Below are 72,089 nucleotides of genomic sequence, written 5' to 3'. Positions count from 1 at the left end.
TCTTCAAAAACAGAGCTGACACCATCCGCTCCCTCCTCTCTAGCCCCTCTGCACCTCCAGTTCCAACTGCCGACCCACAGCCTGGGACAACCCAGCCTCTCCGCTGTTTCACGGACATCTCTCAGCGAGAGGTTGAGGGCATCGTTAGGAGGATGAAGCCTTTCACCTGTGTCCTGGACCCCCTTCCGTCAGCTCTGGTGAAATCCTACATCTGTACCATGAGCCCCATCACTAAGATCGTAAACCTCTCTCTCCAGGCTGGCCATGTCCCCTCTGCCCTAAAAACCGCTGTCATCAAACCTCGTCTCAAAAAACCCTCCCTTGACCCAGGAGTCCTGGCCAACTACAGACCCATTTCCAACCTTCCATTTCGATCAAAGGTGCTGGAAAAACTAGTTGCTGCTCAGCTCCAGGACCACCTAAACTCCAACAACCTATTTGAGAAGTTCCCGTCTGGTTTCCGCTCAGGCCACAGCACAGAAACTGCCCTGGTCAGGGTCACCAACGACCTGCTGATGACGGCTGATGCTGGCTCTCCCTCTCTCCTCATCCTCCTCGATCTCGCTGCAGCTTTCGACACCGTCGATCACGGCATCCTCCTCCATCACATTACCCTCTCCTCAATAGTCACCAACCTGGGTGTGAAAATGGACACCCATCTGACCTTTGAGGCTCACATTAAACAGCTGTGCAATAACTCCTTTTGTCACCTTAGGAATATCGCCAAACTCCGCCCCACACTCATTCTGTCTGATGCCGAAAAGCTAGTCCACGCCTTTGTCTCCTCCAGGCTGGACTACTGCAATCCACTCCTCATTGGGATCCCCTACAAAAGCATCCAGAAGCTCCAGTACATTCAGAACAGCGCTGCTAGGGTCCTGATGAGGGTGCGCAAATATGATCATATCACCCCCATCCTGAAATCACTACACTGGCTCCCCGTGGAACTGAGGATCGAATACAATCGAATATAAGGTCTCCGTCCTCACCCACCTGTGGCTGCGAGGGAGTGTGGTCGTCTTTCCACCAGAAGGTTGTGGGTTCGATCCCAGCCCATGCAGTCAAACTGTCGATGTATCCTTGGGCAAGATACTTAACCCTGAGTTGCTCCCGATGGCATGGCCAACGGTTTGTGAATGTGTATTAATGTTACTTAGTTCCTAGAGTAACATACACTGCTCTGTATGAATGGGTGTGAATGGGTGAATGACATGTAGTTAGTAGCTATGTAAAGCGCTTTGAGGGGTTTTAAAGACTGGATAAAGCGCTATATAAGTACAGTCCATTTACCAGTGTATCCAAGGAACTCCTCCCCCCTCATACTTCCTTGCGGACCTCCCGCTCCAGCAAAGCCAACCTCCTCAAACCCCCCAGGATCAAGCTCCGTACTATGGTAGACCGGTAGAGGTGTAACGGTATCCGTATTCGTCCCGTACCGTCACGGTTCAGACGTCACGGTTCGGCACACGCAGTCACACGACGAATACGCCTTTTTTTTTTAGAGTGGGAAAAAAGTCTGTCATTCAGGGCAGTATCCACTACACTATATATAATCCAGGGGGCGGTATTGCGCCTAAAAGCTGTTTGCCAGCCGCCCTTAAACAACAAATGAAGAACAAGAAGAAACACAACAACAAAACGAACAAAATACAAGAAGAAGAAAAGTTAGTATGGCGATTTCAGATAACACACAGGAGCTAGAACCCACCTGCTTCTTTTACATCAGCTGTGTGGGAACATTTCGGGTTCCCTGTGGACTACAATAACGGTGGAGTGCGAGTGGTGGATCGGACGAGGACGGTGTGTCGGCGTTGTTCTACAGTGGTGCGGTATGCTAATGGGAACACACGCCAAACATGCTAAATCATATCAGAAGGCATCACCCAGATTTGCCGGAGCCCGGCAAAAGACAGCAGCAGTTCAACAGCTGATCCCCTGTTTTTAAGAAACCAATAGACATGAGAGCCGAGAGACCAAAATAAATAACGGAAGCTTTTGGCATATGTTTTTCAACGACTTTGCGCTCTTGAAACACTTTCTTATTATTTATGATGTCATATTTTCAAGACATTCTTTTTAGTTTTACAGCTTGATGAAACCTTTTTGTTTGACATCAGCCATTATAGATAATATGGCCATCTGAGTGTGTGTGGTACTGTTTGTGGTTTGTTTTTAACTGTTTAATACAGTTAATTATTCAAAATGTCAGAGTTCTTTATTTTTAAACTGAAACTTGCACTACTGTTCAAACATAAATAACAACAAACCTGGAATTATGCATTTGGGACTTTTTTTAAATTTTTCTTGTTGTACCGAACCGTACCGAACCGTGACCTCCAAACCGAGGTACGAACCGAACCGTGACTTCTGTGAACCGTTACACCCCTATAGACCGGGCTTTCTGCTCGGCTGCTCCCAGTCTGTGGAACACTCTGCCCGACCACATGAGAGCACCACAGACCGTGGATGCTTTTAAAAATGGCCTCAAACCCATCTGTTCAATAGAGCTTTTTCCTAGACCTTTTATTTTATTTATTACTACCCTTTTATTTATTTTGTATTGTTTGTTTTTACTGCTTTTTATTAAATTATACCATGTTGTGTACTGTTATATTGTTCCATGCTCACTGCTTGTAGCACTTCGGGATTTGAACTCAAATATGAAGTGCGTTATAAATGAAACCCATTATTATTATTAGAGATGTCCCACCCTTCAACCTACTGGGTACAATGTGTTGGAGCTCTATCCAATAGAGGCAAGTGTTACATAGTGATGTCACTTTGTCACAGAAGTTAACAAAGGAGTCCAATGGAGAATAGAGAAACTCCTTCTGAAGGGAACTTTGGGATTTTAGACTTTGCAGACCATTTACATGCACAAAAACCTATATAACACACTGCAGGAAAGGGATAACCCCAAAAATACGATTGAACCAAATACATAATTTATGAATGCAACATGAGCATAGCTTAACTGTTAGTGATATAAATTCATACAGTAATGCAATTCAAAGTGCTTTACAGGATCAAACAGTGAAAACACAATACATCAGAACCCTAAAATAATGGAGATATGCACACAGCCGGTCTTCAGAAAGCATGGATGTGTAAAGAGAACTGGATACTACATTGGAGACGGGCTGTCGCTTATAAGTCCAAAGTTGCTAGATAGGGCATGAGTCCAAAATGGCAAAACCACTGGATATTTTGGCTATTATCTGCATCCATATCGGCTTATAGAGCATGCACTCGAGTTTCCTTTAACCCTGCCTCCCAGACTCCCGATTATTGGAATAATGACCATACAAGGAGCGCACAAAATAATTCTCGATTCATTTAAATGAGGACTATTCAAGTGTTAGTCCTGGGAAGTACACAAATATATATATATTTTCTATGGAAAAAAGCTTTTCAAATTGCATCACGTTATGGACCCAGAAGTTGCAATTCCATGATTTGTAATGTGACACAACTTTACAACCCATAGGTAAACATTGCAGCTTTACATTACATTAATTGCCAGGCTAAAAGGAAAAGAGAGACCAAGAATGCCGATACAGAAGTCTTGGAAACACGGACAAATCAGAGCAGAGTCCTTAAATGCATCAGTTAGATTTAAATGTGAACTAAAATAATTAATCTTTGATAAAGTAACAATGTGTTTGTAGAATTTTAGATGCATATCTTCCCTTAAACCTTCGTCAATTTCAGTTTCAGAGAGTTATGATGACCTAGATATATTATCAGTTATCTCATCTCATTCACAGGTTTCTCCTTATTCTCACACTAAAGTTACATTTTCTCACCGGTTTCTCCTGGTCTCCTTGTTTTTTTCCCACAGGTAATTTGGTCATTTATTTTGCAGGCAGACCTTGCAGTCTATCAGCGCTGGTGTTGATAGACAGCCAATGGAGCAGAGCCAAACAACATGGACGCAGGTGTTGGTGGTGTACATCTGAGATCTGAGGAGCCATCTTGCTGAGGTCGTGATCAAAGCAAAGACCCTGACCAGGGGGGATTTTCCCATCTGCAAATCAACGAGCCAGTTTATCGTTCATGCTAAAATTGATAGGATGATGGCGTTTGGATAGTTTGCAAGTCAGATAAAGATCGAGGTCGTCCATCAAAATGTTAACACATTTCTAGACACGTAAGCGTGTAAATTAAAACATTGTACCCACCCAAAATATTGCCGCATCTTTTGCTATCGCTTCTATCAGTGCAGGGTCTTTTGTTTGGGCGTGTTATCAACACTAGTCACAGTCAACCATTCTTCTCTTCACCTCAATCATATCTGCCTTGGTGGTGGTTTATGACTATCATTATATTATGTAATCCAAATACCTGCATGCCCGTAGTGGAGAGTACAGTAGCACAAAGAGGACTTAAGTTCTGACTTTCTTCAGTTCAGCAGGTTCACGGAGAAAAAGATTATCTGTTGATGCAACTCATAGCATGACACCCCAAACAAAGATGTCATCTTCAAATAATGCCTGGAAAAAAATGGAAAAAGCCAATGTATTGAAATACGATTTATATACGGTTTCAGATCGGAAATCCAATCCCCTACATATATTGATTTAATGGATTTAATGAAAAATTTCGACACATCACATGAAAAGAACAAAACCACCATTCATATGATCTACTAACATACAGTTGCAAGAAAAAGTATGTGAACCCTTTGGAATTACCTGGATTTCTGCATAAGTTGGTCATAAAATGTGTTCTGATCTTCATCTAAATCACAACAATAGACAAACACAGTCTGTTTAAACTAATACCACACAAACAATTATATGTTTTCATGTTTTTATTGAACACACCATGTAAACATTCACAGTGCAGGGTGGAAACATGTGAACCCCTAGGCTAAAGACTTCTTCAAGAGCTAATTGGAGTCAGGAGTCAGCCAAACTAGAGTCCAATCAATAAGACGAGATTGGAGGTATTGGTTAAAGCTGCCCTGCCCTATAAAAAATACACACCAGTTTTGAATTTGCTATTCTTAAGAAGCATTGCCAGATGTGAACCATGCCTCGTACCAAAGAGCTCTCAGAAGACCTACGATTAAGAATTGTTGACTTGCATAAAGCTGGAAAGGGTTACACAAGTATCTCTAAAAGCCTTGATGTTCATCAGTCCACGGTAAGACAAATTGTCTATAAATGGAGAAAGTTCAGCACTGTTGCTACTCTCCCTAGGAGTGGCCGTCCTGTAAAGATGACTGCAAGAGCACAGCGCAGAATGCTCAATGAGGTGAAGAAGAATCCTAGAGTGTCAGCTAGAGACTTAAAGATCAAATGCAAAGCTTTTTGTATAATTGCCAGTACAATCGAAATCATATAGCTACAACACCATCTAAGATATTGCAGTATTAAAATCAGAGATAATATGAGTCTGGCAATGCGCAATATTAATTTTGTTCAACCCCCAACACCAAGTCCGACGATTTATTTTCTCCGCCGCTCCTCCGCAAGATGGCGGCGCGTGACGTCAGATGTGCCAAACATATTTCCACCTGGCTTATCAATCACAGCGGCTTCCGCCGATAGTACAACTAGTTTCGTCTATCATGTCTGATTCTGAGTAGACTATAGACTAAAAGCTTTAGGAATCCAAACTATAACATATAATAAGTACCCTGTATCAAGATTGATGCAAAACAAGTTCAATTTGACCTTTTTAGAGAGGTTTAGAAAAATAAAGTCCAGGCGCTCTGAGTGAGCCTCTGAATTAGCCCCGAGCGAAAAATGCTCGCAGCGGCTTCCGCCGATAGTACAACTTAGTTTCGTCTATCATGTCTGATTCTGAGTCGGAGGCCACCCAATATCTGGAGTATGTTGTCGACATCCAACCATATCTATACGAGCCTCTGATGTCGAAGAGGAAATACAAGGAAACGTCACCTGATATCACCGATGAAAGTGCTGATGGCGATGATTCAAGTTCGCCATCTGAGGAAGAGGCCGAGGGTGCTGAGAATTCGTGTAGATGTGGAAACTGCCAGACCATGCCTACAAGCCGAGAAAACAAGTGCTGCCACAACTATAGGAAAGTGAAGGAAGAGATGGGAGAAGAAGTCTGCATCACCGACTGTAGGACGTTCGATATTTGCCGTTATGAGTGGAGGAGCGATGAATGAGCTGCAGATAAACTACAATGCTAACAGTGAATTAGCCCCGAGCGAAAAATGCTAACCTATCACTCCTAGCGCCCTTATTACTTATCCTAGCTCCACATCCAACACATTGTTTATGATCGTAAAGACACAGAATCTAACGGTGCCCACCTCTATAAGCAATAAAACTGCAATTCCGTTATCTGCGTTATCTGCTGTGCTCCGTGCGCTTTGAAATCTAATCAAAAGTTGTTTACCTCAATTCTTTGGCGTTTCTGCATCGCCCGGCTCTTTCGTTCTTTCAGCAGTGGCGTTTTCTCCCGGAGGCAAAGGGAAGCCAGGCTTCCCCTGTTTTTTCGGATTGTAGTTATAATTTAAATAAATAAATAAAAACACTTTGTTTTGTTTCGATAATTCTCCTTTGCTGTGTGTTGCTGCCGGCCGTCTCTCCCCCATTCTCATTGAGTATTTTACAAAGAGTGAAACAGCGCCCCTCTACATGTTATGGTGAAACAGTAGATTGCACTCACTGTTGCGAGAGGAGGCCAGCCGAATCTGGCTTCCTTTGGTGAAAAAAATTGAGGGATTGACCAATCAGATGAGGCTCACGTGATGCCCCTGCCAACCTGTGATTGGTCAGGGCCATGCCAAGGGAAGCTGGAGGCGGCTGGCTTCCCTTGCCTCACAATCCAATCAAATCGCATCAACTTAGTGTTGCAGTGACGCGTCCTAAAATCCGGAAGTAAGCTGCTCTCGGTTTCCCTCGACAAAAAAGCAATGGGATTTCTCCATAGGATTTAGGAAAATAGCTTGAAATAAGGTCTGTGGAAAATGAACCTGTTAGATAAATGCAAGTTTTGTTCAGTCGGATAATATCCACATGTCTACCCTACTTTTATAATTTTCGAATCATAAATCTAATCGATAGAAGATAGATAGCGTCACTGCACCACTCTCACCGCCGTTAGAAAGTAGCAAGCAACTGAAGCAAGTGCAATTATGGAGGGTGGAGATTTTGAGTATTTCATCAAAAGTAATTGTACTAAACTTCCGCTACAGCAGCAACAACAAATACAATCTGATGACAGGCCGATGCCCAAACTGGAGCTGTGTACAGCGAGGAAAAAAGGAACGAATCGGACTTAACACGTTAAAGGTCTCCTGATTTAGTTTGTGAATGAATGCTTATTAGAGTTTGGGCTGGAGAGTGCGTGCGGACCTGTCGGTATAACAGGCGTGTGTAAGTCCTGCATCTGATAAAAATGTGTGTAAAATGATACCGGGTGCTGTAATCACTCATCTGGTTACGTTATTACATTGACCACCACACCCCCGACCCAAAAGAAAGGACGTATTATTGGCTTCCCCTAATTTTTTTCCCACACCACGCTACTGTCTTTCAGTGGTTTCTTGTGCTGAAATATGGAGGGGACGGCTCCGGGTTTCAGCCTCCGACGTGCTATTAATGCTTCCCCACCAACAGACTTCATGATAGCAGGATCAACGTCGTATGCATCACACGCGAAGTGGTCAGAACACAACTTGCTCCATTTTGTCGGTTGCCACTAAAAAAATCCATTTTTTGCGGATGATTTGGTCTTTGGGAAATGCATGTAAAACTCTCCCAGATCCCGCACCGTTCGTACAACAAAAAGCTCAACAATAACCCATGTTAATTCAGTTTTCTTTTCGAAAAACATGTGACCGAGACTGCCGAGTCGGGATATTTGGTCCAGAGACTGTTTGGCCACTATTACGTTGCTGCTGGGAATTACATGTCAGAAATTCAGACGGCTTTGGGTCGAGTTTTGGATCAATAAAAAGCTTTTTTTTGGGTGTATTATCTCGATTTAAATAAAATAAAAAATCTTAAAAACAACATTTCTATAAAAATGTAGCATATTTGGAAGCTTTGCATTTGACCTTTAAAGAAATCTCTGGCACATGCTAACATCTCTGTTGACGAATCTACGATACGTAAAACACTGAACAAGAATGGAGTTCATGGGAGGACACCACAGAGGAAGCCACTGCTGTCCAGAAAAAACATTGCTGCACATTTGAAGTTTGCAAAAGAGCACCTGGATGTTCCACAGCACTACTGGCAAAATATTCTGTGGACAGATGAAATCAAAGTTGAGTTGTTTGGAAGGAACACACAACGCTATGTGTGGAGAATCCAAAGGGTTCACATACTTTTTCTTGCAACTGTATCTCATCTGTGTGTCAAGGCCTAATATACATTTCCTTCTTCTGTATCATTATTATTTATTTGTATTATAATGTTTGTCATCACTGATTTTTATATTATTTTGTTTGCTTTGGTCCCCATTGGAATTTAGTTTTTAGTTTGTTCTTGTGTATTTTTGTCTTCACCTGTCCTGTAATTACTAAATCACAAAAAATAAAGATGATAAATTATATAACCATATATTCACTTTTCAACCAGTTTAGCCTTGTCTTTACCCAGGAATCATAACAAAGTGATCGTGAGTCAGAACAGCAGCTAACTTTAAAAAAAATACTTTTTTGGAAGGATGAAATACAAAGGAGTCTGTTAAATATGATTCAATCCAAGGTGTGAATGAGAGAAAAATGGCACACATTTTTGCACACGTGTTCAGGGAGGATGTGTCCGTGGACTCGGCCGTGCTGCCTGCTGTGTGACTGATGGTTTGGTATTTCTACATGTGAAAGATGAACGCTGTATTGATGTGTGGAGCCTGTCTCGCTCTCCTCTGGTTCTGGGAGGCTGTGCCATGTGTAGATCTGAACAGCCTCACTCTCCATATGGCGACCCATATGGTGCTTGAAAAATGCAAAACTGTTCGGAAGCCCTGAAAGGCAATTAAGAAAAATCCAAAACTAAGTGATAAATAATATGGGGCGTTTTAATCTCTGGAAAAAACACTGTTTTTGGCAAGTGTTCATAAAATAATTAATAAAAAGGTAAGATTTTAAAGGTCTCCTATTATGCTATTATTAGGCATATATTATGGGTCTCAGATATATACAAATATATAAAATCATGCATTTTAGACATCCCTCATATCCTTCTATTCCAGCCCTGTTAGAGAAACGATGATTTTGGGTCCTTAGCTTAAAAAAAAAAGAAAAAGGAGGGGGAGCTAATGCCTGCTCAGAATTCTACCGGCGGATACAGCTAAACACTGCTGTGATTAAACGCCATCATGTTCCAAACCACTTCAAGGATTATTTATTATTATACTGTACGTTTATTCCACTATTGCAGAGAGCTATATGGTTCATTTTACTGCACTACATGTATTGGACAACTCAAACGTTAATCTTCCCAGCAGCAGCACATAAAGTAGTACAATCCAATCATGTCATGTGATACAAAATCTGCCATTCGGCACAATGTAAACTTTTTGTACTTTAAGTATATTATGACACTTTATTTTTAGATACTTTATTTGTTCATTTTTAAAGTGAGGTTTTTCATGCTATACTTTAGCTTGTCACTAAGTATTTTGACACCATACATCTAACTGTAGCTGAATACTTCTTCCACCTATACTTAAAATGACTACCTCTCCCATAACCTGTTGAACCCCATCAACCCGCCCCCGGGTGGAAAAACACATCATCTGCAGGAAACAGCGCCTTAGGGCTTCTTAATATTTAATAAACTATGAATGTTTCATATCCATGTAACAGGAAGAAACTCAGCTAACTGATCTTTTCTTTTTTTTTTTGCAAAAAAAATCACAAAGCTAACGCTGAGCCTCTGAATTAGCCACGAGCGAAAAAAATCTTACGCCCGTTAGCACAGAACTCAAGCTATACCGATCGATATACTTATTGGATCTGCACAAACAAGCTTAGATGACATCCTGAGAGTCCACAGATTATAGAAATATAAGGATCATCACAAAAGTCACACAACTCCGGTTTTGGCTACGCGTCACTCTCACTCCTTATTTGGTAACCTGTGTGTGTATATGGAACTTTCCCTCGATTCCATTGGCTCTAGTGGTTAAAAAGAGATGTCAATCAGCACAATTTACCAAGGGGGTCAATTTTGTACCAGGGTACTTATTATATGTTGTACTTTGGATTCCTAAAGCTTTTAGTCTACCATCCCATCATTCAAGGGTGGTTTTCACTATAAGTGAAAAATATTTTTTGGACGGACACTATAATTTACAGTTTTTTACTATGTTCAATCAGAATTTTCTTTAAAATAAAAAACATCTATATTGATTCTGACTTTTCTACATCCAACTCAAAAGATTATTAATGTTCCCCTGTTAGAAGTGTAGTTATGGTCATTTGTTCTGGAAATGTCATTTTCGAGCCTGAGACCTGAACAACAGGGATGGGGTTCAACAATACACAGAGTTGGAAGAAGTACTCAGATATTTTACTAAAGTTAAAGTAACAATACTGCAGTGTTAAAATACTCTGTTACAAGTAAAAGCCCTGCATTCAAAAATGCTACGCAAGTAAAAGTACAAAAGTATTAGCATCAGAATATACTATACAGAAGTACAAAAAGACAAAAATAATACTTCATGCAGAAAGTCCGATTTCGAAATCATAAATATTAAAGGTCCCCTATTATACTGTGTTTCATCAATATATAATAGGTCTCAGATATATACAAAGCATGTCTCTGAAGTGTTTGCCTCGAAATACGCGTCCTAAAACCCGGAAGTAAGTTAGCTTTTTTAGCACTTCCGGTTCCTTCGTCAAAAAGCAATGCATTATCTCCATAGGGTGTAAGGGTTTAGTGTTTTGTCTAGCTGTCTGTTGATGTTAATTGCTCTGCTCTCTCTCTCTCCAGGTGTCGGCACTTCCTGTCCGTGTGGCACCTGCTAGGCTGATTGTTATTCCCGCCCCTAATTGTGTCCACCTGTGTCCCATTACCTAAAGTGTATATTTAGTCCGCCTCTCCCTTTGTCTGGTGTTGGTTCGTCTTGTCTTTTCGTCATGTCCATGCCTGTATTCCATAGACCTGTTCTTGCACTACCTAGTAGAACCTAGAGATTCTTGGAGAGTCCTAGTAGATCCTAGAAGTTGATTGGAAAGCTTTGTATTCTTGGAAATAAAGAATATTACAAAGCAACAGAATCGAGCATCTGAGTTCTTACGAGCCCATCGTGTCATAGGGTTTTGGAAAATAGCTTGAAATAAGGTCTGTGGTTGACACAAATTTAAGAGATAGATCACGTTTTGTTCTACATTACATTACATTACATTGCATTTAGCTGACGCTTTTATCCAAAGCGACTTACAATAAGTGCGTTCGACCAACAAAATACAAACTTGAAGAAAACAGAATCATATAAGTACATCAGGTTTCATAGAGAAAAAACATTTCAAGTGCTACTCAACTGGCTTTAGATAAGCCAGTCCTTTATTAGTATATAAGTGCTTTGTTAATAGTTATATCGCTCAAAGTGGAGACGAAAGAGATGAGTTTTCAGTCTGTGCCGGAAGGTGTGTACGCTTTTTGCTGTCCTGATGTCAATGGGGAGCTCATTCCACCATTTTGGAGCCAGGATAGCAAACCCACGTGTTTTTGCTGATGGGAACTTGGGTCCCCCTCGCAGTGAGGGTGCAGCGAGCTGTTTGGCTGATGCAGAGCAGAGTGCACGTGCTGGGGTGTACGGTTTAACCATGTCCTGGATGTAGGAAGGTCCAGATCCATTCGCAGCATGGTACGCAAGTACCATTGTCTTGAAGTGGATTCTAGCAGTTACCGGAAGCCAGTGAAGGGAGCGGAGGAGCGGAGTGGTGTGGGAGAATTTAGGAAGGTTGAAGACCAGACGAGCCGCTGCATTCTGGATGAGCTGCAGAGGTCGGATGGCACATGCAGGTAGAACAGCCAGGAGGGAGTTGCAGTAGTCTAGGCGTGAGATGACGAGAGCCTGGACCAGAACCTGCGTCGCTTTCTTGGTCAGCTGGGGACGTATCCTCCTGATGTTGTAAAGCGTGTATCTGCAGCAGCGGGTTGTAGCAGCTATGTTTGCAGTGAAGGACAGGTTGTTATCTAGGATCACACCCAGATTCCTTGCAGTCTGAGTCGGGGAAACAATAGAGGTGCCGATGTTGATTGTCAGGTCAAGAGTGGGACAATCTTTTCCCGGAAGGAAAAGCAGTTAAGTCTTGTCAAGGTTGAGCTTGAGGTGGTGAGCAGACATCCACTGAGAGATGTCAGCTAGACAAGCAGAGATGCGTGCGACGACCTGGGTCTCTGAGCGGGGAAAGGACAGAATTAATTGGGTGTCGTCAGCGTAGCAGTGGTATGAAAAACCATGCGGGCTAATGACTGATCCGAGCGAGTTTGTGTACAAGGAGAAGAGGAGGGGACCAAGAACAGAGCCCTGAGGGACCCCTGTAGTTAATTGACAAGGGTCGGACTCCGACCCCCTCCAAGTAACCCTGTAGGTACGGTCTTTGAGGTATGAGGTGATGAGGGAAAGTGCAGAGCCTGAAACTCCAAGTTCTTGGAGAGTGCGAAGGAGGATCTGATGATTCACCGTGTCGAATGCAGCAGACAGGTCCAAAAGGATGATGACAGAGGAGAGGGAGGCTGCTTTAGCCGTGTGCAGTTCCTCAGTGACAGCAAGGAGGGCAGTTTCTGTGGAGTGACCTGCCTTGAAACCAGACTGGTGCGGATCCAGAAGGTTGTTCTGATGGAGATAACAGGAGAGTTTTTTAAAGACAGCGCGTTCAAGTGTTTTAGACAGGAACGGGAGGAGAGAGACAGGCCTGTAGTTTATAACATCAGACGGGTTGAGAGTGGGTTTCTTTAGGAGAGGGTTTACTCTTGCCTCCTTGAGACTGTTTGGAAAGTGACCAGAAGTTAGAGAAGTGTTGATGAAATGGGTGAGAAACGGTAGAATATCAGGAGCGATAGTCTGAAGGAGGTTTGCAGGGATAGGGTCCAGAGGACAGGTGGTAGGACGGGCAGAGGTAATGAGGGTAAGAACCTCACTTGGAGAGAGAGGGGAGAAGGAGGTTAGTGTGTGGGTGAAAGGAGGGTCTGGTGACCCAGCGGTGAGTAAAGGTGAGTCAGAAAAAGAAGAGCGAATATCATCAACCTTTTATTCAAAGTGGTTAACAAAGTCGCTTGACAGAAGGGAGGAGGGCGAAGGGGTTTTGGGAGGGTCCAAGAGGGTGGAGAAGATGGAAAATAGTTTGTTGGGATTGGAATAGGAAGATTGGATCTTATCTTGAAAGAAAGTGCTTTTTGCCTGAGAGATCGAAGCAGAGAAAGAGGAGAGGAGAGCCTGATAGATTAGGAGGTCATCATGGTGTTTGGATTTCCACCGTTTCCGCTCTGCTGCCCGACATTAAAGACATAGGCAGTGACCCTACTGGTGATTTTTGAAGAGTTTACGTGTCTGAAAAACGATGGTTGTTACAGAGTGGCTGAATAGGACTACAGAAATTGTTGAGGCCATTGTACGTCATTACGCCGAACACGTAAACACTCCCGCTAAATTTGTTTCCCCCCGTGTTCTGCTTGAAAGCAAGTAGGCTTGTTTGAGACAAGCTGCGGCTCACCTCGAAAGTAGACGAGAATAGCCGATCGCAGCCGGTGCCTTGCTCAAGGGCACCACGGCAGGGCAGGAGGTGAACTGGGACCTCTCCAAGTAGAAGTCCACACTCCAAATGTAGGTCTGGCCGGGGACTTGAACCGGCGACCCTACGGCTCACAGTCCAAGCCCCTACTGACTGCCATAGATTTAGTCCCTAATTTTGCTCTCAAAATGGACCAGATTGATGCATTTAACTTCAACATTTAAAAAAAAAAATCTTCCCGGGGGAGCATGCCCTCGGACCCCCCTAGAGGAGGTGAGGTCCACCACCTGCCCACACCCCCTGTTAAATTGTCTCACCCACATTGAGGATGCTTCCTACGCCCGTGTTTTATTCCATGTGTCAAGTCAGGAAAATTGGGTCAAAATGTTATTGCATCAATGATCTGTTAAAGGTGGGGTAGGTAAGTTTGAGAAACCGGCTCAAGATACACTTTTTGTTATATTCCATGGAATGCTCTTAACATCCCGATAGCAATGAATATCTTAAGTGCTTTGACAAAAAATCCATAAAAAAATGTCATCTGTGGAAGCCGTAATACTGTAAAAAGTACGACCATTGCCGCCCTGTCTGTCAGCCTTCCATCTCGTGCACGCACAAATGTATCTCGTGCCCTCATTGGGCGTGCCGTCATTGGGCGTGCATTGCAGAAGTACTTCAATGACTCGCCAGCAACAGGCGGCCACTTTCACCTAGTGATGGCGAGATGAAGCCTTATGAAGCTTTCCAGCCAATTGGTTCGCAAAAGGGTTCATCTCATGAGGCTTCATCATGGGCTTCATTTGAACACAAACCCCCTGTTGGTCAAAGTGTGTAAAACAGGCAGATTGGACATCTCAACAGTGTGCTCTATCTCATACCGAGTTCCCAATGAGTAAAGCCTTAGAATAACTCTAAACAACCAACATTAAATCATTTTCATGTTAACAATATTGTTTTTATTCCAGTTGAATGATTGTGATTGAAAAGCCTAAGGAGGCTGGTAAACATTGCAAAGAGGGATTTGTTTTCCTTACTAATATTCATAAACGTAACCATGTTGTAGCCTGAGAAAGGCTAAACCATATCAAAGAATACATTTATTAACTACATTATCTCATTTAGCTGTAGCTTTTATAAACAACAAAAAATACGTATCGACGAGTCGTTGAACCAGGAACCCTGCGGTCGTGAGTCAACTGCTTTCCAGCTGAGCCACAGCACACAAGCTGAATCTCACTGAAAACACTGTAACATATTTATTCCTGTATTTATTCATTCATGTTTTTTTTCCTACATTTATTTATGCTTGTATCTATTTATACTTATGACATGTGCCGACCTCTATATAAGTGAGGTTCTGAGTTCTTTTAATTCCATCGTGTCACCAGCGGGCCCGGGTACAGGAGGGGTCATTTATTATACATCCATAGGTATTATGAGCGTTGTGGTTCAACGGTTCAACCGATCAGAATCGCTTCCTGAAGCAGTCACGTGGTATCGACAGGCAGCGAGGCTTCGTTTGTCATCGATGACGTCACTGGCCCAAAACGATACAAGCCTCGATACATGCTTCACAAAAAGCTTCGGGGATTACTGGACACACGCTCCGAAGCCTCGGCGCAATACGTAACATCACCACTTTCACCATGGCAGAGTTAGGTTCAACATCGTCTACTGGTGGCAAAATAAATAATGTAACGGAGCAAATTAGGAACAAAAACAAAGTGGAAACTAGGATAATTCAAACCAGAGTCAATATCGGAGTTGCTTTTCAACGATGGCGACTACTGATGGAACACACCTATGGGGATTATTCCCTATCTTTATTCAAGAGCGTGGTATTTAAATTTGAGAGCATACTTTATGTATTTATTTCCCTCAAACCCTGTCCTCGCACTCCAATAGTGCCTGCTTGCACTTAGATTTGCTCTGCTTCTGCTCAAACTGTACGCTTACACTCAGATATATTGCTGCTTACAGATTTGTTCTGCTCTCAGATTTATTCTGTGCGCGGTCGAAACTTTTGTGCAACAATCCTGTCAAAATCCCTCAACCAATAGGAGGCCAGGTGTCCTTGCGGGTGCGTTCGCTTTACTTATTACAGCGTCCCGTAAGGGCGGTTACTCTTTGGTGCGATGACAGGGTTTGAGTGAAGGAAATCAATAAAGTATGCTCTCAAATTTAAATACCACGCTCTTGAATAAAGATAGGGAATAACCCCCATACACACCGAGTTGAAATCTGACGCCGTGGTCGCTCTTTTTCTCTTGGACAGGTAATTATCTGTTTTGTATGGTTTACAATTCCCCTGAACTATCGTTACCGACCTTTTTTATGTCATGTCAAGAGTTGGATGTCAACGCCACTCAACGCAAACAAGTGTGACAAGCAAACATTCACTCATCTTTTCAAATATTGAGTTACAAAGCTAGTAGCAAGCTAAGTTAACATTACATAGCTGATGCTGAGCTAAACATGTTTGCTAACCGTCCATATGCGTTAATGTAACTGACCTCTCCGGGTGAGTTTTCAAGTGCCTGATGAAATTTGACGTTGTTGCACCAGCATCCTTGATTTTAATATTGCAGACTTTGCAGTGTGCGCTCCTTTTGTTGGTGCCGCCGGCGTTTTGTTCGACGTTTTTATAGTTGAACCTAATTACAAGCGGTACAGCTGCAGGTGTGCCGCCGGTCGCCATGGTGTTACCATGATGTTAATGTTAAAGGTGGGGTAGGTAAGTTTGAGAAACCGGCTCGAGATACACCTTTTGTTATATTCCATTGAATGCTCTTAACATCCCGATAGCCGGCCCGGCTAAAATAACTGGATGGCCTACCTGCCTGTCAGCCTCCCATCGGGGCACAAACTTATCTCGTGCCCTCATTGGTCATGTGCGCGTTCGTGTGTGTTGGAGGAGGGGCTCTGTGAGGAAGTGGCAGATTTTCTCCGGTTGTGTATTTTCAAATTCTAGCGATCTCGAGCCGGTTTCTCAAACGTACCTACCCCACCTTTAATACGCCAAAAATAGAAAACACAATGATTGTTCACGAGTCCCAAAACACGAGTCCAAGTCGAGTCCGAAGTCTTTTGAGCAGGAGTCCAAGTCAAGTCTGAAGTCTCTGTGTGTGCGACTTAAGTGCGACTCGAGTCCGAGTCACAAACTCGAGTCCCCATCTCTGCTATATAGCCAACCTAAGTCATTGATTGATTGATTGATTGAAAAGTTTATTAACAGCTTGTATATTGGGTACAGTACAGTACAGCTCAAAACATACAATTGTTAAGGGGATGCAGACCAGAGAAAGACTTTCGTCTTGTTTACATCAGGGTCCCCCATTTCCAATTCATCATGTCATTTAAGACATAGCCTATTTGACATACAGATGGCTTATTTATAATTTACATACAGGTGTTTTTTTTACATACAGATTGCTTGTTTACAATTTTCATTTTAGATTTCGTTCTAATACATCCTAACCAGACATTTAAGACATACCAAGTCTACAGATATACAGTTAGTAACAGAGTCTAAAATGCGAGTATATACATAGATGGGGGGGGGGGGGGGGGGAAGCTGTCCATTGAACGACAGGTTGAGATTTGTACCATTACCGGGGCCAGTTTTGCAATGCTCTCCCCCGAAGGTGCTCTTTAAGAGAGGTTTTGAAGGTAAGTATAGTTTTACTTTCCTTTACAGTTGTGGGAAGAGCGTTCCACCTTGATGTGGCATAATTGCGAAACGTGTATTCCCCCTTTTTTGTGCCAAATCTGGGTTTCACATGATTTGTGGAGCTCCCTCTGGTGTTATGATCATGGTATTCCTTGACCTTTGGGAAGAATGTTGACATGTACATGGGTACCATAGAGGTGTAGTGGATCTTGTAGACCAGGCCCATTGCAAGTAGCTGTACTCTGTCGTCTACTCTAAGCCATCCTAGGTTGTCAAAGTGGGCAGAGGTGAGGTGGGTTCTAGATGAAAGGTCAAGCAGTAGTCTGACCAGTTTATTTTGCGATGTTTGAAGTTGTATTTTTAGCGCCTTGGAGGTGCTATGGTACCATGACGTGCAAGCATAGTCATAGTACCCTTGAATGAGTGCTCCTGCCAGAGTTTTCAGGGTGTTTTTGTTTACCAGAGAGGAGATCCGGTATAGGAATCTAGTTCTTTGATTGACTTTTTTTATTACATTGGATGCCATTTTGTCACAGGAGAGGTTTGCCTCAAGAATAGATCCTAGGTATGTAATTTCCTTCTTACTTGTGACAATAATGTCGCCCACTGCAACTGAGAAGTCGTCGGATTTGCTGAGATTATGTTTCGAACCGAAGAGAATGGACTCTGTTTTACCCAGGTGTAATGATAATTTATTATCGGCGAGCCAGGTGCAGATTCTGCCGAGCTCGGAGCTGAGGGTTTTTTCAACCTGCAACCTGTTCCTGTCAGAGACCAGCAGGGCTGAGTCGTCCACGAACAGGAACAAGTTGCAGTCACATGCTGATGACATGTCATTTACATAAATTAGGAACAGTAACGGACCTAATATGCTTACTTGTGGAACACCACAGCTCACTGGGAGGGGGGGGGGACAGAGTACCGTTTACCTCCACCATCTGTTCTCTCCCCTCCAGGTAGGATTGCATCCAGCTCACCGATAGTTTATCAAAACCAATTGCTTTTAGCTTGTCAATCAGAATGGGGTGATTGACAGTGTCGAAAGCCTTTTGTAGGTCCAGCATCACCATGCCGCAGTACTTGCCCTCGTCCACCTCTTGTTTGATGTGGTCGCTCAAATAAAGAAGGCATGTGTCAGTGGAGTGGGATGTTCTAAAGCCAGATTGAAATTCATAGATTAGTTTCTTTTCCGCGAGGTACTTTTCGACCTGTTCATATACTATTTTTTCCATGACTTTCGAGATGGAGGTAAGTATAGAAACAGGGCGGTAGTTGTCTGGGTCCAATTTGCTGCCCTTTTTGTGCAGGGGGGTTACTCTTGCAATTTTGAAGTCTTTGGGTACTTTTCCCTGTTTTATGGAGAGGTTAATTATGTGAGCTATGACTGGTGAGATGGCGGTTGCTGTGTCTCTGAGGAATTTGGAGGGGATATTGTCGTGGCCAGTGGCCTTGTTAGGTTGGAGGGCGCTCAGTTTAATGAGTACCTCTGCTGTTGTTACCCTTGCTAGACTAAAATCATCTTTGCGTACCCCTAGGTTTTTGTAGTAGGTCATGATGTGATCTACTCCAAAAAGCCCTGAGTGGGAGGGTAATTTATTTACAAGAGTTGTGGCTATGTTTGTGAAAAAAATGTTCAAGTACTTGGCCACATCCAGTTTGTCTGTGATGAGCCTGTTATCTGTCTTTATGTTTAAGTTAGAAAATCTCGTTTTGAGTTTTTTACTGCAGCCAAGCTGGTTATTGAGTAATTTCCAAAGTTCACAGGGGTTTACTTTTGTTTTCCTCAGTTTTGACATTGATGAAATTCTTTTTGGCAGTTTTGATCATGGAGCTTACGTCATTTCTTAGTCTGTTTCTTTCAATTTTGAGTTCAGTCACGTGGGCCTGGAGTTCACTGCTCGTGCTTTTGGAAAGCATTGACTAACTTTCATGTGCGCGTTCATGTGTGTTGGAGGAGATGCTCTGTAAGGAAGTCTGAAGGAAGGGGCGGATTCTTTTCGGCTGTGTACTTTCGAATTGTAGTGCACTCGAGCCGGTTTCTGAAACTTACCTACCCCACCTTTAACATTAAAATCACTAAATATATGCTGTAACTATTTTGCTAGGCAACTCAAGGGCTCAGGTAATGTGATTACTATATGAATAATGGTCCAAAATAACATTAAATGCATAGGTTTTTTTTGTTAAGTAACATACTTTCATCGCCGGCCGGCCGATACATGCCGCGCATTAAGTGGGCCTGTCTGTCAATTAAATCCCCGGGCCACTTTTCCCCCCAGTCCGCCCCTGCACAGCAGCCTGTGAGCAGTATGAACAGTGTGTATGAATATGCTAAGATATATATAAAGTATAAAAACGGTAAGTAGTGCAAGTATATTATAACATAGATATTCATTTCATGATGATAAACATTGTGAAACAATGATGAAAAATGTGAATGGAAGTGGCCAGCGCCATATAGACTGAGTGTTACGTCATCTCCGTTCACTCCAATGGACCACTTTTTGTACAGCCATTGCGGATCGTGGAGCCTCTCAATCGTTCCCCGGAAGTTAGCGCCAAGGCTAGCAGAGCTGTAGAGTTGCAGCATAATAGACCGTTCGTGACGGACTTTTAAAGGTAAGAAGAAGTTTAAAGATTTATATTGCGTACATCTGATTCAAATGAACATGTGTATTAAAGGATGTCAGTGGATTATTCCTAAATTAGTAGATTTAGGGAAAGTTTACATAATATAACAGAGTAAGCTAGGATACCGGATCAAGTTAGCAACACACGTTGAACAACCTTTTAATTGTAAATTCCGTTCTCTTAATGCCATTTCGTCCAACGTTGTTGAATTAGAGAAGAGGGGCTTCTAAAAAAAAAATTGAGAGCTGTAACCAAGACAACTGTAACAATATGAGTAGAGAGCCACCAAGGTTTTTCAAGTCCCTCTCTTACTCCATTTTGCCAACCCAAACTTCCAGGTACATGACGGGACACCTTGCTTGTTTTTGTTGTTTGCGCTCCTCTGGCTGGGTGCTGGCAGGTGGAGGGCAGTGATGTTGGCAGGTGGAGGGGCAGTGATGTTACGGGTGGAGGGGCAGTGATGTTAGCTGGGTGCTGGCAGGTGGAAGAGCAATGTTTAGTCCAAATATTTCCATTGCAACGGCTAAAGGAAATGATTGCAGCTGTGGATCTGTTTGGGGGTTGCTGGATGTGGTAGCTTGGCTGCTGTTGTTCCTTTTCACCTTTTTGGATTGGCTCTTGCTTCCAAAATGGCCATCTTTTAATTATTTATTTTTTTCTGTAATTTCTGATTTGTTTGGCCTCAATTCTCAGCCTCAGCCGTATGAATCTTTTTACGAGTTTTTGTTGTACTCCACAGCATGACGGAAGCCTGCTGGAGAGGGCTTGAGCTTCTTTCTCCGAGACACCAACTGCGTTGGGGAGCTGCATGAGGGAAGAACCAGTCTTGGTCCTAAATAGTTCCTCAATTTGGTGAATGAAGTCAAAGGCTTCTTGGGAGGGACGACAAAGAGCACCTGCCTTGAAGTCTTTCAAGTCCACTAACAAGCTGTTGTCACCAGAAGGACTCTCATCATGGTGCTCTGTTGCAATTTTGCATTTTTCACAGATAGTGGCAAACTTGATTATTTTGTGGACAATGTAGCCTGCAAGATGGAAGAAAATACATTTCTCAGTTTTTGTGAGATCAGGTGCAGCTGCTCTGTTCACCGCCATCAGCTGTTCCACTCTGACTGATGGAGTGATTTTTGGCTCCCCTGTGTCCAGGAAGTCTGCCAAAAAGCTACTGTGGTCTTCCTGGTAGCTCCCAGAGCTGATGGTGGTGAGGAACTGCCCCACAGATATGATTCTCAGTGCATGATGGAATTCCACTGGAGTTGGGACAGGATTTTTAGACCTCACACAGCTGAATGTATTTTCAAGGCAGTCTTGTGTGAACCTTGACGTTAACACAAACCTGTGTCCTTGTGTAAGCATCTCCTCTTGTATGGCCAAAATTGATGTTGTTGCCATTATCACCCCTGTTTGAACAGGCTTCCAACCTCCCTTTTGACCTATCTTTATCCCACGAAACAGATGGACGATGTTCTGGAGGACGGTGATGGCCTTTTGGTACTCCTCCATCTTGAGCCTGCTCAGGGCTGTAATTGGATGGCGAGATGACATCAGATCAAACCAACGATCAACCTGCTCCAGGAACCACGCTGTCGTCAGGTTGGACAGAGGGCGGTTTTCTTGCTGCACCATGTATTTCAGCCCAGCACTTGTAGCCTTACTGAACACATTTAGAGCAAGACCAACCTTCATCTTATCAAAGTGACTTGGCTCAATGGCTGCAGCTGAAAGATGGGGAGCTATTTTTAAGGCAATCCCTTCCTGAAAGGTCAATAAGTCCTTAATGGGGACCACAGAAACCTCGTTAGAGGGGAGGTTCTCTCTGTTAACAACATCCTCAGGAATTATGAAGAACCTTTTTAATTTTTTACCAGATGTGAGACATCGGGCATGAAATAAAGCTGCCTGTCTGGTTTTGCTGGATGTGGCACCAATGTTTTATTTTGGTCCACCCCAAAGGATTTCCACATGGCTCGGTTAGGGCTACCCATGTCGGTGGTGACATCAAGCACATGTAGCCCTATGGATGCTGCCCTCTGTATTATATCAATAATGATTGGCCTGTACTCTGCTCCATTGGTAGAATTGCCAGTGTAATGATATGCCACTACTTGCTTCCACCGTGTTGTGTTTCCAGCCAACATAAACACACAAGCATGTGTTGCCACCCCTGTGTGACCTGGTAAAGTCACATCACCGTACAGTTTGCCTGTAATCATGTCTAACTCCACACTTGGTGTGATTGCCATTTCATCCAAGGTCAACACACACTCCCTTTCAAGGTCTGTCAATTTATCTGCCTTCAATTTTAGGAAATCAAAGACCTCTGTCAACACACCAGGCTCAAACTTAACACATTGCATCCTTCTTTGCAGTGTCCTTATTCCTGGAAGGGGAATCTGCAATTCCTGCAGAGTTTTGTAACCCGTTGGTCCGCACGCAAAGCGAATTTTTAAAGCCTTCTTAATTGTCTCATTGCTCCATTTCATCCCCTTTGTGGCGAGTCTGCCTAATGCCTTCAGTTGGTCTTTTGAAAACGTTTTCTTATATTTCTTGTCCCTAATTTTCATTGTTTTCTTGAGAGCTGCATTTTCCTTCCTGATCTTTCTTAGTGCAGCCTTTGCTTTTTTGGTGATTCCTTCTTGGCTCTTTAATTGTTTTAATAGATCTGTTTGACTGGCTGCTGGTTCCCTTGTATGCTGACTGGCTGCTGGTTCCCTCGTATGCTGACTGGCTGCTGATTCCCTCGTATGCTGCTGACTGGCTGCTGGCTGAGTGGGTGGTGTCCGCCTTCCCTGTCTCTCCTCACTAGCCATGTCCTCACTTTCCTTTCTGTCAGTCTCCTCATCCCTTCTTCCCTCAATCTTTGAGACTAATGTAAGTAGAAGACATGGCACTGTACATGTTCGAACATTTAAAAATATTATACCACTTAAAAAATAAGAAATATTACTTTTGTTACTAAGAGTTCATACTTATTATACCTGTGTCACCTTTCACACTATAGCTGTGATCATGAGCTATGGGCTTTGTAGATACAGGTCCCGGGGTGAATCGTGGTGCAGGGGCCCTTCTCTTTTTGACCACAGGGCGATGCACGAAGATGGTGGTATAGCCTCTGCTCTCAGCCTAGTCTTGCCCTTTTTTGTCTTGACAAACTGGTCTGCATCAAAATGTGCCTGCGGAGTGACTTGAGGTTACTTCACACACAGAACAACTCAGTTTTGTCTGCCCACATACATATTCCATAGTGGTTGAATACACAGTATTAGGAAACACTTTATACTTACTGGACATGTTATACTCGTTACATACTGTATATAAAATATGACCAAGAATGTGAGACAACTTTATAGAAATTCATATCACATCTGTTACTGATGCCATTTGTCATACTTTGTTAAACTCACAATAATAACGTTCCATAACTTCAGTTGGGAACAAAGACCACACCTTATCTCCCCAAGGCAATTTCCCATCCAATACGTGTGCTATATAGGTGTGTATAACCCTTTCTCCTGTCTGTTATTCCCTCTTTCAGCACAAGAACCAGAGGGGGATTCAATGGAGCCTGAATACCTGCACTGAGACCCTCACCCTGCACCCTGAGTCTCAACTCAGTGTTTTTCAAGCCTTTCCCTGTTTTTTTGTATTAAACAAAACATTAAGCTTTCCCAATTGTGTGGTTTTCGTTTTGTGAAAAAGTGCAAATGCAGTGTTTGTATATAATTACCTCACATATTTGTTTGCTGTTGGTCATGAAATTGCTCCTGCTGACTTGAGCCAGCCATTTTTTCCTCCGCTCTGTGTCAGTGGGGAAGCCGTACATTGGTACTCTTTTCTCGGAGTGATTTGAGCATCCCCAGGCAGCACAGCAAACCATGGTGGCGACTAGGGAGGCAGCACAGCAAACCAGGACAACACGGAGGAAAAGGCACAGACAAACTGCATGATATGCTATTCAATATGTTTATTGAATTCCATGTATTTGCAATGGATGTTCCTAAAACAACACATTTAACATCATCATCATGCTGCTGCTGCTAGTCCTTTGATAGTCACCTGTCGGTCTCCTGTCCTTTCTGAAAGCCATAAAGATGACATTAGTCATTTAGATTGTGTCCTCAATTACCAATTGATGTGCGGATGGAGGTCAGATTGGATTTAATTGATAGTTTTTGTGGAAATGCCAGAACATACCGGCAGGCAGCCATGGGTAAGGCCAGTGGTGTAGTGGGGATTTTTTAACTGGGAGGACGCTATTTTAATTAGGTCATCCCAAACAATGCCACACAAGTGCGCATGCGCGCAGTGCACTCACAAAATGGGCAGACAGGTCCACAGAAACTACCGGTATGCTTAGTCCTACTTTAGTTACTGTACTGCAAAAAGCAGACGGCGCTACGCTCAACACACACACAGACTCAAAACCATGGACACACTGGCACATAAGTTACATAAACAATTTATAGGCCTAAATTGCATAAGCTACAGTATTGCAACTAAGCAGACAGTGCTGCTTTTTTCTTTTTCTCTTCTCTCTCTCTCTCTCTCTATCTCTCTCTCTCTCTCTCTCTCTCTCTCTCTATCTCTCTCTCTCTCTCTCTCTCTCTCTCTCTCTCTCTCTCTCTCTCCTCCTCTCTCTCTCTCTCTCCTCTCTCTCTCTCTCTCTCTACTTTCAGAATCTATTTAAACTAATAACAAACCAACACAATTCCCAAAGTTGTCCTGAAATTAACTTATTAAATAAACAAAACGAAAAATATAGCCATACTTATGCAAACAACATTGAATCTGGACTTGACATTATTCTGATTAAGCCTAGCCTACATTGCAAATAAGCAGACAGCGCTGATTTTCACACACACACCTTGGGTTTTGAAGACTGATAAATCCGAAATGGATGAACAAAACTTTGCAGCCCAGTTTCCCAGCTTTGCAGTCTATCCACGGGTAGCCTCTTGTTTCCTCCACTACATCTCCTCCGTCCATACCTCTGGGAAAGGTGAGCTTGAGCTAGCTAGGGGAACGTTGCTAGCGCAGCTAACGTGCACGTTAGCTAGCATTATCCACGTCTTTTGGCGGCTCTTCTGATGATGTATTACTAGCAGCTCCACTTGTAGCTTCGGTGTTGCTAGCCTCTTTCTTCTTGTGAATTATATTCTTTTTAGAAAATAAGTCAAGTAAAACATGTTAGCCTGCCATTATAGAGCTTTTTCGTTAGTGTTCTTGAGGGAAAGAGCTGCCGCAAAATCGGCGGGCGCGGCGAGCTGGCTCGCCTTAGGTGTGTCAGTGACCGCGTGGTCACGAGCGTGATGATGAATCATACTTTTTTAAGGAAATCGTTTTTATTTTTTATTATAATTACTGTGAAATGTATTATGTTTTCGTCATTATTACAACAAATACACACTTGCAACTGATAACACTGGCAATGATTTTATATTTATTAGACTTAAAAAAAAGATCATGCTCCAAATAAGTGGGCGTACGGCGTACCCCCGCGTCCAACGCCCACTACACCACTGGGTAAGGCCATAAACAAATTTGCTTCATTACATTGATACTGCCTATCGTGTGAACCTGCTGCAGTCCAAGCTGCTAGGTTAGCTACCAAGGAACTATTTAGCCAACTGTCGATAGACAAAACAGCCGAGGCGATTTCGAAAATAGTGTCCCAAAAAGTAGAATGTCTCCTGGCAGACGCAAAGCAGCAGATACACATTTCATATGCCGACACAGTGAAGACCTGGGCAGAAATGACCAAAGCAAGTGAAACATCTGCACCATCAAACTTTAAGAAAATAATGAAAGAAGCTAGAGATGAACAGCTGAAGGAAACAGATGATCGTGGATCCAGAGAGAACAACCTGATCATTTACCAAGCAGATGAAAGTACTGAAGAAACCCCGGTAGAGTTCTTTGATAGTCTTTGTGAAAACATTTTTGAAATAGGGAAACTTCAAACCAAACAGGTTATCAGACTAGGAACACAGGCTACCCAGGGCCCCAAACGGAACAGACCATTACAAATTGTACTCAACAACAGGGATGACAAAGAGAAAATATTCAAGAATGTGAGGAAACTAAAAAACAGTGAAAACAAGTATCAGAGAATAAGCATTTCAAATGACTACAACAAGGAAGATCGTGAACTCATCAGGAATAAAGTCGAGGAGGCCAAGGCAAAAACAGCAGCCGATGAGTAAAAAAACTACGTCTTCCGAGTTCGCGGTCCACCCTGGAACCTGCGACTAGTCAAACTAAGAAAGCAAGAATAGATCTCGAACCCATAACCCAATATAGAGAAAACGGACACCCAGCAACCACCAATAACAATGTAATATTGACAACTGATAACCAATCTGAAATCAGTGACCAAGAAGTGAGTGAAAGCCTGTAATAAAGCCATAAATACAACCTCTGTGGATGACTCAGCCGACAACATTGTAGGGACCACAACCAACAGACATAATCAATGGCGAACAATCTTGATCAACTGTGGTGGCGTAAAGGGCAAGACCCCCAACCTGCATGCTCTCATCGAGGACACCAAACCAGATTGCATAATTGGGAATGAGACATGGCTAGATGAAACCATAAAGAATGGTGCAATATTCCCCAAACACTATACTATCTTTAGGAAGGATCGCAATATAAACGGTGGTGGAGTCTTCATCGGCATAAAGGAAGGCTTTACAGCAACAAGGATTGCAACCACCGACACAGAAATTGAAATCATGTGGGTCTCGGTCAAGGTTTCCCAAGCGAGCAAAACATTCTACATTGGTAGCTTCTATAGACCACCAAGTGACAATCACACCAAACTGGATGAGCTTCGGAAATCAATTTCTCTATTGCCTGGTAATGCATCAGAAAAAACAATAATTCTAGGTGGTGACTTCAACGCACCTGGTATAGATTGGGAAAATGAACAACCAGGGACAAACAACATAGCTCTAAACCAACATGTTTTAGACATAGTCAAAGAATACTCACTAACACAAGTACAACTCGAGCCTACTCGAAAACAGAACATATTAGACTTGATATTCACTTCAAATCACACGCTCGTGCAAAATGTGCAAACAATACCAGGCATATCAGATCACTGTGCTGTCATGATGGACTCTAGTATACATCCTGTATATACAAAGAAAGCCCAGAGAAAAATTTACAAATTTTCATTAGCAGACTGGGAAGCCATCCAAACTGAGCTGGAAGTGTTCAGCACAGAATTTGTTAGAACAGAAAACCAGCGAACTGTGAATGACAACTGGAATATGCTCAGAGACGAACTGTTTTCACAGATGGATAAGCATATCCCGACCAAGTTCACTACCACACGGCACAATCTGCCCTGGCTCACTCACTGCATGAAATGCCAAATAAAAAATAAAAAGAAGTTATACAACAAAGCCAAGCGATCAGGCAAAACTCGTGATTGGGAAAACTTCCGCAACCAAAAGAAACATGTTCAAAATAACCTTCGCAGTGCACACTGGGACTATATCGAAAACACACTCACCCAGAGTCTTGCTGAAAACAATACCAGACTATTCTGGAAATATGTCAAAGAGTGTGGAGCCGACAACATTGGAGTCTCCCCTAGTAGAGAGGGTGAAGACCTCTACAGTAGCAGCAAAGACAAGGCTGAACTCATCAACAAACAATTTAAATCTGTATTTACTAAGGATGATGGTAGCCAGCCCTCTATATCAGGAGATCCAGCCCCGCAGATAGAAGACCTGATCATCACGACTGAAGGAGTGACCAAACTACTGGCAAATATTAAGATCAACAAGGCTAGTAGCCCAATCGTATACTCAAAATGCTGGCCCCCCAAATAGGCCCACTGCTCAAGTGCGTATTCACGCAGTCACTGCAAACAGGAAATCTACCCGATGACTGACTGCAGGCAAATGTTACGCCTATATTCAAGAAAGGGGACCGGCACACCGCCACAAATTACAGACCAGTTTCCCTGACAGTAGTATGTTGTAAACTCCTGGAACACATCATTTGCATACACCTGTTGAATCACCTGGAAAGGCATAATGTCCTCACCCCGTTCCAGCATGGATTTCGACAAAACCATTCGTGTGAAACTCAACTCCTAGTCACAATGCATGACCTGGCAAAATATCATGACCAGAAATTGCAAGTCGATGTGGCAATCCTTGATTTCTCAAAGGCTTTTGACACGGTTCCACATAAGCGCCTGTTGCTAAAGCTGGCCCACATGGGTATAACCGGCCCAATACTTGATTGGACCACAACCTTTCTCATGCAAAGAAGCCAACAAGTAGTCGTAGAAGGGGTGAAATCAAGTACAGTTCACGTTGACTCTGGTGTCCCACAAGGCACTGTGCTGGGTCCATTGCTTTTCTTATGCTACATTAATGACCTGCCGTCACATGTAGCATCTACAGTGCGGTTATTCGCGGATGATTGCCTGCTCTACAGGCCTATTAAAAATGGAAGTGACCAAGGAGATCTACAGGGTGACCTGACTAGACTTCAGGAATGGGCTAACACTTGGGGAATGTGCTTTAATACTAGTAAGTGCTACATCCTACAAACAAGCAGATCAACAAACCCGCACATTAAAAACTATACTCTATGTGGCCAGGTGTTAAAAGAGGTGACCCACCAGCCTTATCTTGGGGTAGAAATCCATAACAACCTGAAATTTGGCCAACACATTGGCCAAATTGTAACACAGGCAAACCGTTCGCTCGGCTACCTACGCCGGAACCTGCGACGCTGTCCCCAGAAACTGAAGGAGACAGCTTTTGTGGCCCTAGTACGTTCTAAACTAGAGTACGCCAGCTCAGTCTGGGACCCCTACACTGATAAAGACAGTGATGCCCTGGAATCAGTACAAAGAAGAGGTGCAAGATTCATTTTTGGAGAACTGGGTGGGTTGAACTGGGTGGAATTAAGTGAAAGGCGGCGATTGGCTCGTTTGGTTCTCTTCTTCAAGATTGTCCATAACATCTCAGCCATTGATGCATCAATGTACCTAGAGCCAGTTAGAAGAAGTGCAACCCGCAAAGCCAACTCTTTGAACTTCGAGCGAATTTTCGCAACTAGTGACACTCTTAAATACTCCTTCTTTCCGAGAACAATCATAGAGTGGAACTTGCTACCAGAAGAAGCTGTCATCGCAGAAACCGTGGAGTGCTTCCGGCAAATGTTGGTAGAAATGAATCTAATCTGAATTTTAAAGCATTACTTTAGATCCCCTCCCTCTAAATATATCAATAAACATTAGAAAGTGATGCTCCTGACTACCATACAAGTTTAAGAAGATAATATTGGTTTTAAAGAATTCAAAGCTATAAATAAACAGCAACAGGCTCTTTAACCAAGGCACTGTTAGCCTAACATGTAAACTAGTTGTTCACACTAATCCTAATATTATCACTTAATATTAGCAAATTCTATTTTATTTTTTAAAACATATTGATGTAAATACATACACATATCGATTTGTTGTATAAATATTGCAAATCAAAACCTTTATTCACTAATAATTACCACAAATCGTAGTTCTATCTCCTGTTATCAATGCATTCACATTGCCCGCCATGAACTTCCGGGGAACGATCCTCGTCTACAAGAACCACGTGACGATAACCGTTTTTGGACTTCCGTTGTCGTAACGCTTCTATCTATATGGCGCTGGAAGTGGCGACGTAAAACTGACACAAAACAACAACAAACTTTTGCCGAGCCAATTGGAGAGTTTCATCAGCAGCACGGGGTAGAAACCACCAATGAGCGCTCAGCTCGAGATACCAGCGAGTCGTTTCCCATCAAGCATTTCGCTTCCGCAGCCCGTGGAGAGGAACTGCGCCGCCTCGCCGCGCCTCGCTCTCAAGCAGTGGCGGATTTAGGATTGTAGGAGATCCGGGGCTTAGCCCAGGAGTTGTTGTGGGGGGGTGCAGGGCAGGGTTTCCGTTAGCCGGTAATTACCGGTTTTTAGCTGGTAAAATTGAATAAAAACCGGTAAATTCAAAACTTGCCGGTCAAAATGTCCGATGCTCCGATCGATTGCCCGCCGATCATTATCGGCCGATATTCACTCTTAATAGTTTGATCGGTGCTCTCTATAAAGGCCGATCAGGAGAGCTGGATCTGATCGATATGGACATAAACGCGAGTGAAGTATAACCGGACGCGAGAGAGAGATCAGATCAGCTGCTCCATAATCACTTGAAGCCCCGCCCACTGTTTAGTGCGCTGCATGAGAAACTGACGGGCTGTCAGGAGAGAGGGGAAAAGAGAGGATCCGTTTCTCCCGTGTTATTCTTCAAAGTTAATGTAAACTTTTGAATAATGTACTTCATCTACTACAAGTAGTTTCTTTGAATGTAATAATGATGTTGTTTGTTGTTGGTGGAATCATTTATTGAAAAATGAATCTGAATTTTTCGATCTGTTACGATTATAAACTGAAGCAATATAAAAATGACTCCCATTAACTGAGTTTTAAACCTCAGAATATCCGGTCATAGTCCGGTAATTACCTGCTAACGGAAACTCTGCTACACAATTCTTATTATTATTATTGAAACATGACCGGTAAGTTTCAAATTTGTCCGGTAAAATAAATTCTGTTCGGTCATTTGACCGGCGAGAAAAAATCCTAGCGGAAACCCTGGTGCAGGGGTAAAGTGCTATTTTTAAGAAGTGGGGGGTGGACCGAACATCCTTTAGGGGGGTTGTCGCCTCCTCTAGGGGGGTCCGGGGGCATGCTCCCCCGGGAAGATTTTTTTTTTAAATATTGAAGTTAAAAGCATCAATCTGGTGCACTTTGAGAGCAACATTAACCCTACCTTAATAATACCTTAAAGCGGACAAAAGGCACTGGAGAACACTTATTAATTAACACCCTTTAATGAAGCAAACTAATGCCTTAACTCACTCAAATACAGTCGTTTACTTATTTCGGTGAAACGAATGTGCGTAGAGTTTTAAAGGATTCGGATAGTCTCACCTTGATTCTGGTGCATTGCTTATCGTTTTATAGATCTTCTTCTTCTTCTTTAGTGTTAATTGGTGGTTGGCAAACCAACTTTTAGGTGCATTACCGCCACCAACTGGACTGGAGTGTGGACAAGAGACTATGCAGAAAACAATAAACAAAACAAACAAAACAAAGAACCAAAACTCTAAATTATTTTAAATGTATCAATTTCTCTTAGAAACGTAATAATCTCACAATATATATTGCCTGATGTTTTCCCTAACAGCCCTGATAGCGACAAGTCATGGAATTTTGCTTTCTTGAGTGTCTGGAAAAGCACATTTCTCTGAGTACTATATTTCCTGCAAAGCAGTAAAACATGCTCAACAGTTTCTGGCTGGCTACAGTGTATACACTTTCCGGTTGGATGCTTTCCTATTATACTTAATGTATGATTGAGACCTGTATGACCTATTCTCATCTGAGAAATGACATTTTCCTCCCTTCTTTTAAACCCTACCTTCCTTCCATCCCCCACATACCTTTGCATTTTATAAAGATGTCTTCCTGTATCACTAAGATCCCAATGTTCTTGCCATGTTGTTTGTGCATATTTCTGTATGAATGTTTTAACCTCCGCTTTGCTGAGTGGAACTTCTATGTCTATGTTCATAATTCTGAGTGTTTGTTTGGCCAGAATATCCACCTGTTCATTACCCTCCACACCAACATGAGCAGGAACCCAGATGAAACGAGTTGCTATGCCTTTGTTTTGCATTTTATATAAAATTAGAAATATTTCATTTATTATGTCCGTTCTAAATGAAGATCTGCCAGATCCTATACTTGATAATGCTGAAAAGCTGTCAGATGCAATTACACTGTTATGTATTTCTTTCTCCTCTATCCATTTCAATGACAACACCAATGCCAACAACTCTGTGGTGTATACTGACACATGGTCTGTTACCCTTTTTTTTATATGTGTATTACTCACTGGGATATACTGCTGCCCCTGCACGCCCTGTCTCTGGATCTTTGGAACCATCTGTAAATATGATTGTTGAGTCTGAGAGTGATATCTTGCAAAAATAATTCTGGACTATGCGCCATACTGGTAGTTATTTATTTTCCTTTAACTCCTCTCGTATATTGAGGTCTACACTTGACAATGGGAACAACCAGGGTGGAATAGACGAGATTGGAACTGTGGGGCAATACTGTATTTGATTCAAACCTATACTTGCTGCTTTAACATCGCCAATCCATCCAAAACTTGTTAAATGTGACTCATTGTGCTCCCAGCAATCTTTCAAGATACTTTTCGCAGGATGACTATCACTATGGCCCTGAAGGTTTACCCAGTATGCCAACATTAACTTCACTCTTCTTATCCTTAAAGGCATTTCTCCCATTTCCACCTGTATTGCTGATACTGGAGATGTTTTAAAAGCTCCACTACATATTCTCAGGGCCTGAGCTTGTAGGACATCCAGCTTTTTAAGGTTTGATTCTGCTGCTGCCATGAACGCTATACACCCATAATCGAATACAGGTCTCATGAGTGCCCAATATATATTCAGAAGTGATGACCTACTCGCTCCCCACTCCTGTCCCGCCAAACACCGAAGTACATTGTTGACCTTTTTACATTTATTTTGAACTTTTCCTATATGATTGCTCCATGTTAACTTTCCGTCAAACCAAACACCAAGAAATCTTATTGTATTAACCTGTTCAAGAGGTTGCTCATACAATTTTAACGATATAGGAGCAATGTTATGCCGTTTTGTAAAACAAATTACCTGCGTCTTAGCTACTGACAGTTTGAATCCCCATTTATTTGTCCATTTCTCCACTTCAACTATTGCAGCTTGTATTTTATTTCCAACATATGCTACATTGCGGCCTTTTGCCCACAAAGCCCCATCATCTGCATACAAAGATTTTCCCACACTTTGATGAACTTGATTAAAAATGTCATGTATCATTATATTGAACAGCAACGGACTACATACACTACCTTGCGGAGTACCATTTTCCACAGCATAAACACTTGAATATTCTGCACCTACTCTTACTTGTATTTTTCTGTCCAGTAAAAAATTCATAACCCAATTATATGCTTTACCACCAATTCCCAATGATTTTAACTTGATTAGTAGTCCTTCCTTCCAGAGCATGTCATAAGCCTTTTCAATATCAAAGATATATCACTACTTCCTTATTGGTCTGTGCTTTCCTGATGTCTGATTCTAAGCACAATATATAATCCATTGTATTCCGACCCCTCTGGAACCCACTTTGATATGGGGACAACATAGCTTTACTTTCTAAGATATATGTTAACCTTTCTGTAACCATTCTCTCCATGATTTTGCATAAATGAGATGTCAGGGCAATAGGCCTGTAGCTAGATGGATCTGAAGGGTCTTTCCCTGGCTTTAGGATGGGCACTATTATCGCTTGTTTTCCACACTGAAGGAAGTTGGCCAGAATCCCACACCCTATTAAACAACCTTAACACAATGACTAGAGTGTTATCTGTCATGTGTTCCAACATTTTGTAACAAACACCATCTTCAGCAGGAGTGGTTTGACGAGCACTAATAATTGCTCTTCTCAACTCAAACATACTAAAATGCAGGTCCAACTGATCCCCTAACACTTCTACTCTATCCAATATTCTCGGGTTTTCCATTAGTGTATTATGTCTGCACTGCCTGGATTCCTCTGTAAGGTTATCTGAACTATGAACTTTCCTAAATGTTTGAGCTAGAAGTTCCGCCTTTCCTAAGTTTGTGACAGCCATTATGTCCCCTCTGCTCAAAACTGGCAACTCATAATTCCTTCGAATTCCCCCCATTCTCCTAATGATGCCCCAAACATCTGCAAGCTGTACTTCTCTTCCAATACTATTGCAATATTGCCTCCAAAAAGTGAGTTTTTGCGTTCTTATTGTTCTCCTTACTATAGCCTGGGCCCTTTTATACTGATTCAAAGCTTCCTGAGAATGGAGTTTTTTGAGTTGCCTGAATGCTTTATTTCTGTCTTTAATGGATTTGTGTTAGGGCTGTACAAGGGCGTGGAATCAAATGCACGATGCAGAGACAAACAAAGTATCAAAATAAAGTGTTTTAATGTAGACAGGTCATAACACACTGAATACATAAAGCAACAAAACAAAAACTACTAATACACTAATCTAACTCTATGGACGATAACTCTATGGACAATGACAAAAGGATCTTACGCTGGAAGGCTTGGAACACACAAGACAATCTGGCAACGAGACAGGGGAAGACGAGAACTATATATACTAGACAGACAACACCAGGTGAAGACAATTAGACAATCACAACCGTGGGAAAACAGACAAGGCAGGAAACGTACTTTAGACACATGAGGGTAGACAAGACTATCAAAATAAAACAGTAACCTATCTAAACACATAACATGAAACCTAAACTAGGGAACAATCTTAGCAGAGCCATCTACGCACAACAATTTGCTACATTCACCATTCCACCAGGGTACACTCTTGGTGCGCCTAACTTCTGCAATTTCCGGAATTGTTTCTTTAGCTGAATGAATGATAACCTTAACCAGCTCATCAATGAATTTATTTATATCATCATAATTTTCCTCTTGAAGTGTTTTACATCTATTCGTACTTACAACCTGGAAGGCATCCCAATTAGCCTTTCCCAATTTCCATCTAGGAATTTTCTTTTCCTTTTCAAACCTTATGTTGGTCCCAACTTTAATCATTACCGGATAATGATCGCTGCCCACTGTAGTATGCTTTACCACATTCCATGTACTTATACCTGCTATTGCACTAGATACAAATGTCAGATCGAGTACTGTTTCTATATTCTTCGTGCAATTATATCGTGTTCCTTCTCCAGTGTTAATGCACACTAGCCCGTGGTCATCTATAAATTCCTCAACTACTGCACCATTTGCATCTGTCCTACTGCTTCCCCATAGCGAGCTGTGTGAATTAAAATCCCTACACCATATTACTTTGTCTTGCAGTGAACCCCGAGCATCCTCTAATATACTTTTATAGATCTATTCTCATCCACCATCTTTGTTTATGACGTAAAGAGTGTAAGAGTCACGTTTCTGAATCGGACACTCTGAGTGGATGCAGTCACAGCCAATCGGAGTCTGATTCAGAGGGTTGCCTGTCAGTTCCGTTGCTATGGTTCCGTTGTGTACTGAAACGAGAGCCGTATAATTCCACGCGCGAAAACAAAATAAAAATTGCAATACGTTATTTTAGTGTCTTAAAAGTAGACTGAGGTATGAAGGGTTAACGTTACATCTTAGGATAATTTTTAGTCATGTTCTGTATACATACTAACATATAAGGGCATACATAGTGTGGTAACTCCATGTTTACTATAAGGCAAGGCAAGTTTATTTATATAGCACCTTTCAACACAAGGCAATTCAAAGTGCGTTACAAAAATGAAAGACATTAAGAAAATGGCATTTAAAATCAGTCATTAAAAAGAAAAGATAATAAAAGAAACATTAAAAGAAAAAATACATGGATCAAAGTTACAGTGCAGTCTAAGATATGAATAGTTCAATTAAAAGCAGCGGCAAAAAGAAAAGTCTTTAGTCTGGATTTAAAAGTAGTCAGAGTTGCAGCGGACCTGAAGTTTTCAGGGAGTTTGTTCCAGATATTTGGAGCATAATAACTGAACGCTGCTTTACCATGTTTAGTTCTGACTCTGGGGACAGAAAGCTGACCAGTCCCTGAAGACCTGAGAGATCTGGATGGTTCATAATTTAGCAGGAGGTCAGAAATTTATTTTGGGCCTAAACCATTCAAAGCTTTATAAACCAGCAGCAGTATTTTGAAATCAATTCTTTGACACACAGGAAGCCAGTGTAAAGACTTCAGAACAGGAGTGATGTGATCCACTTTCTTAGTGTTAGTGAGGACTCGAGCAGCAGCGTTCTGAATCAGCTGCAGCTTTCTAATAGATGTTTTAGTGAGACCTGTGAAGACACCATTACAGTAGTCGAGTCTACTGAAGATAAAAGCATGGACAAGTTTTTCCAAATCCTGCTGTGACATTAGTCTTTAATCCTAGATATATTCTTTAGGTGATAGTAGGCTGATTTAGTAACTGTTTTAATGTGACTGTTGAAACTCAGGTCAGAGTCCATGACTACACCTAGATTTCTGGCTTTATCTGTTGTTTTGAATATTGCAGACTGAAGCTCAGCGCTAACTTTTATACGTTCTGCCTTGGCTCCAAAAACCATTACCTCAGTTTTATCTTTGTTTAATTGGAGAAAGTTCTGACACATCCAGTCATTGATTTAACGTTACATCACTCTTCTTCACTTATTACTCAGTCAGCCAGAGTGCAGATATCACCATTTGCCTGTTATTCACTTTAACGTTAGAAAACCAGCAAAGTAACATTTCAAATAAGATTCACAAACCTGAAACATAATCAATTTCTTCACTGCTGGTGATGACATTGTTGTCAGCTGCTGCTGCTGCAGCTTGTGGCGCCTGCTTCGATGACAATAACTTTCTAATATCCATAACTTTATAGGCTATTCTTTCACACACAGTGACGTCACGAGCTACCCACAATGCAACACGCGCCATATATATATATAAATACGCCATTTTCCTGGAGGTGCAAATATCCTGGAAGTGCAAATATAAACAGCAAGCTAACGTAGCCAGGCAGAGAGGACTAGGTTTTTTTTCTGAATTAACGACCGAAGAAATCGCTGCATGTCTTCAGATTACATCTCTGGACTTGAGGGGTGTTCTCTAGGTCGTTACCAGCGTAAACTAGAGCAGTGTGGGTTGTCGGATTGCCCTTACAGACTGCCTGCAGATGTATGGAAAAACGACCCTCGAAAGTGGCCTTCGTCGATTTTGGCTGCATCTACGTCTAATTTCTGGAAACACCAGGTGAATACCCCACTTGTCACAATAATATTATCATGCCAATGCATATATGTGGTATTTTAGAGTTGACTAGATATTGATTAAGGCAATAGACTATGATATTCAGTACAGAAGCTTAGCAACACCTAGACGGTGTACGGCTGCCTGCTTGCACCTCGCGTAAAATGGCGGATACCGGAAGTACGGTGTTGCCCTCGGCCCAATACCCGTATGTGTGTGTGTGAAAGAATAGTATTAGCTTAAAACTCGTCAGGCACTAGAAAGGATCACTTCTTCTTCAGGGCAGGGAAGGCTACGCAGTACGCAGGCTACTGTCCTGCAGCGGCTGCCTCTCTGGTGGACTCCGGTACTGCACATTACTCCCGAGACGTTTTAAAAAAAAAAAAAAAAAAATCTGGGGATTGAGCCCAAGTAGCCACCCCCTAGCGCCGCCACTGCTCTCAAGTCTGCGGGCGTCTTTGTCCCGCGAGATTTCAACGTCTCATGTAGGCGAGCCTCCAGAGCAAGTCGGACAAAATGACTAACCATCATGCAACGCACTAGCAAGACGTTGATCGCAATTGCGCAGGTCTCGCTTGTCTCAAACAAGCCTAGTATCTGCCTATCTTTAGTATCTGTAGTTCTTTAGTATCTGTAGTTCTTTAGTATCTGTATATCTATATCTGACCATTAGAATCTGTATTTTTGAAATTGTCGTTTTTAACACCGTAGTTTTACAAATTATAGAATAATTAATTACCAGTGTTTTCCAATTTTACTCGGCAGTTCGTTTCGTTAGCTAACGTTAGCTAAAGCTAGCGCTACTAGTTAGCTACGCAATAAAGAACCGCAGTGACGCGTCCTAAAACCCGGATGTAAACTCCTTCCGGTTCCTTCGTCAAAAACGCAATGCAATTTCTCCATAGGATTTTGGAAAATAGCTCGAAATAAGGTCTGTGGTTGAGACACATTTAAGAGACGGATCACGTTTTGTTCAGCCGGATAATATCCACATGTCTACCCTACTTTTATAATTTTCGAAGCATAAATCTAGTCGCAAGAAGCAAAATGCTAACGTTATGCTATAAAGGAACTACAGCAGGGTCGCTGCTTCAACGTCACGCCAACTTAAGATCCATATTCCAAAATACAGATTGTAAATGGTACAAGTTGAAGCGTTTGTTTTAACAGTTTGCAGGAGGCAGGTACTTGCTTTCAAGCAGAACAGGGCAAACAAACTTAGAGGGAGTGTTTTACGTGTTCGGTGTAATGACGTAAAACGGCCTCAACAACTTCTGTAGTCCTATTCAGCCACTTGTTAACAATCATCGTTTTTCAGACACGTCAACTCTTCAGAAATCACCAGCGAGGTCACTGCTGATGTATTTAATGTCGTAGAACAAAACGTGATCCGTCTCTTGAATTTGTGTCAAACACAGACCTTATTTGGAGCTATTTTTCAAAATCCTATGGAGAAATTGCATTGCTTTTTATCGAAGGAACCGGACGTGGTAAAAATGCTAACTTACTTCCGGGTTTTAGGACGCGTCACTGCGGTTCTCTATGGTTTGTTGCTTTGCTCAGGTTTGCAGCCACAGGTCTTCGCATGAAACGTGCTCGTTCTATCGTTTCCCGGCCAATGTTTTTCAAAGGAGAGTCTGGATTCGTGCCATGAGGTAAGCTACGTTACATTTTTGTCCATGTCATGGTGAAATGTAAATGATGGGTAGTGACTGTATCGCCATTTAACGGCGCTGCTGAAAAGACCGCAACATAAGTAAAGATAATGAATACATCCTATTAAAACCTGTGTGGCTTATATAATAAGTCTAATTAGTACAAGCAGCATAACGTTTCACCATGTAACTAAAGATTGTAGTCAGGGAACGTGTACCGAACCGAAGGGCCCGTACCGAATAATTTCGGTACGTGTACCGTTACACCCCTACTTGTTACATAAGATCATATTTGTTAACTGTTATTATGGGAGAATTACTATTCTTGTGATACTACTGCCTTATTAGGCCCGTATTGAGCATATTAATTAATTAACCAACTACTTCACTGATGGCTCCCACAAGATTGCTGACATCCTCGTGGATTCATCTTATTATTATAGACACATGCATTTCCAAACATTTGGACTACCTATGTTGTAAATGTATTATCTTTTCGATTTACATACGGCATCTATTGCACGTCTGTCCGTCCTGAGAGAGGGATCCCTCCTCTGTTGCTCTCCCTGAGGTTTCTCCCATTTTTCCCTTTAAACTGTGGGTTTTCTCCGGAAGTCTTTCCTTGTACGATGTGAGGGTCTAAGGACAGAGGGTGTCGTATTGTCATACTGATATTCTGTACACACTGTGAAGTCCACTGAGACAAATGTAACATTTGTGATATTGGGCTATATAAATAAACATTGATTGATTGATTGATTAAGACCAAACAACTTCCTTACTTTAGAGGGTTATTGAGGAAAAACTCTCAACTAATGGCCTATTACTTGTAGAATATGGTCATGTAGAATAAGGCATTAATAGGTGTTTTATAATGACTAATAAAGAGCCAATATACTGCTAATATGCATGTTAATTAACAACTAGTTGATGGTTAATTTGTGTACCTTAATATAAAGTGTTAACAAAAGTTCGTATTGCAGCTCAAATTTAGCTAGCAGTGCTCTGAGCAGCTTCAGGCTTTGTTTTCGAGGCTGTAAACCAGTCAAGGAATGAATATTTAAACTGGCTTCCTGTTGGATCAACCTGACTTCCTTTTAAAGTATGCTCTCTCACAACCAGTACAATGTCCTCTCGTCATAAGCTCTCAAAAACACAATCATTGTCTTTCACATACACACTACTATACCCTCATACATACTACAATTCCTCTCTCACATACACTATCATTCTCTCTCACACACACTAATATACCCTCATACATACTACAATTCCTCTCTCTTATACACTATCATTCTTTCTCAGACACAAAGTTTTCCATCTTGCATACACTACTAGAGTATCATATTGTAGTATGATATTGTATGTAAGTGGGAATAATAGTGTTTCTAAGAAAGTACAGTTTGGTAGGTAAGTAAGTTTGATTTATGGCCCAGACAAAAGTGTGTGAAAGAGAGTATGATTGTGCATGTAAAAATGTTTAGCTACTGTATATGTATAAAATAGTTTAATGGTGTATGTGTGAGATTCTGATATTGTTGTTGTACTAAGTATTAGTTGTGAGCTAGATGGCCTCTCATATGAGGGCAGTTTGTTTTACTTTTTGCATAAATAATGACTGAAGTTAAGCACCACTGTTTCCCTGATTATGAACAATTTGCATAATAGTTTTCAGTTTTCTCTCCTGGCACTGAGTGTAAAGCAAACTTGCATTTACAACGATGATCTTTTTTTACATTATCTTGTCCCGTTGTACGGTTTGTGTCGCAGTTATGAGAGTAATTGAACTATTCCAGTTTTAATTGAAGGAAATGGAGGATTTGATATCGGATCATTTTCTTTAATCGTCACACATGAACACAGCCAGTCTAGTTTAGACTTTGCATTTAACCTATGCTATTAGTGACAGTGGGCAGCTGCCTGTGGAGCAGTGTGGGGACTCCCGCGCCTAGCTCAAAGGTACCTCAACAGTGGCTGGATACAAACTGTTCATAGTGACAGTAGCTACGGACTTACTGTAGCCCTACACATACTGTTAGTGTTATTTACACCGCCCTGGAGCACGATGTACTACCGTGACATTGAAAACGGTTTGAAAGCATGTCTAATTGTCGATATCTTAAAACAAACAAAAACACATCTTCATTTATTTGTTGAATGTTTATTGTATTAATGATCTGCAAAGTAGTCAGTTACTGTAACCATCAAAATAATCATAGTTGATTAAAAAGTACATTAAATCCCTCTAAATTGTAGTAGACAACAGTACGATATCATGAGATACAAACTATATCATGAGAGTTCCTCAAAATATAGGTAAATAAATGAAGCATTAAATATTCTTAAGCACCATATTTATTCCGCTGAATTTTGAAATAATATAAATAACATATTAAGGCATTTAACTTTTGTATGTACTGCCAGGTGCTATCTATGAAAAAGGTGGTAATATTTAGTAATCACACATTTAGTGGAGTAAAATGTACAATATTTGCTTCCAAAAGGTTTCAATATAAAGTCAAACTTAAGCTTTTCCAGTAAAGTACAAATATATACAAATTGTACTAGGGTAGCAGTATTTAAAACTACCTAAACCAAACCGTAGCACGAATAAATCATTTTATGTCATTATTTCTAATCCTTTTAGCTGTTTTTATAAGAAAGAGGCTAAAGATAGTATTAATCAAAGTGGTAATGAATCATTACCACGTTTTTAAGATCATTACTAATGATCTCCCACTAAGAAGAGAGAAAACCATAGAAAACATATGAGCACAATAAAGCTCCTGCTTGTTCCAGGAGGTCCCACCATGGTGCTGTTAAAGCTCTGTCTGTTTCATTAGTGTGAAAGGTTGCCAGGAGGAAAGTGAGGCTCTAACACCTGAACATGTAAAGAGTTATTCCTCTAGTTTAAAGAATAGAGAGGCGATTGTTAAACGCTGATGGCTCATCCTCAAGAGTGTATGCCTGTGTGTCCAACTCATTGAGTTACACTGACTGGTGATGAAGAAGGAAGAGGGGGTGAGAAAGGGGGGGGAAGAAAAAAACACCTGCCTCACCCCTCTGTCCAACAAAGAGGTTATGTTCCTGTGAAAAGCCACCATAAACCTGGACACGGGCACGCAAGCTCTAATCGACCTGATCCGAGGTGTCCAGTCTTCTCTGATGTTGCTGCCAAAAAACTCTTCCTCCCCTCCAGACCCACCCACCCCCTCTATATACCCCGCCCCCCCCGCTGAGCTCAGGCCTGCTGGTGTTTCAGGCCGTCACTTCAAGAGTCCCAACAAAAAACTAGTGTGCACAAAAAAGAGTATGTGCAGCAGTGGTGGATTCAGGTCCTTTACTTGAATAAAAGTAACACACTGTGAAAATACTTAAGTAAAAGTCAATGTACTAGCAGTATCAAAAGTAAAATGAGTCATTGTGCAGTCAAATGTTCCCTGGCATCATATGATGTTTCTGGAATAATATAACATTAGCTGCATTAATGTGTGAAGATGTTTTGAGTGTGTGTTTTTGTACTCCTTTATAAACAATTGGGTAGTCTTATTGACAGTAATGCATCATATTATATAAGATCATCATATGTTTGAAGCTTTATAGCTGTTTTGAAAAACAACGTATCTCAAAAAAGTCAACTTTTAACAAACTCAAAAAATATAAAACCATGTGTGATGGTACATTTTCCCTTTAGCTAAATAAGTAGGATAGTTTCTTCTTTAGTTTAACACAAATATTTTAAATCTAAGTCTCTGGGGATATACGTGGTTTTCAGTGACAGGAAGGGAACTGCAAACTGTAACGTCGATTTACAAGTAAAATATCTTCTTCTGAGATGTAGAAGAGAAGAAGTACGGCTATTGGATTACTTTATATGCTACCAGGTAACAAACCCTAAAATAATCCATCGTAATTTGTGATCATTATCCCTCCACTCCCTTCACTGGCTGCCTGAATCCACTTTAAGACACTGGTACTGGTCTACTGTGCTCAGGGCCTTCCTACATTTAGAACCAGGATGTGGCTAAACCATACACTCCAGCATGCACTGAAAAAACTGAAAGGTTGACTTTAATTAAATGGACAGATTTCACATAACTGTATTAGGTTAGATGAAAGCAATATATTTAAGTTTAAATTAAAAATATTATGTTCATCTAATATTACAGCTTTGAACTAACCTAATACAGAAATGTGTTGACATACATTTAATTTACATTTCAGTTTTTTCAGTGTGTACACTTCGCTTTGCATCGGCCAATCGACTTGCTCCTTCACAGTAAGTGGGACCCAGGTACCACTCAACAAAAACACACCTGTTAGCTATCCTGGACCCAAAATGGTGGAACAAGAGAGCCTACACATCTACGGTTCCAGACTGAAAACTCATCTGTTTTGACTGCAAACATCTCTCTTCTTTACATAAGACTGACTAGGTTTGGCTTAAAGTGAAGCTAATGCAGTAGCACTTGATCTGTTGGGCTAATAAATAAGAAATGTACTGGCATGATTTTTGCTTTTGAGTTTGTTTCTTCATGGTTGAATGCAATTGTTTGGATAAAAACATCAGCTAAATGAAATGTAATATATTGTAATAAAAGTACAATATTTCAAACTTATAAGCGTTAAAATATGTTTAGTACCAAAAGTAAAAATTACTTTTTAAGGATAATTTATATTATATTCTATTATTACTGCCAGTTAGCTTAATCCATAAAACACATTATAATAGTTACATTAACTATAAGCTGTAATAATAACAGTTACTGCATAGGTAAAGTACCTTACATTTGTACTAAAGTACCATCCAGTGCCATTCCAGCACTGATTAAATGAGATTCCTCCTCAGAAATATCTTTAAAATGTAAATGACAGTGAGGAGGCTGTCCGGTGCGCACCAGCAGGCGTCTCTGTTGGTGGAGAAGAAAAGGGCTGAAAGAAGAGCAACGGTCTCCAGGGAGCGATCGGTCTTGTACTGGAGCTCTTGTGAAGTGCTTTTTAGTATCAGGTGCATCATCTTGAGAACACATCTCACATTCCTGACTGAATTAGTCTGAAATTCCCACATAAAAACAAAAAAAGACAACGTAGCCGAGCCAGGTGGCGGACCATTATTTGCGCATGCTGTGTAGAACTAAAAGGTTTTGCATGTCTCTGTAGGAGGAATGTTTGGGTAATTTTAAAGCGAGGTCATTTTTTACTCTCTGCCACAGATACTTTTAACTGGAGCTGTCAGCATTGGCACCATTTCTCACCGAGCTGCTCGCTGTCACACAGGACTAATTCTTTATCTTCATAAGAAACATGAGATCCTTTTTCTCTCTTTATCACATTTTGCAGCATTTAACTTCAACAGTTCAAAGTCAAGATTCTGTAACATGCATTTCTTTAAATGTTAACATACTGCATCAACAATGGATATTCACCAGGTTTTCAGATTGCTTTTAGTAACAATATATTACACTGAAATATAAAACAAATTGACCACCTTAAGATTATAACCATATTTAATGCATCTGTTGTACCCTAGATTGATCTTACATAACTTCAATGACAATTTCACAAGGGACATAGCTGAATTCATATAAATAATAACAATATCTAAGGTCCAAGTTCAGAATTTTTCTATTACAGAAATCAATTTACTAAATAAATTGAGATTTTTTTTATATTGACCGTTGACCTGAAAAGTTTCTAAACATGTTTTTGTGCAACACTATTTCATAAACGTGGGCATGCATTTTGATTTTATCGATCAAATCTACTGCAGCTATATTGTACTAAAGATTTTAGAAAAACAAGTGTTTAGTAGTTTAAAATGATAAAAACTACAAAAGATTGCACTGAGAATAATGCAAATTAAACAACAGTATCTATCTGAAGTTTGCTAGCGTTAGCAACTGTTAGCTCATACTTGAGTTGCACTAGACCAAGTAATGCTGCAGCAGGGAACCCCTGAGTTAGTGGAATTGCTTTTGAATTAAACTTTTGAATTGTTAGATTGTATTTTCAAAAGTTTGTAAAAAACATTTGTTTGTATTGTCCATGATGTCCAAACTGTTTTGGGCCCTAACCCCAACCCCATTTTTTGGAATATTTAACTAGCACTGTAAATATAAGGTTGGTATCATGAAAATAATGTCATCATATGAGTGATTCTACAAAACAGGTGATATTTTGAATGTCTTCTTTTGGTAGAAGGTCACAAGGTAGCACATGTAGTGAACTAAGTCTTGGTTGGCCAGTCATTACAAAACTCATACTGTGCAGCCAAACTTCCTGAATATTATTTTGAATTTCCACATTTCCCAATAATACAATAATAATACCAAATATATAAAATGATATAAAGGAAATGTTCATTTGAACATTATAGAACTTCAATATAACAAGCTTATCAAGTAATAAGGACACTGGTGACAATTGGTATAGTAAATATTCATTAATATTAATACTTTTTTCCAGTTTCCAGACACTGTTTCAGTTTTTCTAATAAAGTAAAAGCTGTTATCTCTCTGTTAGCTGCCTGTCTGTTTTTGGTTTTCCACCTCCATGATGGTAATTGTCCACATGTTGTTGTTCTCGAAGGCGTTTCAACATGACTTATGGCTTGATCCTGAGATGGGACGCCTCTTTTGGGCCCTCCAGAGCACCCCCCCTCCTCCTGTCCATATGGTTTGACTTGGTTACAGCGTGAGTGTGGTAAGATACTTGTTAAAATGTGGTATGTGGCGGCTGCTGCACTTGCTGAGACTCTTCTGATGTTTTGTTCCTGACTTCAGGGGGATACGATATCCTCCTCGTGCAGGGTTTCGCTACAATAAGGTCAAAACGTTTTGAAAAATGAGCATTAAGCTAGAAAAATGATACACAAATCATGTGTAAAGTCATTTTGAATCTAATTAAATTACAATAAACAGGATAAGGCACAGCTCTTTCACCTAATTTAAAAGGTCAAACGGATGTGTTAGGATAAAGTAGATAAACCTTAATGTTAATTATGAATATAAATAAATTATCTCCGAAGATGGACACATGCACTTCCTTTAGATTATCAAAACTCATCATCATGTCAACAAGAAGAGAACATTTTTATTTCCTTCTGGGAATTAATAAAGTTATGTCTTTAATTCAGTAAAAAGTTAGAAACTGGATCCAATACATGTATTGTTCAAGTGAATAAATATGCACATTTATACAGTAAGAAGTGTATATTCAATAACTAGATTGTTTCTTTCATTCTTTTCGATCAGAATTAGCTTCATGAAAATGCTCTGTCAGTGGACCTCTGTCAAGAATTAAATGTTACTCTCATGTTATTTTACAAGATCAAGTTGTCATTTTTAGGGTTAAAACAATAATGAACCAACCACCAATAAAATAGCCTTTTGCTATTTAAATATAAGCAGATAATCTGTATAACTAGTGTAAGATATGTATGCACTTGTTAAACAGTTTCTCTCTTCTTCTATTTCTTCTTGTTCTTTTTTTCTTGTTCTTCTACTCCCTCTTTAAATGTGCGGTGAATCACCTTATCGTTTTCCTGTTTGATACCTAAGATATCTGGGAGACAGGAGGGACTTCTCCTTTTTCTGATCTCTTCCCAGACAGAGATGCGTACACATTTGAACCAGGGCCATAAATGAGTCAATCCGATATGACATTTGGTCTGAAAGAACATCTGAGTTTCCCATTTCTGCAGGACTTTGGCACGACGCACCCTGTCAGTTGGTCTGCAGAGACTAATTGTTTTAGGTCTATCTCTCCTCCTTTTTCTCACTTTTACCCTCATCTCGAGGCCAAGCAGCCGTCAGAAACCGACTGGCTCTGCTCACTGCGATCACCTCAGACAGGCAGATCAGATCGCATCGTCCCGTAAAAAGTGTAATTTATGATCCATTACCAATGTTTTCTTTTTTTCCTCTCCTCCCACCCTCTGTCTCACATCAGCTCTTAATATCCTAACAAAGTCATTCTTTGATGGCGGCGGTTCTCATGACTCCCGTAAAGTGGCTGCGCAGCGAGGAAGAGAAAGAAAGCGTGAAGGCCAAATGCGAAGATGGAAACTGAAGAACTGAAGCTCATTCATCTTGTCGGATGTGAAGTCCGAGAACGCCAAACGGAGAGGATTTCACACTCACTCATCTTTCTCAACACACTCTATGAATCTTATCACATGACAGGCTGAAGCGACTGAGGGCTCCTCAATAATTACACCCGCACTCCTTTTTACTCCTTAAGGGGATGGCGATTGTTTAGGCATCATTACAAGCTAAACTGAGATCCAGTTCCCCACCTCTCTTGGAATCAACTATCAAACAGCTAGTTCAGGAGATTTATGTCTCTTTGTCGCCCCTTGCCACACAGCAAATGGGACAGGAAAGGAAGAGTGAAAGGCGATACCACTTTGAAGACATTATCTTTGCAGAAGACTTGCCACAACATGCCAGACATTCTCAATGTTTGCTGAAGTCATGCAAATGCCCCAAACTGCTTCTGTTGTACGTTTATACGCCCCGGGCAACGGATGAGAGAAGGAGAAGAATGAAGACAGGATATGATAACAATTGTATTTGTATTGTTGGTTAATCTTTTATTCTGTAGATTGTGTTAAATCACTGGATAGTTAATGTGGAAGCTGCTACGAAAGAAAAATCGTTTTAACACAGTTTTCTTGTTGTGTTTTTGCCATGCACTTTCCTGGGTCAGCAGATTTAATAAACATTGTATGATCCTTTGCTTTTTATTCGTCTTGTATAAAGTATAAAAAAAAAAAAAGTATAAAGTATGATGTTATAATAAAGTTGATTTCATTTATTTGGATACTTTACATGTATACTACTATTATTGAACCGTCAACGTCTTCTGTCATTTTTAATAAATGAATAAATATATAATTTTATTCTCATGTCTGATCCATTATTATATCATCCATCTCTCAAAGGTCTATTGAAACATTTCAAATATTTGAGCTCAACCAGCATACAATACAATACGATAGTGTCTGTAATGTTACTTTGTCAGTTTGTCCTCTCTGTTTTACATCAAGTCCTAATCATTTAGAAATATAATGTAGTCACATGATATTTTCCTAAATTGACGCTTTTACGAGGAGCATCTGAACGCCCCATTAGTACTAACCAGCACCTCAGTGGGACACCAAGTGTTGCAAACTGTTTTTGTTTACCAAGAAACACTACAAATCCTGTCCTTTTGAAATGGGACATTCCTTTTTGAAAACCCTTAATCCTACGTCCTCAAGTAAACACATTTGTTGATGATCCCTCCAGTGTGGCAGAAAATGTAACCTGTTTTAAAGGTCCATTTGTAAAAAGCAATTATGGGCAACAGATGGGGAAAAAGACATGTTAATAGTGACTATGTATTTGTTCTAATCTGACAAGGCTGGTTGATTTGTTGCCATGATTAAAAAAAGCAGATATCGAAAGATCAATTTGGGATGCAGCATGAAGGATCGCTGTGTTGTTTCAGTGCGATGATGGAGGTATCTGAAACTGAACTAAAGAGCCAAGGCGTTCTGCAGAACACAAGATAAAGTGGTCTAAATGCAACACAGGTGCTTCAGGGTCTTTCTCCACTGTGCGTGCTGTGGCCCTCTCCCCTGTTATCTCCTGGGGCTCGTAGTAGCAGTCCATCTCTTTCATGGAGAAGCAAATCAATCCGCCGCTGTCACTCTGAGGATTCCACAGCAGAAGGGCTCGGCGGTGTGAAACGACACCTTGAGCTGAGAGGGAAAACACCACAGCTCGGCCTCTGATGTGTTTCACCTCCCTCACAGCAGTTGTTCGGAGGTTTCAACACACGCACACACGCACACACATACACACAGGCTGCCCCCCCCTCCCATGACCACATCATGACCTCATTTCAGTCACCTGCTGCAGAGACCGTGGCTAACCTGCCCTCCTAACCGTAAAATCAGCCGCCTTTTTACAAACACTCACAGGTCAACGTGCTACTTGGACGGATACATACCTTAACTCTTCTGACATGTTTGTGCACCAAACCAGGGGGGGGGATTGTTTTTCCAAGACAAGAAGCTTAGTTGCATGCAAATGTGAGCCGAGAGTGTTAAAGAGAGAGTGCAGGAGCTGGAGCTTGAATGAAAACCAGCTTGCAAAGTTACTTCCTGTCCGAGGAACAAAGAGCGATACCGAACAAGCCCCACGGGATTCCCTGGCCACTCTTAAACATTTGGAACATTTATGCTGCTTTAAATTTCTTCTCTTTTTTAACATCTTCCCCTTGATATTTGGTCCGTGGAATGAATTCTGTTTGCCAGAACAATTAAACTCTCTGTTGTGAATACCTTTTAAGTACATATGGGAATTTTGTGGTTTGCAGTATTATGTTTCTACATGCAATTTATTACAGACTCAAAGAGGACACATGAAATAAGTCACTTTAGCATGGGGATGACTTGCTCTCACATTGTTAAAGCTTTTCTTTTTTTTAAAGGGGTGCAGTGTAAATGTTATGTTTCCATGTGCTGAGAAGTTATGGCTTCAGTGTGATGATGAAAACATTAAATCCCAGCGCTCCCGCAGCAACAAATATCCCACAACATGAAGGGCTTTTGTTGGAGCTGTGTTTCAAAATTATCTTTGTGTAACCATAAGAGGAAACAGGCTAAATCTCCAAGTGCTCACTGGCTATTTTAGCTGCTAATAGTAGCGTCAGGCAGCTCAGGCCATAGTGGCAATTCCCATGAAATCTCCCGATATTTCTTTCATTTGTTCTACGTCTACAATTAGTCGTGGTCAGGCTGATCAAAGGCAGCGGTCGGGCGGTTGCATGTGAACTGGCCTTCACTTGCAATGACATCCACAAACCAGAATGAAATATGAAATATCAAGTTTCCACGGATGTAAGGACTTGTAAAAGAGAATCTGAGGAATAGGAGGGTTTTCACACTGCGTAATGTGAAACATTTGGTGCGGATTGTAGGCCTCGGTAGAGGGAAGACGAGAGCCAAAATCTGTCTGGCAGTAAAAACCAGAAGCAGCGGGAAGTTAAAACAACTGCAGTCCTGTTGATTTAGACGTCATTACGCCTCATGTGTACGGGATCATCTGCGGCCTTTTTTGAAAGAAAACTCATTACATATTTTTCTTGCTCTCAACACATATAACGTCTTATATCATTTTTGGATGTTTTTTTTTCTATTTCCAACTAAAATTATTTCTTAAACCAGGTCAATTTTCCTTTTGATATGAGTAAAGGAACTCCATATCTTTACCAATATACCGTCAGATGATGTAACATCTAATGTAATTCCTCAAAAGATTCCTTCCAAATAAAAACAGGAATTAATTTTGTTTTGCAAAAACTTTTTTGCAATTTAGCATTTTTCCTAAACTTTTTGTTTAAAGTGGACCTATCATGCTATATTTGAAACATATATTGTAGGGCCATACCTATATAAAGTATATAAATGTATATTTGTTTTCAAAATACCAAACAGATCCTGCATTTTAGCCATGCCTCATTTTGCTCTATTTGCTCTTTCCAGCCCTGTTTTTGCAGGGGGCTGATTCTGTGAGCTGCAACTGACCACGCCCCCCTGCAGGAGAGGGGAGTTGGCAGTTACTTTTGGCATTAGGGCAGGGATATCTAGATACTTTCAAAGGTTTGACATAATTAATTGTGCTAGTTTTAAAGCAAGCAACGATGTTTTCAAATCTGTAATCAAAAAGCTCCTCAAAAACACTATCGAAGCAGTTCCTGCCGTTGCTACGTTAGTTCAAACAGTAACAACGGACTATTTTTCTTAGCGGATGCATGTCAATTTAAATCAATACATAAAACTATTTTTTAAATCAATAAAATCATTTTCTAAATCCATAAAAACATTTCAATTAATATTGGGAGTCATATCGTTACTTTGTTGAGAATGTGGCCATGTAATGAGCGGGATAATGTGCACATTGCATAATGTGCCTTCATGCCGATCTAGATGCCTCCGCTTCGCGTCGGGCTCCTGATCAGCCTGTCGGTGTTCTTTTCCCCATAATGACCGCGTCGCTGCACATTATCCCTTACATATGATTATATAGAGCAGGGATAAATGGCGGCCCGCAAATGGCGGCCCGCGGGCCGCATGCGGCCCCCACCTCCTCTTTTTGCGGCCCTCAGATTAATTTATAAACAACGTAATTAATAAAAAAAATTAAAGTAAAAATGAAGTACTTGTAGTACTGATACCGTCCACTAGACTCATAGTTACGTCGCGAGCTGCGTAGATGATTTCAAATACCGCGAAATAATCTGTGACGCATTTGTGTGTATTGTATTTGTTTCCCGGGGAAACCCTCACAAGAAACACCGGCTGTTGTTATGCCTGCTGTGACGTTAAATTGCTTCTTGTAATTATGCCTTTACAAGCTTAAAAGTTGTTTTTATCATCTGAATTTGGCGAAACAAGTTTAATATTCTTAAAACCAAGACTTTGTTTAATTGAAATCAGATGAAAACAAACTGTCACGGACCCTGCCGTGTTATCTATGATTACTACGCTTTTCATTCATAATTTCAGCGGGAGGGAGGGGGAGTGGTGCTGAGGAACAGCAGAGTGCGGGCTGACAGGTGTCTGTGTTGACATTCCCCTTATTGTGGAATAAGGGGAATGCAGAGACTGGCTACAAGTGTTTTAGGTTCAAGTTAGACAACTAATGTCTGGGTTAGTGTTCATGACTTCATGTGTATGTCATCTAATGGTTAATCTCAATACACACACATTTTCCGTGCTTTCCAATCATTTAAAATAGTTTTATTCCACTGTTTAATAACCTGTTCAATACAAACATGCCACTTGTAAAAATGAAATAACATTTCTGTGAACTGATATTTGTTTAGTGAGCTTATTAGAGGATGTTCCCATTTTTTGGGGATGTTCCCTTTGATTGTAAAATGTCAATGAAGATGTCAGACTTAGTATATATACACATGGAATTTGTGTGTGTGTGTGTTCCAAGTGAATTTGCGGCCCCCTGGTGGCCAGTACATCAATGATGTGGCACCCCACCACCATCAAAGTTGCCCATCCCTGATATAGAGTCATTATTCATTTGTTTTAAAGCAGGAGGCGCAAACGCTGAGAGCCACAGCGGAGAATAAACAGAAGGGTAACCATGGCAACCATGCAAGGGAAGTCTTCTTCGCTGCTTTTGTGGCAGACTACAGCGCCACTTACAGTCCTGGCATATGTACTACAGCGTCTCCAGCGCTTTCGAGCAGCAATGGCCGGCCGTGGCCCAACCTCTCATTCCCCTGATAGGTGGAGAATTGACCAATAGCCGTAGCGCCACCGTCCTGACGTCAGGACAGTGTTCAAATCTGGATCAGTCTGTATCAGATCCGTTGCAGCCCCTTTTTTAGAGATGTGGGTATGGAGGAAAATAGAGAGGGTTGTGTTTTCTGACACTTGGTGAGTTCCCTGGAACACCGGGGACACATATTCATGTATAAAAGACGTACAAAAGTGCATTTTGCATGATAGGTCCCCTTTAAGTTTTCATTTTTTTTTCATGATGACTCACTCATCCAAATGTTGCGTAGAGTATACCATCCGCATATAGTAGTTAGTAAGGGTTACAGTCATTCTATCTTAATCAAAATGCATTACCAGGAGAACACCATTTAATCGCACCAGTCCGTCCTTATTCTAATTTAATTGATTATTTTAGTATTGCAAGAGTTTTTTCGTTTTGTGACACTTTTTATTTCCAATGTGGTCGGACGAAGAAGCCGTCTCTGACCTCAATGATTTGGCTAAATCAAAGCTGTTAAATACACATAAATACTGTATGTGCTTTTTGGGTCAAAGGTGGTCTATGCTGATGGAGACCATCGTATGTGTCCCTATGAGAGAGGGACTTCCTGCTGAATGCTCTACATGATGGATCTGCAGGCAAACAGAACAAAGCCTGCCTCGGATAAATAGTGTATCTGAACCAAATGGGCTACTCCATCATTCCACAGCAATTGTCAGTAAATGTGGTGTCGGGTTCCCTTTAGTCTACCCACATCATCCCTCCATAAATACTGCAAGACAGCAGACAGGTTCTGTATGTGAATGCAGAAGAAGAAGAAGAAGAAGAACGAGAAGAAGAACAAAAACAACAACAACAACAACAACAACAACAACAACAACAACAACAACAAAACGATAAAGAAGCAGCCTTTGTTCCAATTAGTGTTGACTGAGACAGGTGCTGTGTTGGTTATTGACCTTTAAAGGGCTCATTTGGAAAGCTGTGTAAGCAAATAAATAGCCGTCCATTAAGCAGGGCGGGGTGACGGTTGGGGTGGAGGTCTCTATTGTAACAGAAGCTGAAGAAAGAGAATCTGTTTAGCAGGCCTCCTCCTGCTACTGAAGTGTCGGGGGAGAAGCCTTTGTGTTACGGACGTCCTCAAAGCTTTTAATTGCTTCCTATGTTTTTCCCATCTGGAGGGGGCAACCTTTCTTTCTCATACATCTTAAAAAGTTTCATGTGACTACTAATACACTGGTGACATCACTTGAAACTGGAAGTCCTCATTTTCATTTTTCTTTTTTATTGCTGGGTTATGTTTTTTCTGCACACTGTTCAGGGAACACCTGTCAATCCTACATAGATGGCAGTGGTGGAATGTAAACTAGGAATGTTTACTCAAGTATTTTTGTTTTTTATTTACTCGTACTTTATTTGTATTTTAATTTTCCACGTCATCTCAGATTTCAATATTCTTCCTTTTACTCCATTTAAACATTTGATCCGACCATTTTTTGGGGCGAAACATTTTTGGTTGAACAGTCACAACAGAGCCATCCAGCTAACCAATTAGAGTACATCTTTATGTATGGCAGATGTGGAAGGTTGTATTAGTTATTAATTATAGACTCAACACCTCTCTTTCTATCCCACCCCTTTAGTTGCATTTAATCATTATTAACAGCAAGTAAAAAAAAAATTGGCGACAATATACAATACATTTTATTCCCTGTTGTTTGATGATTATAAGATGCACTGAAAAATACCACCATGGTAACATTTGCCAGCCTTGTGAAGCTTATAAAAACGCGATCACGTCGACAGTTAAATGTCTATATCTGGATTGGATATGCAGTTATAACCACCATCTTTAAAAAATAACAAACTTCATTGGAACCACTCAGGGATTCCTTACATGGTACGACTCTGGATAAAAAGATCTGTGCAAATCTTGTGTTGTATCCTTTTATGTAAAAACTTTATATGTGGTTTGAGTTACTACAAAATGACATCAATGGTCATGAAAGGTATCTTCATATTGAGTTAATCTGTTACTATGGTTGCACCACTTAGGAAGTCATTAAATGCTTTTGGCTAATAAAAGTTTAATATTGTACTTTTGCAGAATGGGGCTCATATTCCAATTGCTCATCAACTTTTTGAGGCAATTTGCCGATCTTAACAAAAGTGAATATTTTACTGGAGCAGCTTTTTTAGATCAAAAAGAGCTTGAGGTTTTTCATTAGAGCAGATCCAGGGAGCAAAGTGTTACAGTTGCCTTTGGAAACTCGACTCTGTCTTCAAAAACATTTCTCAGGAAAGCATTGTGAGTTCAGAGTTGTGACAATTAGGATATAAAAGTGCAAGAGTGTTAACAACAAATGAGCATCACACATCATTAAAACTTGAGAAGTAGGGCGGGAATAAAGTGTTCGTCTGCATGTTTTCACCAAGTCATGACATAGTTACTATACTATACTTTATTTTTTCACCAGTTTGAAACTATACACATGTTCATATTACAATATACTGTATGTTTTACATGTGAAAACATGGGGTTGTGGGGGGGGGGGGGGTGCTAGTGAATTGTCCGACCGGCCCACTTCGGTAACGGCCCACCGGGAAAACTCCCGGTATTCCCAATGGCCAGTCCGCCCCTGTCGTTGCATGTTCTGTAACTTTACACTGAACAATTCATTGGAGCCTCCGATCGGAGCACCATTAACATTAGGTCCAGCTCAATCTGGGAAAACCACGTGAAAACATTAAGTAAAGATTCAAGAGGCACATTTCAATAACTTCAAACCTCATTTTTTGCAAACTTATTGCCTTTTTTTCAAAAATTGCCCATTTTGTGGTTCCTTTAAGTAACATTTTATGCATCTTCAGTATCTGCAATGTGGTAAGAGCAATCTGAATAATTCCTCCATCACTGCCAAAACTTATATAAAAATGAAATGCAATAAAAACAAGATCTTCTACAGGTTATCCTCCTCCTCAACTTGCTGCATGTAAAACTGAGTTTGAGTTTGGAGCTGCTCTGTATTTCCAGCTGGCCGCTGCCGCCGCAAGACACTTATCGACCCTGACACACACACACACACTCCCCTAGTTATTGCTTATTTCCTCACTTCACTTAACGCCTCTGTTGCACCTGGGGTTACCAGACATGGCCTTCTCAGTTACACTTGACCAGGTTGGGTCACTACTCTACGAATTGCTCTCAAAACCACAGAGCGGTTTGATTTCCTCCTCCTGCTCAGGATTAAGTTATATGAGGACTGTCAGCATCTCTTTGATTCAGCTCTGGAAGTCAACACGAATGATTTCAGCATATGTTGAAGCGTCCAATCATTTACTGCAAGCAAAGTAGAGCCACTTACGGATGTTTGAATTAGAATCACCTTTCTGATTCTGGGATTTGGTTGAGTTATGCTGCTGTCAAAGAAACGGTTTATCTGATTTAAGCTTGATTTATGCTTCTGTGTTTAGGGGTTAAATTGTAGAAATAGAGCTACCTTATCAACGGTTGTAGGCTATGCAAGCGCTGATGTACATGTCCTCAAAAAGACCACAAGAACCTTGATTTGTCATTGTGTATTGTCTATGTTTGTCAGGTTTGGGGAAAATAGGACCCAAATGCAGAAAAAGGACTAAAAAAGGTAAGGTAACAAAAAGCGAGCTTTATTAAAAAAAAAGCCGATGACAAAAGAAAACAAGAAAACAATTAACATTAACAACACTGGGGAGCACGACCGACAGGAACAAACGTACAGGCGGGAACAGGCAGGAGACATGGGCCGTTTCTCAATCTCGAGGATTCTGGCTTCCAAGCCAATATTTCAAGGATGCTACGTCATCGAGTGCCGCCGAAGGACTGTTCCAATCTCCAGCATACTTGGAATTCCACCGAGGCCCCCTTGGTTTGGGGGAAATTTCGAGGCTGCACATGGGTAGACTTTGCGTCCTTAAAATCCCCACAATGCTTTGCGCACGGACCAATTTCAAAAAACCTTGCGGAGAATTGCTGAACCGACGCAGCACACATTTAAATGTAAGTATGTAGTTGCGTAGAACATGCGTTGGTAAATATGTTACTTTGTTACATTTGTTATCACCAAAAATGTGTTCTGTGAAAGTAAAGCAAGTTAGATAGACATCGTGAGGTATTTATTTTCGGTATAGTTTATGTTGAAACCGTTAGGCTAACAAGTGTGCCACTCTCTCTGTTCCATTCTTCTTCGTTTTCCGAAGCCGTGGCTTGGAAGCATACTTGCTTCGTTTCTGAAGGAAGTGACTTGGAAGTACGCGACTACCAAGCCAGCATCCTCGCGATTGAGAAACACCCATGGACTAGCAAAGACGAGCATAGGTGAGGCAGGGAACAAGGACATGAAGAGACAAGGTAGCATGGACATGGAAAGACGACGAACAGACATGGAGCACAGAGGAAGACAAGACTAAATACACAGAAGGGTAATAACAGGACAAGACACAGCTGGGCAGGGGAGGCAGAAACACAAGGGCAACAGGTGAACACAATCAGACAATCAGACACACCAGAGAAACTAAAGACAGGGAGGCAAACACAGAAAGTAGGACCAGACAAAACACAAGGAGGAAAACATTTGAAAATAAAAGGTGGAAAATTAAAACAACATAAATCCAAAACCATGACAATGTTGACAGTCTACAGAACATCAAAGGAGTCCAGGACTGATCGACTAATTTCCATCCATCCATCTTCTCCCGCTTATCCGTGATCGGGTCGCGGGGGTAGCAGTTCCAGCAGAGAGCCCCAAACTTTCTTTTCCCTGGCGACATCAACCAGCTCTGACTGGGGGATCCCAAGGCGCTCCCAGGCCAGCGAAGAGATATAATCCCTCCACCTGGTCCTAGGTCTACCCCTTGGTCTCTTCCCAGCTGGACGTGCCTGGAACACCTCCCTAGGGAGGCGCCCAGGTGGCATCCTAACTAGGTGCCCGAACCACCTCAACTGGCTCCTTTCGACGCGAAGGAGGAGGAGCGGCTCAACTCCGAGTCCCTCCCTGATGACCGAACTTCTCACCTTATCCCTAAGGGAGACACCAGCCACCCTGCGGAGAAAACCCATCTCGGCCGCTTGTATCCGCGATCTCGTTCTTTCGGTCATGACCCATCCTTCATGACCATAGGTGAGGGTAGGAACGAAAATGGCCCGGAAGACCGAGAGCTTTGCCTTCTGGCTCAGCTCCCTTTTCGTCACAACGGTGCGGTAAAGCGACTGCAGTACCGCTCCCGCTGCTCCGATTCTCCGGCCCATCTCACGCTCCATTGTTCCCTCACTCGAGAACAAGACCCCGAGATACTTGAACTCCTTCACTTGGGGTAAGGACTCATTCCCTACCTGGAGTGGACAGTCCATCGGTTTCCTGCTGAGAACCATGGCCTCAGATTTGGAGGTGCTGATCTTCATCCCAGCCGCTTCACACTCGGTTGCGAACCGATCCAGTGAGTGCTGAAGGTCGCAGACCGATGAAGCCATTAGAACCACATCATCTGCAAAAAGCAGTGGTGCAATCCTTAGTCCACCGAACTGCAGACCCCCTCCCCCATGACTACGCCTCGAAATCCGATCCATGTATATTACAAACAGGATTGGTGACAAAGCGCAGCCCTGGCGGAGGCCAACCCTCACCGGAAATGGGTCCGACTTACTGCCGAGGACCCGGACACAGCTCTCGCTTTGGGAGTACAGAGATTGGATGGCCCTGAGTAGAGACCCCCCTCACCCCATACTCCCGCAGCACCTCCCACAGTAACTCCCTGGGAACTCGGTCATACGCCTTCTCCAAGTCTACAAAACACATGTAGACCGGATAAGCGTACTCCCAGGCCCCCTCCAGGATCCTTGCGAGAGTAAAAAGCTGATCCGTCGTTCCACGACCAGGACGGAATCCGCATTGTTCCTCCTCAATCTGAGGTTCGACAATCGGCCTGACCCTCCATTCGAGTACCTTAGAGTAAACTTTCCCGGGGAGGCTGAGTAGTGTGATGCCTCTGTAATTGGCACACACCCTCTGATCCCCCTTTTTAAATAGGGGAACCACCACCCCGGTCTGCCACTCCTTCGGTACTGTTTCCGACTTCCACGCAACGTTGATGAGACGTGTCAACCATGACAGTCCCTCAACACCCAGAGCCTTCAGCATTTCCGGGCGGATCTCATCCACCCCCGGGGCTTTGCCACTGTGGAGTTGTTTGACGACCTCAGTGACCTCCCCCCGGGAGATTGGTGTTGATCCCCCGTCATACTCCAGCTCTGCCTCTAACATAGAGGGCGGAGTTGTCGGGTTTAGGAGTTCCTCAAAGTGTTCCTTCCAACGCCCCAACACTCCATCAGTTGAGGTCAACAACGTCCCATCCTTACTGTACACAGCTTGGATGGTTCCCTGCTTCCCCCTCCTGAGGTGTCGGACAGTTTTCCAGAACAACTTTGGTGCCGCCCGAAAGTCCTTCTCCATGTCTTCTCCGAACTTCTCCCACACCCGCTGCTTTGCCTCGGCCACGGATGAGGCTGCTGCCCTTCGGGCCTGTCGGTACCTTGCAACTGCCTCGGGAGTCCCCCGGGATAACAAATCCCTGAAGGCCTCCTTCTTCAGTCGGACGGCTTCCCTGACCACCGGTGTCCACCAGGAGGTTCGAGGGTTACCGCCCCTTGAGGCACCTAGGACCTTGAGACCACAGCTCCCCGCCGCGGCTTCGGCAATAGAGGCTTTGAACACCGACCACTCTGGTTCAATGTCCCCAACCTCCACAGGAATGCCCGAAAAGCTCCGCCGGAGGTGTGAGTTGAAGGCCTCCTGAACTTGGGCCTCCTCCAGACGTTCCCAGTTCACCCGAACTACACGTTTGGGCTTACCAGGTCTATCCAGAGGCTTCCCTCGCCACTCGACCCAACTCACCACCAGATGGTGATCAGTTGACAACTCCGCCCCTCTCTTTACCCGAGTGTCCAAAACATACGGCCTCAGGTCCGATGATACGATAACGAAATCGATCATGGACCTTCTGCCTAGGGTGCTCTGGTACCACGTACACTTATGAGCATCCTTATGTTCGAACATGGTGTTTGTTATGGCCAATCCATGACTAGCACAGAAGTCCAGTAACAAACCACCACTCCGGTTCAGATCAGGGGGGCCGTTCCTCCCAATCACGCCCCTCCAAGTGTCTCCATCATTGCCCACATGTGCGTTGAAGTCTCCCAGCAAGATTAAAGAGTCCCCTTCAGGAGCCCCATACAGGACTCTTTCCAGGGTCTCCAAGAAGGCCGTATACTCTGAACTGCTGTTGGGTGCATAAGCACACACAACAGTCAGAGTTTTCCCCCCCATAACCCGCAGGCGTAGGGAGGCGACCCTCTCGTCCACTGGGGTAAACTCCAACAACGAAGCACCTAACCGGGGACTTGTGAGTATCCCCACACCCGCCCGGCGCCTCACACCTTGAGCAACTCCGGAGAAGAATAGAGTCCAACCCCTATCCAGAAGTAAGGTTCCAGAGCCGACGCTGTGCGTAGAGGTGAGCCCAACCAGATCCAACTGGTAACGCTCCACCTCCCGCACAAGCTCCGGCTCCTTCCCCCCCAGAGAGGTGACGTTCCACGTCCCCAAAGCCAGCTTCTGTCGCCCGGGTCTGGTCCGTCGAGACCCTCCGCTTTCACTGCCACCCTTCTGGCAGCGCACCCGACCCCATTGATGATCGACTAATTTATTAATTGTAATTGCACTCCTACGATCATCCAGTAACAGGTGTCAATTTACACTTGTTATATGTATAGTTAATTCAAAATAAACTTCTGTCTTTACAGGATACAACTTTAGGCAACAAAACTAGTTGGTTAGGTTTGTGCAAAGATTGTGGTATCTGTTCCATTTAGGCTACTACGTAAGTGCCAAAGTTACATGACAAATAAACGGTCCCATCCATTCACAACAACCTCCTCAAAGGGAAGGGAAATACGAACTACAGTGCATTACGTTTCTGCTTCCTTGTCAAACAATACACTATCCCAATACAATTCAAGTGGTTTTCTGTACAAAGCAGACATTTCACTGTCCAATACGAAGTCTGACTGCCCAGAAGACCATGGAGAGCATCATTAGTGTTTTGGCTACGCTAAAGTTTCCAGTGGTAAACCAACTCTGTCCTAAAAATAGACAGCAACGTTACACAAGCATTTGTAATGACTATATTAAGAATGATTAAAAACTAGAGAGTCTTTGCTCATGCAGCATAACATAGAGCAACAACACAAGACAAAACAAGCTAGATAAGCTAGCTAGTTGGCAGCATGGCTAACTGAGCTAACACCTAACTGGCTGTCAGCAGCAGGTAGCAGCATTGTTAGCAGCAGTTAGCGTTACGTTTACTGAGTCGAGGCGGAGCGGCTGAAGGACATTAGAGGGAAACCAGGAAACTATTTTTCGATAAAATATTATACATTTTCACCAAAATCAACCTATTGGCAATAAGCCACACACTTCTCCCGTGAGATCATACCCGCTCACAAAAGGGAGGCAGATTGAGGACAGATAAGTCCTAACTCTTCAGTTGCTTTAAGTGGAAATGGAAAATTCAAGCAACCTGCTCTAGTGGCACCAGCGCCACCCTCACCATCTAATGTGACACTTGCTGTTTGAAATACCAACACAAAGCTTGTCAATTTTTCCACAATAACAAGAAATGCTTGTTTCATGGAAACAGGTCAGAAAGTAGCCAAATTCATGGAAAGTCCCCACACGGGTCCCGCTCATCATTCTGCACACAACACCACTCTGTGTTTTCCCCAAAACAAGAAAGATGTCAGCTGCAAAATTTTAAAAAAGTGCACAAAGGTGAGAGGCTTCATTCTCGCGAGAAGAATCCACATCACTTCATCGTACCAGTGTCATGTCTGAAGTCTTCCCCTGGGAGCAGTTTTACCCAATCACAGCCAAACTTCTCTCCCTGCAAAGTCAACCAGAAGAGAGAAAGAGGTCTGCTGGGGTCAGAAACATGAGAAGCGCTTGGCTTTTGTCTTCTGAGTGTAGAGTAACACAAGCCGGTGGGAGAGTACAGAAGTATTTGCGTGTGAAGTATTCAAATTAATAAGCGTTTCCTGCTTCCATTAGCACTCCGTATTTTTTTAGAGAATGGTGTGTGATTTTCTTTCTTTCTTCCTTGACTCCTTCTTCACCTCCTGTGGTGCTGTTATCTTCTTATTCTGACTCATCTGTCGAACAGATTACACCAAGCATGCATTACACATGTAAACAAGAACTTACAAAACATGTCTCAAAAGACAGTGATTCCACAAATATATCATAGACTTTTAGACCATGATGCATTTTCAATCGTATAATCAGCTTGTCTGTTATCTTGTACCAACGTGTATTATAAATTGTTTAAAGGATCCATAGGCCTTTAGGTCTTGTTTGTTATTTTTTTTTATCCCGGAAGGTTATTGTATGGTCCCATTTCATTCTTTAAGCTATTTTAGTTTTCCTTTGATATAAAGTAGAACATTTTAGCTCAGATTTTTGGGAAACTGTTTTCTACTCTACAGAATGTAACTTACTTAAGGTTCTTGAGAAGAGGATTCAAGATTCATAGAGCAGTGAAAGATCTCTTTATGTAGACGAGATGTTGGAAGCACAAAGCATTTTTATCTGTCAGGGCTGGCAGACAGTCAAACTGACCCCTCAGGTTTCCACTGAGCATTTGAGATCAGGCCAAACTCTCATCCAGATCCCTTTGAGCTCCATGATTTACTGACAGAAATGATTAATCTTTACTACACCGATTTCTTCACTTGGATGATTGTCAAGCCGCTGTGGAAAAAGGTGAGATGACTTCCTCTTCCATCTTTTACTTGAAAAATGATGCACCATGCTGTTTTTATTTGTTTTCTTTACATCTTGTTTTGCGTACTTTTCGCTTATCAGTTGTAATGGCCAAAATAGGTCTGTTTAAAACGAGACTCCCTGACTCTATTTTGACCTTCTGTATTTGCCATAGTCATACAGGAATCATGATAGACAATCTTTTTTTGAGAACATGTGGTTCTCTTAATTTGGTGTATTTACGGTTGAAATAGGATGTTTGGGTTTGACGTAAAAAAAAATGATTTTTCCCAATGGTAAACCAATGAGATGTCTGTTTATGTGGAAGGAAGGGCCACAACTGTGACATCACCACCAAATATTTTATATATATTTTAAAAGTCCAAAAGGCCGAGAATTTCGATTTAGTCTACATTTTGGCATAATTTCAAAATGTACAGTGCCGTTGTTAGATTTAACTCCAGATTTATTTTTTACTTCATTGTGACTCAAATGAAATAATAAAAACCCTATGCCACTTCTGTCTTGTAACTTTCAGATACTGCAGATCCATATGAAAGAAATCAACACAGTGTGAGGAGGATACCGTATGGTTAATATTAAAAACACATGTTTAACAAGAGTGGAAAACTGAGAACCTCCCAACCACTAGGGGGCTTCAGAAGTCGTTGCAAGTCTGAAAAATGTATTTTGGTCAATAAAAAGAAAGAAATGTTAGCTAACCATTGTTTATTTAGACATCCGGCTAATGTTCTGGTTTGGACAGTTTAACAGTGAGCTGAAGCTTATTATAAAGCCAAGAGGGGCTGCAGATTTAGAAGAAAACACTTTCACTTTTGTATCTGACACATTGTTCACTTCAGCCATCAGGCCATAGAACCCTTTTCCGCCTCCTAATTCTGCAGACCTTGCTCGACCACACCCATCTGGAAACCCAGCCCTAATTTTGTTGTCACCTGTATGTTTGGTGACTGCATCTTATAGGTTGTAAATTTTACTAACGTAGTTAGCAAATCTGTCAACGAACACACTCAGACTCTTAAAGTGAAAACCATTGTAGATGTTGCAGGCGATAAATATTGATTGTAGCTTCTTTACTTTTCTAGGTACTTCATTTGCTGTGAAGAGTTATTGCCGCTGCTTGGCACAAAAGCATTGTGTTGCACATTACTTATTTTCTTAGTGACATATTGATAATCATATATCAGTGGTGTTGTGAGGAAGCCTAACAGGTGTCTTTGATTTGATTGTTTTCCTCATATAACATCCCACTACAGGCAGTACTGAGGTTACAGATACACTGTAAACTTTCTCTCTTATCGTGTTTATCTGTGATAGTAACACATGGCAATAAGATGTTTCACCTGTTTGAAGTTTTTTTTCTCCCCTTCTCCCTCCATGTCTTCAACTTAGATTACAGCTTCTGGAGCTGGAAGCCAGCAGCACATCTGTAAGCCAGCGGAAATACCGAAATCTTGCATGCTTCTTTGATTGTTACATTCAAGATATCATGTGCGCTACCAGCTCTGCTGCTGCTGCAAACCATTAGGCTCTAACTGGTGGCTTGTAAAATCCTGGAGACAAGGCAAAGGGGATGAGATGGGGATTCCACATGGTTATCCAAGGAGATGATAAACAAAGGGAGAAGGTGATACAGTCTAAGTGATATATTGGGCACATGTGGGATCATAGAATAGAAAGAGGATGAAACAAAAAATACTTGAGAGAAGAAAAGAAGGGGAGGGCAGAGGGGAGTCTCCTCTGATTTATTCAAAGCTTCAGGGCTTGTGTATCCGAGAACAAGATTAGTTTAGTAGATCACATCACCCTACATCCTATATAGATTTGCCACTACCAGCTTGACTCAACCAGGGTTGGAAAGTAACAAAGCATAATTTTTGAGGTACTCGTGCGTCATATTTTCCCCACTTCATACTTTTATTCTCATACAATTCAGAGGGAAATATTGTGATTTGTACCGTACATTTCAGATTGACCCCTTACAGAATGAGTGTGACATGCTGCATTTGTTTTATAAAAACAGTTTTTACATTAATATTGTTGGGTATTTATTTTTTTAGATTTTGAATCTATAATTGACTGATTTAACATGTGCCATTTCAGACATGACATTTTAAAATCGTGGTTCAACCATGCTGGCCAAAAAATGATACTCCTTACAATTATCGTAACAAAAAAAAACGTGTATAGTTGCCATGATATAGGTTTTTATAGTTGCCAGTTTTTATTAGAATTTAGGTCAAATAATGACCATATTTCTAAAAAAGACCACTAGTCAAACATCAATTGAATAAAAAAATACCATAAATATATACCATATATTTGACTCTCAAATGTTGTTTATATCTGCAGTATTAACAATATAACATGTAATTATATACCAGTCAATGTCCACTATTTATTTATGCACAATGATTATGCACAATGATTCTAAAGTATATTAAGCTGATGATACTTATGTTTACATTTGAATACTTTTACTTGTAGTAGAGTACTTTTCCATTGTTGTGTTGGTACTTTAACTTAAGTACTTCTTCCACCACTGGCCTCGACTCCTCAAAACTCACCCAAAGAGCCGCAGTGAGGAGGCGAGGGGTCGAGGCAGCTCATTAAACTTCCAGTCAGACATATGCAGAGGTCATCGCCGACCGTCACTCTGTGAGCACAAAAGGAAAACCTCCAGCAGAGATTAATGCACTGCTTTATATGTTCCAATCTAGTTTCCAGATCCCGTTTTCTCTTTTTACGGCTTTGCGAGAATTCCTCTTCCTATAACCTGCCTGCACGGAAATAGCTGCGTCATTCTTGCCGAGGCTGATGATTTGAAGTAGCCCTATAGGAGCAGCTGCCAAACGGGCCAGATCTGTGCAGGTCATCAGCGAGCCCACATCAAGGAGCTGAGGCAACTCAAATCCTCTGTGTTAACTTTTATGGCAAGTGTTTATGCAAGGTCATGCACATTGACTTACACCTTTCTTTTATGTAGGGTTGAAGGGACACATGTGTCAGATGGAAATGTATCTTGTTTGGTTCACGTCCGGGGCCTGTTTTCCCTGCTGCTCGGCTCCTGGCACGATTCACTATGAGTATTTTAACAATCCCTGTATTCTTTTGTTTTATTATGCTAAAGATGGTTTTGCAGTTTTTGTTCTGTGGTCAGGGAATTCATGACTGCTTTAATCCTGCAGACAGCTTTCCATGGGATAAAAGTATATCTTGCTCTGCTGGAAATATACAGATGTGGTACTGAATACGGAAACAGCGTTTAAATCTTGAGAGTTGACACACACAGCTCTCTAATGATGCACATGATACAATCTAGTTAACTTACTCGTCAGCGACAGCCAATGTTATGTTTGATGCGCCTTCATTTGCTTTAGGATCCTACAAAACAGAGATCTGGTACAGTTAAGTGGCTTTCAGCATGTGAACACACTTAAAACAAAAATAGTGGTCCTGAAGAAATAGTTCCACCAAGTCCAAAATAAACCCATGGTGAAAATGCTATAGGGCAAATAATTATAACAAAATAATAGTTTTCTAAAATGGTGTAATTTTTTATTTTTGTAATTTTTTTAAATGATAAACTGGCTTTCTTATGCTTTATGCCGTTGTTGCACTGACTTAAAGTTCGGCTGTGTCCATATTATCGACAGTGGTGTATAAATGAATTCTGAAATCGCACAAATGTATTTCCTTTTTTTTTGCTTCAACACACAGATTATTTATTTATTTATATACAAGTGCCGTATTTAAAAAAAAAAATGTATTGGTCTTGAAACAGAACAAATGCAGTGCCCATGTCCCTTTGAGTCAAGCCCACAGAAAATGACAAAGTATTCCGCTAAACATTTGTACTAATCTATTATTTTAATTAAGAAGACTTTTATTTATTTATCTGTGATTATTTTTGGTTATTATGCTGCTGCAATACCTGAATTCCTCTTGGGCATCAATAACTGGTTTAATGATGGATGATAGGTTGATTGCAGAACCTGAATTGAATTGTATCGTTTAAAAAAACGATATGTATCATATCTGAATGTTTTTTGTGTGCTGAGGTACACAGCTGCAAGTGTAAAACATGGTATGTTTCCGGTTCTATAAATGCGTTATTTTTTCTTAACCTTCTTAATCTGTACAGAGGGAACCAAAGCACCAGCCGCCTGCAGAAATGTTTGGTCAGTTTCCAAGCTGGAGCTGTAGAACTGGAGTGATTCACTGACTGCATGCGTCTGGTCAGCCGTGTTTACACAGCAGCTGGTGAACGCAGCTTAGAGTGAGTAACAGATCAGCAGGAGGGTCTCTGGCTGAACCAACACACACACACACACACACACACACACACACACACACACACACACACACACACACACACACACACACACACACACACACACCACACACACACACACACACACACACACACACACACACACACACACACACACACACACACACACACACACACACACACACACACACACACACACACACACACACACACACACACACACACACACAGGCTCAGAGGGTGAGCGATACGCAACACCACTGAAGAAGAGGATGGTGGGTAAAAGAAAATTGCCAGGCTAAAAAGGTTACACTGGGTGAGAGTTACTTCAATCTTACAGTTTCCCTGTAAGAAAGGGGAAACTGTAAGAAAAAACAACTGTAGCAAATAGACCCATTTGTCCGAAAACAAGTTTCCTGAAAGCCAATGCCAATTGTTCTGAAGGCCCATTGTTTTGAAAGAACACACTCTCCCTGCAACGAAAAGACGCAATGTTATTATTATTTTGAGTGACATCATTGTACGTTATAAGTACACTTAGTGTGAAGCATGTTTTTTTTGCAGGCCAAAATTAGCCTCCTATTCAACACTTGAATTGTGAATGCACATTGCTACTGTTTGTCAAAATTCACTCCAGGTACAACGATGACGATGGCTAAATTGCAAAACACGAGGCTTCAAAGTCACCCCCACTTCTTATATTCAGTCTATGGGCCAAGACGGTTTTCCTGCTCTCAGTCCACTGCATTCTGGGATAAATTCTGGGCTTCAAGAGAGGTACCTGAAAGGAATAACAATTCAATAAAATGTAATAACTGTTACACCTTGAACATCGTACTGCACATTACAAGCACTGGTCTCTGTGTATTTGATACCACAGTATAGAGTAACGCATGGCACAGAGGTTTGATATTCCGAAAATATTTGAGAGAAGTATTTGCTGCGTTTTGCTTGTGAAAGTGTCTATGAGATTTTGAGAGTCCTCTCCATTTCATATACTTTATCTCATGTCGTCTACTGGTGGATTACTGGCCCATGCTGACTTAAAGTAAAATGTTTGAGGAGGTTTGAGGACGTCAGCGTAACAGCAGGCAAACTCAGGTTTCAATTGTGGAACTATATCCCGTGGGACAATCATCTCTGCAGGTCCCTAAAACTGGAGAGGAACTGCTGCAGGGGCATCAGTCTGTTCAGTATGGTGGCCCTGAAGTGCAAGACACTATAGCATTTCACAAAACACTACAGCATTTTTAAAATCACTACAGCATTTCACTAACTTTGTGAAATGCTTGCATAATTCGTCCTCTTTACAGTTTTTCTCGATTGCTAACACACTAAAATGATACATAAAGCACAATTATTTTAACTGACACTCAAAGAGCAAACCATCGGCTCAAATCTCCAAAACTCTAAACACATTTTCCTCTTTTCACACAATTTGCAAATCAACATAGCACTTTGTGCAAACCACTGCACACGTTTCTCCACGTGAGACACAGGCATCCAACATAAAGTCACGTGTGAGCAGGTTTAAACACTGATATTCCAATGCCTCACACATGGACCAATGATCAAGAAACACGTTCCATCTGACCAAACACCTGCTATAGCATAATTGTTGGCTCATCAATCAGGATTGTTAGCACTATAAAAGACCACAGGTGAATACTTTCTTACAGCAACAATATGAAGCCAGAGCAAGAGCAAGAGCAAGAGCAAGAGCAAGAGCAAGAGCAAGAGCAAGAGCAAGAGCAAGAGCAAGAGCAAGAGCCAAGAGCAAGAGCAAGAGCAAGAGCAAGAGCAAGAGCAAGAGCAAGCAGCAAGAGCAAAGAGCAAGAGCAAGAGCAAGAGCAAGAGCAAGAGGAAGAGGAAGAGGAAGAGGAAGAGCAAGAGCAAGAGCAAGAGCAAGAGCAAGAGCAAGAAGAGCAAGAGCAAGAGCAAGAGGAAGAGCAAGGGAGCAAGAGCAAGAGCAAGAGCAAGAGCAAGAGCAAGAGCAAGAGCAAGAGCAAGAGCAAGAGCAAGAGCAAGAGCAAGAGCAAGAGCAAGAGCAAGAGCAAGAGCAAGAGCAAGAGCAAGAGCAAGAGCAAGAGCAAGAGCAAGAGCAAGAGCAAGGCAAGAGCAAGAGCAAGAGCAAGAGCAAGAGCAAGAGCAAGAGCAAGAGCAAGAGCAAGAGCAAGAGCAAGAGCAAGAGCAAGAGCAAGAGCAAGAGCAAGAGCAAGAGCAAGAGCAAGAGCAAGAGCAAGAGCAAGAGCAAGAGGTGGGGTGAGAGTTAGAGGAGGAAGAGCTGGGCTGAGAGTGAGAGGAGGAGGAAGAATGAGAGGTAGAGCTGGAGGGAGAGGACGTGGACAAAGAAGAATACTCTCTAATGAAATGAAATGTTATCAACCATGGTGTGACGATGAGAGGCTGGACAGAGGGTTCAGCCTAATCTAAGCCGATTTACTGTCGCCTCTGTAATCCGGACACTTAGACTTGAAAACAGGTTAGTTACCAGTTTGTAGCTCTGCATAATTCATGATATATCAGTGCTTATATCTGTTGTGTGAAACGTATTGACTTCATTACTGTAATTGAGTTGTTGGCATGTTGCAGACTATAACTGTACACAGGGCCGCCCCTGGCCAACTTGAGGCCCCAAGCGAGATTGTGTGATGGGGCCCCCCCCCCAAAAAAATGTGTTTGGGACACCAAGTAATTTGGATTCAAAAAATGTTTGGGAGACTAAGTAGTTTTCACATTTTTTTTATCATTAACAAAACAGTAACATATTTATACAGTCAGGTCAATGTGCATGTATGTCTTTCAGTATGCATTTACAAGTGAACACATCTGCATTTCCTGGATGCAAAGTCATCAACAAGGTCATCGTATGACAGCTGCTGTGCCAACTGTGCGTTGATGCTTATGATAGCCAGGCCACCTAAGCGTTCTTGTGCCATTGACGACCGGAGGTATGTCTTCATAAGCTTGAGTTTTGAAAAGCTTCTCTCAGCAGACACAACTGTAACAGGAAGAGTTACTGCAATGCGGAGGGCAATCCAAAGATTTGGGTACAGTTCCTGTAACTCTTTTTCATGGAGAAATGACAACATCTCCAGAGCATATTTTGGTAGTGGCAGCTTTGGGAGGTTGATGATCTCCTGGACCATCTCTGCACCATCAATATCAGACTCTCCTGCTGCAGTCAGTGTCTTCTCTACCTTGCTGCAGTGTTTCTGCAAGTCACCCCTGGGCATTCCTTGAAGCTGGCTGAAATTAAGCAGCACTCCAAATTTCTCCTTGACCTGACTAAGTGTCTAATCTCTCTTGCAGTGATTTGAGAGCAGAGTCAACAACAGTGTTAACAAATGTCACCTCAAGCTTCTTCAGAGCATCACTGAAGGGCTCATCCGCAGCTTCATACCCAAACTGCCTTGTTGTACTCCTCAGCCTCTTCACCTTAAGTTCTGGCTCTATGTTGAGGATCTCACAGATTTCCTTGGCAGTTGACTGAGCATCAGTAAACTCGGACTGTCTGTACGCTGCAAGAGAGGATTTTGCAGTTTCAATGAGTCTGACAGCAATGTCAAGTTGCATTGAACTGGACTGCAGCAGCTTATTCACCTGGTTTATGGTGGTGAGAATGTCAAACCATACCACTGTGCATATCAAAAACCTGTATGGAGCCACTTCTTCAGCCTGAGCTTCTACTTTGGCAATTGGGTCATTCACAGTTTGCCTTGCCTCAAGGAGAGCTTCTCTGATTTCTTTTGTCTGATGTCTGACAGCGGCAATACTCTGAAGTCTGCTCTCCCATCTCACATCACTTCAGGACTTCAGTGTCACATTGACATGTTTGGTCAAGATCCTCCATCGCTGTGTTGCTCCTGAAAATAAATTGAACAGCTTCTGCACATATCCAAAATAGCCTACAGCATCTTTAGATGACTTGGCTGAATCTGCTATTACAAGATTCATGGTATGGGCTCCACAAGGTACAAACAGGGCTCTTGGGTTTTTGTTGAGCAGTCTTGCTTGTACACCTTGGTTCTTCCCTTTCATGTTTGCCCCATTGTCGTAGGCCTGTCCCCTGCTATTGTCAAATGGAATCTGCAGCTCTACAAGTTTGTCCAGTATCACATTTGACAGGTTCAGACCAGTAGTTTCCTCCACAACCACAAATCCAAGGAAGTACTCCTTAACCTCCGGCTTGGGTTCAAGTTCCACAATGCGCAGTACAATGGACATCTGTTCCTTGTGACTCACATCTGGGGTGCAGTCGAGGATGATGGAATAATATTTGGCCTCTTGCGCACAGGAGACAATAGTTTCCTGGACTCTGTCACCAATTATCTGAATCAGTTGGTTTTGTATTCTCTGTCCAAGATAGTGAGTGCGGGTGTTCTCATCTTTTATTTTTGCAAGATGATTTTCCATGACAGGATCAAACATAGCCAGCAGCTCAACTTCCTTCAAAAAGTTACCGTTATCTAGCTCGTAAAGCTGTTGTGAAGAGCCCCTGAAAGCCAGATTTCTGGAGGCAAGTGACAGTGTGATGCCAATGAGACGTGTGAGGACGTTTCGCCATCTTCTCCTCTCTCTCTCTAGCAGAGTCAGCTCCTGCTGGTCAATTGTCTTGCTCTTTCTGAGACGTGTCTCAAGTTCCCTCCATTTTAGCATTGACTTTGTGTGATGTGGGTTGTTGTCATGACTCTTGAGAGCAGAGCTAATATTTGACCAATCACCAAAGCCCTCTGTAGTCAGCTTTACGTCTTTGCCACTAAAAAGCTTGCAAGAAAAACAAAACACAGAGTTGTTCTGCTTTGAATAAACAAGCCAACTTCTTGTCACCTTCTCTCCATTGGCAAGTGAACGATAGGACAGACCATGGTGAAAGCCTCTTCCATCGTTTTTAGGGTAAATGAAATTTGACCCAACTTTAAAAGGCCCACGGCGCACAAATTCTATCCGTTCAGTATCTGAGAAGTGTGCTGGCCAAAGAGCAGGATCAACTAGTTGTGCACTAGTGACGGTGCTTGATACCTCACTGATTGATGGATCTTGTAATGTGCTGGGTGCTCCTGCGTCTGCAACTGTTGAGCCGCTGGTTGACGGGCCTGGCAGAGTATTGGTTGCTGCTGGGTCTGAGGTGATGCTGGTTGATGGTGGGGTACTGGGTGCTTCCTTTGTGCCTCCCTTTTTCATACATTTCAGCAATGACCCTGGAAATGCAGACAATAAATCCATCATTCAAGCAGACTTAAGATATGTTTTGATCTTAATAGTGCACTACAGAATGAATATAGTGAAAATACTAGCCTCAAAAAGATTAAAATATAATTAATGCAAATAAACTACTTCTACTACTAATAATAATAATCATAATCCTAATCAATTCAATAATGTAAATACTATATTATTATAATATCGTTTTAATATAGTCAAGACAAAACATGCTTATTACATGCTCAAAAACTGATATTTCTTAAATCTGTATTCAAATGTAGCAATGTATCAACAACTACACAGCTACAAACACATTTCTATCAGTATTTATCTGTGTTGTGGTTGACATGATGATGACAGTTAGGAGTTAAGGGGAGAGGCTGAGCTAGTGCTAGTGGAGCGGAGCCGCGGAGCGAAGCAGCGGAACCTCGCGGCTGAACCGCGCGGCTGAACTGCGCGGAAATCGCGGAGAGCTGAGGCCCTCTGGGCGGGGCCCCCTCGGCAAGGCGGGGCCCCATGCAGCCTGCGTGATTGGCCTGTAGGGAGGAGCGGCCCTGACTGTACAACAATCCTGCACAATGTACTGTGGTAAACTAACTGTTATGCAACACAGACACTGACCAACCACTATGTCTTTGTTGTTTCTCTGAAGGACTGAGAAACAAAGAGGTGCAGGTGGAAGGCTAAGGATGTTCAATGAGGCACAGGAAGCAGCAGCTACAAACTGGGTTTTGGCAAACAATGCATCCCACTTAGAGAGATCCTAAGCATAGTAGCTATGTGATGAGATGCATGTTGCACAATGTTATCTTTGAATACAATGTGATTTGTTTCAACAACTCATTTGTATTTCTTCATTTACTGTATGTA

The sequence above is a fragment of the Gymnodraco acuticeps genome, unplaced genomic scaffold (genome assembly GCF_902827175.1).
Source record: "Gymnodraco acuticeps unplaced genomic scaffold, fGymAcu1.1, whole genome shotgun sequence".
NCBI classification, from domain to species: Eukaryota; Metazoa; Chordata; class Actinopteri; order Perciformes; family Bathydraconidae; genus Gymnodraco; species Gymnodraco acuticeps.
This window is presented reverse-complemented; position numbering follows the sequence as displayed.